Raw genomic sequence first — 72,089 nt, 5'->3', positions numbered from 1 at the left:
CATGTGTACAAGTGAGAAGCTAGCGGTGATGCACTAGGGACAAGCACAGGGGCTCGGTACATCATACTTATGCATGTTTATGAGCTAAGAGAAATCAAGGCATATATAAATGATATATGGATGGATATAAGCATTGTAAGTTGAGTATGGCCATGATCACAATATATCATAAGTGTGAATAAGATATGCAGCAACATGAACGTTTGTGGCAAAAGCATAGGAGGACCAAGTGTCAACTATATCACGTTTGTGGCACAAGCATTGACAGCTATATATGTCTCAATTGGCACATAACTTAAAGGTGAAAAGAGGCTTAGCTTGTTGGTTTCTTGCTGTGATAGTCTGAAGCCTTGATTGAAAGCAGAGTCCGCCTCTGTATAAACTTCGTGCGGCAATGAGTGAGGCCGGAGTGAACTGATAATCGTTGTTCCATCTGGGTGACCATGGTAAGTAGATGACGGTCGAAGAGGTGACAGACGATGGTGGCCGGCGCTGATCAAATGAGAGGGTGGTGGGTGTCTTGATCAGATTGGGATTGGGTGTCCCAAAGTTTTTTTTTTTTTTGTTTTTTTTTTTTTTGCCGCTGACGTCGTTAAATTGATGCAGTTGATATATGATTGATGGCCTATGCAGGTGAGGAATTGTAGAGGGGCACTGGCGGGTACTGGCCGCTAGGCCCTGGTCAGCGGAGGGTTTGACCCAGTGGTGCTTTGCTGCTAGCATCGATGATCGATCGAAGAAAAAGAAAGCAGTGGCTTGACGGAGATTAGCTGGAGAAGCGCCGCTGATGGTGCTCTAGCGGAGGAATTTACCGCGCTGCCGCCGACATAGCTCGGCGTAGGAGTTGTTCAGCGGAACTTGCCGGCGGAGGCCTGGGACACCAGCGGAGTTTACTGATGCTCCGTCAAGGCTGTGAGCATCTAGAGCTAGCGGTGCTGTTTTGCCGCTGATAGTGTTGGGCGGAAGATGTCGGTGCTGCCGCTGGCGGAGGTACTCCCAAGCTCCAAAAGAGGATAGCCGGCGGTGATGATGGGCAGCGGAAGTGCTGGGTTACCGCTGGGGATGGCAGGCGGAGCGGATCAGCAGAGCTGTGGGACAGCTGTGGAGTATGGGTAGCGGCACAGTCAATCTGAAGAGCTGGCGGAAGGGCTCGCCTGCAGAAGATGCTCGGCTGGCCGTTGAGCGCTAGTGGGTCATGAGAACTGTTGCTGGCGGTTCCGCTAGTGGTGTTTAGCGGAGTAATCGACAGAGCTGGGCGGAGCGGAGTCGCTGATTGGTGGTGGCAATGAAGCCTGCTGCTCACTTGGAGCTTGGACTGAGCTAAGCGGAGGCTCGGTGCCGGCGGAGTGTCGTGAAGGTGGCAGCGAGCTGTGATCGCCGCAGGAGGTAGCGGTGTACAGTTCAGCTGGGCGCTGATGACTGAAGAATGCCAAAGGGTGTCCAGAGCAAATCTCTAGGTGTCCAGAGCAATTTGACACCTGAAATTTTTTTTTATTTTTATTTTTAGAGTAGGTCAGCGTTGACCACGTGCTGCCAAATTTTTCCAGCGGTGACCAAGCATCTCCAGCGTTGACCAAGCTTGACCGGCGTTGACCAAGCATTGACCAGCCCATACGTTGGTGTTTTGATCAGTTTCTCCAAGTTTTGACCACTCCTTGGGCGTTGACCACGTGTTGATCAACGTTGACCAGACAAGTTCGGCGTTGACCGGCCCTCAAGGTGCAAGTTTCTGCACATTTCTGCTCTAATTGTACCGCTGGAGTAGTGTTTGATCATGCCTTGGCAAAAGTTGCCGCCAAGAAACACAAATTCAAACATGAACTCACTGGGAACCAATGAAGACTCAAGAATGACCAAAGAGAAATGGTTGACCAATGAATTTGAAATGGCTCAAAGGAGGAGGGAAGAATTTCTTTGAGTTCCGCTAGGCAAACTTAGCTCATGGTAGGTGACGAAGCCTTTGTGTGTCGGCTTCCCACAGACGGCGCCAATGTTAACGTTTGGATCCATTGGATCTCTAGTTAGCTTTAGAGAGAGAGAGAGAGTGACACGAGATGTATAGTGGTTCGTCTCCCGCCTTAGCGGGAAACTACGTCCACTTGAATGTGTACTAGTGTGTCGAGCCTTGCGACCTAACAAGATTACAAGAGATGTAATGGGATCGAGATTGAGTTGTGGGAGGAGGCATTCCTTTTATAGGTGAAGGAAGCCATCTCCTTTACATGGTTTTCGATGTGGGACAAGCAACCACCATTTCTAGTCTAGAAAGCCCATTTGTGAGGGCATGTTGGTAAGGCCGGAAAGGTGGCTTCCCGGCGACGGATTTGCGACTTCCGGATACCGTAGCGTAGCTTGAACATAGGGCTACAAGATGCCAGTAGCGGTTGGATCCCATGAGGGTGTTGTTTATGCTTGGTGAGGTAGCAAACTAGCCTTGCTAGTAGAGGTATCTACACCATCCGCTCCTCTCTGTGTTGTCCTCTAGCGGCGATTCACGGCGGTTATGGCGCTAGAAGGTGGCAGAGTTTGGTTTATTCAGACCCGGTCGGAAAACGCAGCTCCGGCGACTTCCTGGCTTCATGCTTCCTTGGTTGAGTTTAGAGAAGGCTCCCTAATCGATCTTTGGTGGTTGTTTGGATCGATTTAGGTGGAAATCGGTTCAACTCGGATTGAGCAAAAATCCAAAGCTTGTCAGATAGTTTTCGACCATTTATGCTTGTTTTCTGACTTCGAGCTAGTTGTGAAAATTCACAAGCATGCTTAGATGAATAGCTTTGATGTTGGGAGTTTTGTGAAATATTGAGTTTTGGCCGGCGGAGGTGCGCCACCGCCTGTGGCGGCGTTCTGATGGCTTTCCGGCCATGTAGGGAACTGTTTTTGATTATATATGTTCTACTCGTTGATATGAGCGTTTCGATATATAATATGCAAATTTTGGAGTTCGTATGGATTTGTTATGATTTTTACGGTTTGATACCGGTCGATTTATTCGATCCGTGAGGATTCGAGTTTCCGATCGACTTGTGGGTTAGTCATATCGATCGTGAAAGTATTCCGGAGACTTTGGGAGGTCTCGGATGTGGTTTTGCCTCGATTGGCGCCACTTTGAGGATTTAGTTCAAAATAGGGGTTTCGAACTTAAATCAAATGTGAATCGTTACTAAGTTGGAACCATATGTGTTAGGTACTTGACGAAGTACTTTGGATGGTTATTTTGTGGATTGGCTGCTTTGTGCTATATTGAAGACGTAGTGGGAGTTTCGAGGTGAGTAATCTCACAAGGTTCATTTATCAACGGAGTTACCATTATTGTTTTGGCGTTAATTATTTAACTGCAAACTATAGTTGTATTAGTAGACATTCATGAGCGAATGACTAATATATATATATATATATGTATATATATATATATATATATATATTTACTCTTGTGGATGATGTGTGATGAATAATATGCATGATAGTATTTATATTATTGTTGAATGTGACTTTTCAGGAAACAATATTGTGGAAAAAGATGTTTTCTATTGTTTGAAAAGTATTGAGCTTGATGTTACATTTTTGAGTCAAGCTTGTACCAAGGGTCACAGATGGTGAGTAGGGATTGGGAAAGCCAAAAATAGATGTTTGTAACGTTTCTAGGTCAGGTGTGACCTACTATACTGTTGATTTTAAGACCAGACGGGATCTGAAGATCATATGTCACAGATGGTGATAGGTCGTAGATGGTGACCGAGGCAAGGAATTGGGGAATCACGCCTTTGGCCTGACGAGTGGCTACGTTAAGTTATAGCTCTAGTCTGTTGCCATTGTACATCATAGGGGTTAGCAGGGAGCTATCTGATGCTCATGAGTACGTGTTTTAAAAGGGAGTTTCAGGATTCTATCTTTTAAATGTCTGGGGAGGACTGGTGTATCATATTTAATTGTCAGAGTTTCAATTATTATGATTTTGTCACGGTGTGACTTTTGTTGTGATCTTGGGGAATTGAATATTGAATTGTCAGAGTTTCAATTCATATGATTTTGTCACAGATGGTGACAGATCGCAGATGGTCATGACCAAGGCAGGAATGGGTAATCACGTCCTTGGCCGGACGAGTGGTTACGATTTTAGTCAAAGTTCTAGTCTGTCTGCCATTATAGCTTATGAGGGTAACGGTCGAGGTTGCTGGAGACTCATAAGTATGTAGTTTAAAGGAGAGTTCCGAGAGTATTCTTCTTTTATTGTCTAGACGAGACTTGAATTGCTTCTTGATGGTTAAGTTAGCAAATAGAACATTGTCACAGTCGTGACTTATGTTGTCTTTTCGGTGGGAAGGATATGAAAGGTTAGAAGGAATCATGGTTGCATGTTTTTCTTAAGTTGATGTGTGTGAGTTGTTGATTGATGTTCATGAGTTACTCATACGAGCTTTTATAAGCTTACCGGGTTTTGTGTGTGGAAACCTGGTGCACCATTCTTTGGTGTAGGGGTTAATCCTGCAGGTCAGGGTAATCGCGGCTGAAGCTGAGGTAGCTTGTTGGCAGCTGAACGGGTAGGAAGCAAATTTTGTTGGCTTTGCCATTGTTATGACTTCCGCTAAGTAGTAAGCTCTGAGGAGCATTTACGTTTTATTTTGTGATGACAGTTTAATTTGTAAGTTGTGTAATATGTGACTCTGTGGAGCATGTCAATATTTGAAATTGTGGGTCCAGGGCATCAATATGTACTTGCTGTAAAGGGAAGATGTCTCCTTGTATTTTGTATTGATGGCTGAACGATCGCGCATGTATAATTATGAGATTATATATATATCAATTTTTATTTGTGTTAAAAATCAGAGGCGTGACACTGGTTCCCTTCTGAATTGGGTTAGGGTGGAGGGTGCTTTGACACCCTCATCTATTACTTAGTGCTTGCTGCAGGCCTGGCCCAAGAGTTTTGACCTCCTTGGGCGGTGTTGGGCCTTTAATGTCTCTAAAGTGCCAGTTTTAATTCAAATCATGGTTCTATGAAATTGTTAATTATCTAGAGTTGAGCTGGAGAACGCGGTTTATGGATGAGGATTTGACTCCTATTTATTTGCTGGGAAGTAGCTTTCTTTTCGTACCACAATTGCATGCCTGGCGGATGGAATACTATAAGATGATTTTTCCTCAAAAAACACAAAGTTGTTCTTTGTTTATGGGTTTGCTTTACAAAGCAGGCTCAAATTGACTTATAATGAGTTTATATTGCTTAGATAGGAACTTGTTACCTCATCATTTTTTTGTCTTTTAAGTATATGCTAGACTCTGACTATTTAGCTGATAATCTAATGCAATGAACCTATATTTAAAAAAAAAAAAAAAACCATTTAACTTAGTTTACCTGTCATCTATAATATATAGCAATCCTTAAAGGAAATTTCACGTCACCCAATTTCTATGCCGCAGCAAGACAGCAACACAGTTTCTTAAAGTCGGGATCTAGACCAAAATAACGAAACCACCCATTTTGTTTTTGAGGGCCTCTCCTCAATGGTGGTGAAAAGTATGCGACGGAAGAGTCTAAATAAAGTTATAGTATATAATATATGCAGCGTTGGCTACTATAATTAGGTTAGGAAAAGTTGTGCTGTCATTAGCTATGGCCGGTATCTATATGAATGTTTAGCAGAGTTGCTTTGGTCCTAAGCAAGGACAAACGAATGTTAATAAGCACTGTAGTGTTATGCTATATAGGTAGGGTTTTATTTGATTTGATTGATGGGCTTCTCGAAAAATTTTAACCTCGGTCTTGGTGCTCGTATGGTCAGGAAGAGTCAGTGGAAAGGGGCTGAAGCATTTGAATTGAGAAAAGCAGCAGTGGGGCATTGGGCTTTTCAAATTGTTCGAGGGGCAGAAGTGGAATATATGGGTGAGCTGATGAAGGGTATGGACGGAAACAAGTAGAGGTCAGAGGTTGCTTGCGCAAATCTAGCTAATCTGTGGCTTCTGGGACAATAAGCAAAGGTAGAAGAGAAGGAAGTTTAGAGAGAGAGAGAGAGAGAGTGTGTTAATGAGGCAAAGAGAAAACAACATCTCCATGCTCATATCGTACAAAACAGACACCTTCTCCTTTTTCTTTCTTTCCCGTATTTATTTGGCCTCATTATGTTATGCTTAGACAGACAGACAGAGCTGCAGACAAGAGGAAGAAGAAGAAGAAGAAGAAGAAGAAGAAGAAGAAAACACAATCAAAACAAGGCAAACCCACTCCTCCTTTTCACTCATTATCTTCTCTTCTCATTTTCAATTTTATTACGACAACAAAAGCAAACCCATTACAGTTAAACACCGAATTTTGCCCTACATCTTCTAGATGTCAGTTCATGCTCATTTTGACAATTATTCACCAACCCACAACTTCTTCTCGAAGATGCTGAAAAACCCATATCTCAAAATGGTTGTGTTTGTTTGTTTGTGTGTCTACGATTTTAGGCTTCTGGGGGAGGCGAAGGCTTTGGGGCTTTCAACAAGCTTTGGTGGTGGAACATGGTGGGTGCTCTGGCTACAACTTCCTGGAACTTCGAAGAATGCTTTGTTTGTTTCCTCATAATATGTGAGGGGAGGACTGGTACAGGGAATGTTGTCATGGTTTCCAAAGTCATGTTCTTCTTGAGGCAAGATCTGATCTCCTTCTTCATCTGCAGCTTCTTTGGCTTTTGATGATACTAGTAGTACTGGTGATATTGGCTGGACGGCTCAATCTTTCTGTTCTTAGTCTTAGGGATACAATTTGTTTTCTTTTTCTCCTTTTTCTTTTGGTTTCCATTTTCGCTCATTATTTTGAAGTGTTTGGCTCAGTCATTCTGTTTATATGGAAAGGGTATGCAAATGTTCTTCTCCAACAGAGATTGCGTCCTTTGATTTCTTCAATATAATGATGATACTGCCATTTGTTTTACATTTTTGCCTTTCTTTTGATTCATTAAGTAAAATCTACATTCATTATTTGATCTTGGTCCTCATCATTTTCATATGTGATTGTTTGATGAGTAGATTGGGAAGCCAAAAATTGGTGATACAGATGGCCTGGTGGGGGTGAGTAAATAATCAATGCACCAGTGCTGGTAGTTCTGATCATTACCATTTCAAAATTACTGTCAGTGTTTGCCTCTGTCACAATAATAGATTGTTGGTCCCATTTTTTCTTGGGATATGTGGGGAGGCTTTGATAGTTCATGTTCAATCCATGTTCACATGTTCAAATCCATTTAGAAATTTCATGTCATCCTGGATTTGTTCTTTGGAATTCTAATTTTTGGTTGCTTTGTTTTGAATCTGTCTTTTAGGGGGGTTGGATAGTGAGAAGACAGTGCAACAAGTAGAGTCCAGAGGGAAACACTAAAACTGGGGTCCTATTAAAGGGTGGTGAGTGAGTGAATATTATAGAGGGTGGTGAGTGAGTGAGCATTTCGTGTTTGCTTGGGTGGTGAATAGGGCCATAGGCAAAGAAGAGAGCGAGAGAGAAAGGAACAGAGGCAAAGACAAACAAACAAAGTTGAGGTGGGAGTGACGAAAGGCCCTCAGTCTTGGTCCATGGAAGTGTCCTATCAATTGTGCCCTTCAATTTCTTGGTTTTGATATTTGTTTTTGTATGCACGTGAAATCTAGTTTAATTTGTTTCATTAGAAAAGAAGGAAATGGTCTGTAGCTTTCTTAGCTCTCAATCTTTAGTGGGGCTTTGGAATTACTTAATTTTCTTGCAAATAAAGTAGTTTTGGCATTTATATGCCTTCATTCTTATGACGAGGATGAGCCTCATAACTCTGTAATGTTTTTTAGTTATTTTTTGAGATGATACGAGATTGTAACTATTAATATAATGTTTACTAATGTTTTCATTTTTAGTAAGTTTGTAATATTTTTTTGGTGCAACTCATGTGGTAAATAGACTGTAAACACTAAGGCCTTGTTGGCTTGTTTAGTTCGTGAAAATAAAAATAATTTTTTTTAATTTTTTTTCATAGGATGAGTAATTAAATTTTTGATTAATTTTTTTTTTTTGAAAGAAATGTGGATTTCATTAACGCATGACAAGATAACCATTACATATCCTTCTGCTGCCTTCAACTAGACAGATTAAGAAGTTGTAGTAAGAGAACTACTGTGATATATAGAAACAGATCATCTATATTCGAACTAACTGCTCACTTATTTAAAGTGAGCCTATAAACTATGGAGAATGGTAAGACATAGTAAATAGGCCCCTACCACACCTACCTATATTTTTCCTTTGCCCTTCAAGCTAGGGCTAGGAGATTTTTCTGAAAACAATCGTTGCCCAGTCCATAGAGAGGTTGGGTCTAACAGCAGGGTCAGGTGGACCCTACAACTGCCAACATTCTTGAAGATCTGAATTGACTCGTTAAGGAAGAGCTCGAGCCTATCACACTTTCCTTTAAGAGCCCGAAGCACGGGCCTAACCGTTTGCCCTAGCCAATTTGGGTCCAAAACATTAGGGCAATAGCACCTCTACCATAGTTCACCTCTAATCGTATAACAGTCCATAGCTTCGATGGCAGTAGCACCTCTAAAAGTCAAAACCCATAAACCAACATGGTTCCAGGCCTAGATAGAGGCCCAATAAGCCCATTAAGCCCTAAGCCACGTTGAACTGTTGAAGGCCACAACACTGCCTTCTGGGGTACCAACGCCGGAGCTCTCCCTATTGCGGATCCAATCCGAGTTCTCCCACCCCAGGCTGTTGTTCGGAGACGCAATAGAGCTGTCTGGGCAAGAGACAGAGTAGATAGAAGTTGGTCGAGTCAGATAGCATAATAGAGAAGCAAACAGCCATGTCGTCTCCTCCGTCGAACTCACCCAAAACTGGACTTGGGTTTGATCCCACATTGATTTGGGCACCTAGGACACCCAAACGTAGATGCAGACCACTGCCCATTCCTGCAGCCAAGACAACCTGCCCCCTGAGATCACCAAATCTGGCAATACCAAAAACCATGCTTTATCGCACCCTGAGAGTAGTGCAGTCACCAATCTTCGTGCAAAACCACCCCCCAATCGCGTCATGGTCCTCTTGATCCAAGGTTCCACCCGATTTGGATCATCACCATCACCCCCAATTCGATCAGAAGATCGAGAGAAGTAAGGAGGTTTATCCTTAAGGTAGGGAGGGCCAGCCACCTCTGTTAGGACTAGAGACTTCTTGGTGGTTCAATGTGGCCGGAGCCGCTTAGATTCTCGCCGCCGCATACAAGCCGCGTTAGGGTGAGCGCAAAGAGAAGCGCCGTTAGGGAGATATTAGGGTTTGCCATCCTCAGCTCTTAATTGTTGTGGTCAAGTCTCCAATACTAAGTACATTATACTATTGATTAACTTTTCATTAATTTAAAGAGAAAAATTCACCAATGGTGTCTGGACATTTAGAAGACTTTCAGAATGATACCTAAACTTACAAAGTTATCAATGTGATACCTGAACTCATTTTTCCGTATCAATGTCGTACCTACGACCAATTTTAGTCACGGAGCCGTTAAATTTTGCACGTGCGATGCACGTGAGTCACTTAATGAAAACAAAAAGACCGATTTGCCCTCACAAATTTATTTGAAAAATTCACCAACGGTGTCTGGACACTTAGGGGACTTTCATAATGATACCTGAACTTACAAAATTATCAATGTGATACCTGGACTCATTTTTTCGTATCAACGTAGTACATACAACCAATTTCCGTCACGGAGCCGTTAAATTTTGCACGTACGATGCACGTGAGTCACTTAATGAAGACAAAAGGACCGATTTACCCTCAAAAGTTTTTTTTTTTTCCTTTTCTTTTCTTTTCTTTCTTTCTTTATTTATTATTCTTCTTTCTTCTTCTTTTTCGGTCTCTTTATTCTCTCCTTCTCTCCTTGCCAACACCACCGCTTTGGAAGAACCCACCATCGAATATGCAGGAAGAAAATGGGGGAGAGCCACAACAACCTCCACCATCGCGCAACTACGTAGTCCTCCACTGCTTCTCGATTGGGTTTGGGGATAAGGACTGCTTCTTCCTCCACCGCCAGCAAAATCGTGGAGGTTGATTTTTATTCTCTCCTTCTCTCCTTGCCAACACCACTGTTTTCGGAGAATCTACCATCGAATATGCAGGAAGAAAAATGGGGGAGAGCCACATGCAACAACCTCCACCACCGCGCAACGACGTCGTCCTCCGCTGCTTCTCGATTGGGTTTGGGGATAAGGACTACTTTTTCCTCCACCGCTAGCGAAATCGTGGGGGTTGATTAACAAGAAACCAGAAAAAAAAGAAGAAGAAAGAAAGAAAGAAAAGAAAAGGGAGGAAAAAAAAAAACCTTTTGAGTTAAATCAGTCTTTTTGTCTTCATTAAGTGACTCACGTGCATCGCACGTGCAAAATTTAATGGCTCCGTGACGGAAATTGGTCGTAGGTACGACGTTGATACTAAAAAATGAATCCAGGTATCACATTGATAACTTTGTAAGTTCAGGTATCATTCTGAAAGTCTCCTAAGTGTCCAGATATCATTGGTGAATTTTTTAAATAAACTTTTGAGGTTAAATCGGTCTTTTTATCTTCATTAAGTGACTCACGTGCATCGCACGTGCAAAAGTTAACGGCTCCTTGATGGAAATTGGTCGTAGGAACGACGTTGATACGAAAAAATGAGTCCAGGTATCACATTTATAACTTTGTAAGTTCATGTATCATTCTGAAAGTCCCCTAAGTGTCCAGACACCGTTGGTGAATTTTTCCCTAATTTAAATATTTGGTAATATAAGAAAAATTATCAAGAAAGTTGTTAAAAAGTATGTAACTAATGTAATAAAATAATAAGATGTGAGTGAAACATGCAGGGAAATAAATGAGGAAAATGAATCTTTCAGAGTATGGAAGTAAACCACTTTACTCCTTATGTTCTTTTATTTTATGAAAGTGTTTCATGTTCTTTTGCATCTAAAACACGATAAATGATTAAGTTTCATTTTTTGGTGTTTTAATTTCGCGAACGAGACCTAATTGTATGTTTTGATGTTGATGTTGTTGGAAGATCATGGCACCAAGAGATATTGTTAGGGTCTGTGCATTGATTCATTGATAGAATTGATTTGTTGTTAATTATTTTTTTCTCTTTGTTTTTATTTTTTGGGTGAAAGATTGTTTTTTTATTTATTTTTTATGCCAAGTGAAAGATTGTTTGCATTGTCGTAAGAGGACAATGGTCTCTTTCCCATCAAACTCATGGCTCAAGACTCGGTCCCGAGTCCCTAGTAATAATAGGATAGACGTAGCAAGCAGCAAAGTCAGGGGTCCTCTGTCCTCTTTAGACTCTTTGCCAAGTTCTGTCCCTTTTCGTCCATAGAGTAAAATTCAAGCAAGACGTTTTAGCCCAAACTGGGCAACGAAGTCCAAAAGGACTGAATCAGAAGGATTGAATAGGTATGACTGTTTTTCGAGGAAAAGTTGGCTTCTACTTATTTTTAAGAATAAGTAGCTGAAAAGTAAAACAGTTGAGTATTTGGTAAACTGACTTTTTATAAGTAATGTCAGTGGCAAAAACACTGAAAAAGTGTTAGGTAAACTCAAACTGGCTTGTGTTTTTTGTTTGTGGAATGACCAAATTAGATATGAGATATTATTTTACCTTGATTGTTTGGTAATACAATGTTGTTCAAATGCTTTTGTTATTATTTTTAGAGTTTTTCTATTGGAACCTCCAAATTTACTCACTTGACCTCTATGCTTTTTACACCTCTTATCAAATTTTCAAATACTAAATTTACTCACTAAACCTCACTAAACTTCCTCAAATAACCTCACTCATATAATTTGCAAAGAAATTATTAATTATCTTTAAAATAAAAAATTTAGTCATTTCAATGATTTAATCACTCTATAAATCTTAACTAAATATATATTTCTTAATCAAACTTGAGTTTCAAAAATTAATGTCTAATCAATAAGAAAATGGCATGAGCTATTATGTTTTAAATTTTTTTTTTCTATTTTAGCTGTGCAAAAAATAAATAAATGAAGAAATCATTTTGTTTTTATTCTAAAAAAAAAAATCATTTGTTTTTTAATGTTTTTTTTTTCTGTATTTTTTGTACCACATGATTAATTATTTAAATATTATTATTATTATTTTTTTTTTCCAAATATAATGGATTGACTTAGATTTAGGTCATAAATCATAAGAGGATTTATTTTGCTTTCCCTCACTAATATGCGTTCAACATATATGTCATACATTTTTATGTCACATGATCTTAATCATATTTTTAATTCTTATTAAATATATATGAATGCTTTAATGAGTATGTAGTAAAATTGGAAAATGAAAATAGATAAGGAAAATAATAATAAGGAATACAGTCTAATATTATTGAATTGGAAAATCTATATAAAATAAATACAATATTTTTTGGTATAATTATTGTCCTTAATAGTCATTTTATAGCAGGTTATATATGTTATTTAATAATTCATAATAGAGTGAGGTCAAGTGAGCAGATTTGGAGGTCCCAATAGAAACTCTCTTATTTTTAATCTATATTATGTCCTTATTAATTTTTGTCAACTTTCAATTTTTATAAATCATGGTGATCATATAATTAATATTGGACAATTTTAAAAATAACTTATACAAATATATTAGTAATGTTAATAACCATTGATTTCTGATTGACATCAACTAACCACAAAAAATATCATAATGACAAATTTAGACATGAATGCATTTTTTACCTTAAAACAAAACCAAGAATGTGGTTGAATATTTTTGAGACCAAACACTAGTTGTGTTACGTCCCGTACCTCAATTTACTGGTTTACTAGTCATTTGGACAGTAAACGGCAATTACTTTCACTTTTTACTTTGTTTCAATACTTTTAGTAGCCCTAAAAGTTGACTTTTTGTTCGGGTCAAAATTTGAAAAAATTTCCTTCATAAAAATTGTAGAGAACATTAAACTGAACGCGTGCATATGTGGTACATAAAAATAGGAGTTTGTATGGGAAAATTATAAGCAAAATACAGAAATTACTGTAGATGATAAGTTGGTATAAATTCAAATTTTTACTGTAGCTGGGTAAGTTTTTCTTTTCTTCTTCTCTCTCCCTTCGACCGTGTTCTCTCTCTCTCTCTCTCTCTCTCTCTCTCTCTCTCTCTCTCTCTCTCTCTCTCTCTCTCTCCTGCAACTCCGGCCATCTCTCGAGTCCGACTACCTGGAAGAGAACCAAGACCACCGTTGGCTTCCTCTCCTCCTCCTGGACACGCCTGCGGTGGTAGCTCGCCGAGTCTTTGCCGGAAAACGAAGAACCAAGCCATGGAAGTTCACTGTAGCAGATTGAGTTCAACGCCGGTTTCTCCAGATTTCGGCCACCACGGACGACAAACCTTGGTCCATTAGAAGCGCCTTGAGACATAGATAATGCTCCCCAAGTCTTTTGCAGCGATTTGAAGCGTGGAGGAAGAAAATATAATTGGAAAATTTCACTATACTTCGGATTGCTTAATTGTTCGGCCACTTAGAGGTATTTTATGACTTTGCCACCGTTGAGAAAGTTGTTTAGAATGTTGAAACGATGTTGTACATGAAATTTTGTGGCCATCGGAGGTGATGGCCGACAGCGCATGGGGCCCATGTGCCGCCACTGTGGGATGGCGCATGGAGGTGTGTAGGCAGGTTTTTGGCTTTGGTTTTTAGCTAGTTAAATCCTACATTTGATCTAGAGTTTATATATGTGAATTTGGTGAAGATTTGAGCAGTTTTGAATTGATTTCTAATTTCTGAAGATTTAGAATTTTGATTATCGATTTACGAGAATCCAACCGTCGGATTTCTCTCGAATCTGCCCTGAAACTTGTACATTAATGAAATGGTGTTAGTGGTAAAGTTTGGGTTGGATCAGAGAAGGAAATGGAGATGTTGACTTAAGAGGATTGATTTTGGAATCATATTTAATTGTCGAATTGTTATTCACGGAATATAATTGTTTATAGGGCGACGTACCGAGCTATTGCTCGACGAAAAAACCCGTATGCGTGGTCGCCAAAATAGTACTGTGAGTGGACTTTTATTTCTTAAAGAATGATGCATGCATTTAATTCTTGAACTAGTGCTTTACTTAATTATCATAATAATGGTTGAGCATATTATTTTTGTTTTGGATTATAATTTGATTTATAGATTGGTATGATTTTTCAAACGTGAGTTTTCTATGTTCGGTTTTGAACTTATAATCTATATTGATTTGGGACGAATTATTTATTTCCGAGGTGATTTCCGGAATTATACTATTTAATTATATTTCTATTCGTTGATTTGAGATTTTTAAAGGATTTTCAAAATGGGATTTCGATGGAGTTATATTTCTTATTTATTTATCGACTTTCGGTTTTGGCATTGGGAATGCCTTGATGATGATTTTGGAATTTTTTTTGTTTCGATCTATGGAGATTATGTTTTATTATTATTTCTCGCCTATTTATTTTGAACTTGAGATTATCTTGGCGTGTGGGACAAGTCGTTGGAAATTCATTTGCGAGAGATGGGGAAGCCTTATGTATTTACGGATTTATTTGGTTTTCGGATTTCTTTTGCCATACTTTGGGTGATTATTTATCATGCTAGCATTGAGTCCGCCTTTGTGGCGACGTGATGGGATCACGGAAGCCCGTCCGCTTTTGTGGCGCGGGTTATTGTCTTTGTGACAGTAATGCTGAAGCCTAGTATCCTAATTGCTACACTTAGTGGCATAAGGGTATATACGAGAGTATGGGAGTACTTTAGCCTGGAAGGCTATCACCCGAGCCTGGGAGGCTCACTAGTATGGCTATCATCTTCCCCTGCTTATTATATTATTTTTGACTAGCTGGGCTAGTCCGATTTTCCCTTAACCAGCGGGGCTGGCTTGTCTTTACGAGATTCTCGATTTTAAAGATAAATGTTTTACCATTATTGCATACATCAAGTTTTTAAAGGAATAAATATGGGAAAGTATAAAATCCCTTTTATTTACAATTATTTATTTTTGTCCACTCACACTAACATGTTTTTCAATACTTTCCCCTGGGCCCTTCGGTTTCAAATGCCCAGTTTGCAGGCTAGACTAGTTGAGGTCGGGCGTACATGGAGTTGAGGTATAGTTGTCATTGCTTCCACATTGTAGGATCTATCGATCCTTCACTCTCTTTACATTTATTTCTATTATACCTTTTGTTTTAGAATTGCTCTGATAACCGGTGAGATTAATGTTATTAAGTTGAGATTTGTGTAATGTGAATTGGAAGATGTTGTGATTTGGGGAGCAGGGTGGCTCCAGGAGAATAAGGATGGATTGCTTGGAAGTGTAAATATCTTTCTACAGGTCTTAGGTAGTCCACTTTTAGGGGAAGTTCTGCCAAATTTTTGGTAAAATTTCTTCTAAGGTGGGCCCCGCAGTGCCACTTCTGATTTTAGGGTGAAATTCGGGACAGGTCTTGTCAAGTTGTCATTGTCTCATTATCTAATTGCTTTCAAGAGTTCTATAATATTTGGTTATGTCATATGTTTTGAGTAATGGCAAAGTAATCATTAACTTTCTAAATTCTTAATGTTCCCTTGAGATGCTACTTCAACTGTCTCAAAGTATGAAGCTTTACAGTTAATCTTGTTTGTGTTTAAGGCGAACTGATACAACAGGAAAAATTGTGTTCATCAAGAAAATACCAAGAACAAGAAGTTACATTTTAAATTTATGGATGTAATAGACAACAAAGAATGGAGTGGGATCACTCAGTAGAGTCAGTAATATATCTCAAACACATTGAAACAACACTTATTCAAATTGCCAGCATTTCTAATAGTGCAGCTTGACAGATAAAAATACAGCTTACACTACAATAGCCTAGAATATAAACAAGGTCTTGTAGACTGCTACCTCTCTCGTAAACGTCATGGGGCTTCTCATCAATCACAAAAACAAGCTAAATATAATACCATAATGCTTAAGAGGAGCGGCAAAAACAACAATATTAAACAGAGCACAGATCCATCCAACCGTGGCAATGTATTTGGTTCCACTTAGAAGGAATTCAGTGTAAAAATATGCAAGAGGTGCACAGGTACATACAAATAGGACATTCTTAAGCAAGACAAGCAGGCAGAACATTCAAGTAGGACATTCTTAAGCTTAGATAAAAGTAATCAAATAGAATACAAATGTAGGTCGTAACCAGGCCCTCGAATCAGTAAATTATCAGAGACAACAGACATGCATACCCTTTTATCCAATTTCTATGCCTAGCACATTCATAGAGAAATATATTAAACCTCAAAGCTATTCAAATTTGTTTTTGGCCAAGTCAAAGCTATTCATATAACAGCTACAATTGAAGGCTAATATGCAATGAAAAAATTATCCGCTAAAAATAAATCTCAAAATAAGGAAGGAAACAAGCCCAACCATTTACTTATGATCATGGTAAGAGACAGATTGTCAATAGAAAACTTACTTGAGTATAAATGTTGCATATGATCCTCGTAAATTCTTATTTGGAGATGAATAACAACTTGAATACAGAAAATGAATATGCAAATAACAGCATATGATAACAGTAACTAAACAAAGCATGGTTTCATGTGGCTGGAACAACAACTAATACCAAAGTCTGACACCTTTGCAGAGAGTTAAGCCAGTTGGTGTTAACCATAGACTTGGATAAACATGAGAAACTGAAACAAGTCAAGAGAAAGAAGGGAAAACTGAATCAAGATTTATCCATATAAATAGGAGGAATAAAATGCACTAACTAGGCCACTCCATGAAAATAATGAGCCAAGTTTTATAATTTTTGGTGTTTGCAGAATGATACGCTCAAAGTGAGTGTCAATTTAAATCCTGCATCGAATTGTAGTATGAGTAAGTAGGGTATCGTTCTAAGTTGTGGATTGGGGTATACTTCTTATCAAAAACGTTAAACAAATTAGTATTATTCACAAAATATAAAAGAAAATAAAACAAAGTATATAATTACAAAAATTACAAGATAGGGGATTTTGAAAGTTGTATCTAAATCTAACTACTAAATTATACGAGTGATCAAACAAATCTGAATCAAAGTAGAAGTAGATGAATGCAGGAAGTAGAGATATAATTAACAACCATTAACATATTAAACAAAGGGCTAAATACTAGTTAGTACCCTGTGGTTTAGGTCCAAAATCAATTCAGTCCCTGGACTTCTAATTTCATCAAAAACACCCATGCACTTTCAATTTTGATCTAATAGGTCCAATTCGTTAATATTCTGTTATGGGTTCAAGTTATAGTTGGATTATTTGTTGAAAAACTATTTATTTTTAATAGTAGGACTCACTCCTAAATTGACTATGCAGACCACCTCGACACCACATCATAAAACATAGACCATATATAAGCCACATTAACAAGTTAAATAACTCAATTGTCAAAAAAACTAACAAATTGGACTTATTAGGTCAAAATAGAAAGTGCCGGGGTGTTTTTGATGAAATTAGAAGTTCAGGGACTGAATTGATTTTGGACCTAAACCACAGGGTAGTAATTTGTATCTAGCCCTTAAATAAATTATCAAACATAATTTTCGAATCAAACATGTCATAAAAAGAAATCAATCAAGAATAAAGATGAACGCATACAAAGTCCTTATTACTTCCCTTAATTAGATTAACAAGATGAACGCACCATAATTAACCCTATTAATCATGCAAAGCTAGTGACTGATCAATTCCCCAATAAAACACAATTAACGCATTAAGAACATGTGGAAGTTTGATTGATTTAAGCAAAGACAACAAGTTAGAACTCTAATCTTATCATGCAAAGCTCATTGTTGATTTACATAAGAAATTATAGGTTTTCCACTTAAGCAATTAAGACCTAGAACGCTAGCATATCTTAATTTGGATGCAATTACATGGTTATAATTCTAAGTTGCGCACAAAGAACATAAACACATAAAAGGTGGGATTGAAGCACAAAATCAACAAACAATCATAACATATTTGAAATTGAAAATTATAATCTGAAAAACCTAAAACAAAACATGCTTCATGGTTATTGGAAATCAATCTTTAACATCCAAACTTTAATCTAACAAGAAATCAAAATATCCAAAATAACAAAACAAAAATCTGTTTTGAATTATGTCACGCCCCAAATTTCGAATAAAGAAATTCGAATCTGAAACGAGATAACCTAACAAGCACAAGAAAGCACAAAAATTTCTTCATTAAAATTAAGCGCTAAAGCAAACCGAGCTCACCAACATCAATACGGACTCGTTCTTTAGAGTCACATATTAATTACAAGAGTTTACAAATTAAACTGAAATGACAATTCAATAAGTAAACACACTCACTATATAGCGGAAGAATAAAATTAACGTACACTTCAACGTCCAAGCTACAACAGCAACCAACCCTCAGCTTGATGACGATCACTCGATATTCTAGCACCGTGGAATAGTGCACCGGGTTGAAACGACAAACCCGGTAAGCTTTTGCAAGCCTGTGTGAGTAAACTTAAATAACCACAAAAATGTCTTTCTAACTCAAGAACAATAAATCAACACAATGATTAATTCCAACAACAAAATCCTTTTCTTTTTCCTTTTAAGGAACACACATGTCACAACCGTGACAAATCAAATCATTCTAAATAAAAACCGGTAATCCCTGCATAGAATTTTAGTTCAGGAATCACCAAAAGTATACAGTAATCCCTGCGTAGAATTTTAGTTCAGGAGATTACACTTAAAATCAACCATTAGAATGAAGAGGAAAATCAATAAGGAGTCAAACAACTCACACTAGAGTCGATGATCACCCATCAACTCCAAATAAATCATCTCACAACATGACTTATTTTCAAAACTCGATATCCTTACCCCTTAAGGTAACATACATCACAAAAGTGATAAAAATCATATTAACACAATTCACCCATAATATGAAAATCAAGTCCCTCTTGGACAATAAAAGAAAGAACCCACACGAACTCTCTTTAAAAACACGTATTCATGAGTCATAAGTAGCCCCGTGTTACCCCCATGACATATAATGACAGACAGACTAGAGCTCTAATTGAATCATAGCCTGTCACCTCGGTCGAGGTTCAAACCTACGATAATACTTGCCTTGGTCACTATTGTGACATCAGATCCGTAGATCAGAAACTGTCACCACCGTGACACCAGATCAATAGATCAGAAAACATTTTCAACAAATCCCACATGACTCACAAATGTCACACCACAACTCCAAATCACTCTTTCAACAATATAAATCGTTAAAAGTCTATATATCACAATGCCACATCATCCAGATATATATATATTCCACATAAATATATATATATAAATATACGTAGTCATTCACGCAGGAATGACCACTAATACCAACTATAGTTCATACGTATTAAAACCAAGAAATTCATTTTATACTTAAATTCATTTTTTTACCTCTGAGCCGTAGCCCTATGAACCATAGTCGATCGAGTTCATATTATTTCAAACAAATCTTTATTTTCGAAAACGATTTACAATTATCAATCAATTCCGACAATTAAATAACTCGGTTCGTAAATGAACCACGTGAGATTTACTCACCTCCAAATTCCCGCTGCGTCTTCTTAACAGCTCAAAATACGATTCACAATTGTCCGCCAACTCAAACCATCAATCACCTAACCAAATACGATATTTAACTTAGCGCACAATTCATAAAACGCACTTATACAAAGATCTAGCGGTTGGATCTTCACCCATGACCACACAAAGTCATCGGGACAGTCCTATGATCATTATATCAAAACTACAAGTCGATCGGATGGCTCGATCCTCACGGATCACAAACTGAACGATCAAAATTGTAAAATTCATAACTAAATCAAACGATCTCCAAAAATTATGCATTGTACATTGACATGATCGTATCAACATGTAGAACATAAAAATGGGCAGAAACTGCCCTTGAGGTCCCCGGAGGTTGCCGAAAAAGGCCGTTGGAGTTAGAGGCAGAGCCGCCGCCGACAGCCGCCAATGGCGTCGGGGCCAGGCTGGTCCTCTTCGTTTCATCGAGTTGAACAACTTTCCTAACTAGCATGTAAGCTGGAAATGACGGGAAGGGATCGAAATTACCTAGAACCAGTAGAGGTAGCCGAAAAATTTCCAGAAACCGGTGACAGCTCCGACGAATGTGAAAACTTCCACTTCAGGCGCGATCCTTCTTGGTGCTTGTTCAACAAGTTGAGGCGAGTCTAATGAGCCAAGAATCTAGAGTTTTGGTGGCCGGTAACTCGAGATATCGGTGTTGAATTCAAATCTTACTTAGATCAGGTTTTGCTTCCCGCCGCCGCTACAGGACACTCCGCGGTACAAAGCTGCCACTAGCAGCTGCGCAAGGTCGAGGCGAGCACGTTGGACGTGATCTGGCGTGGATTGGTAGTCTGTGGAGGGAGATATGGCCGGTGGAAGGAAATCGGTGATTTCCAATCGGAGGAGAGAGAAGAGAGCTCAGCTTTCTATTTTCAGAAATTCAGATTTTCTGAAATTATTTTCGGATTTTTCCTATATATCCCAAAATGGAAACTTTTTCCGAATGCCATAACTTCTTCATACGAACTCTGATTTTTTCTTCCGCATGTCGACGAACTCGTATCAACGCGCTCTACAACTTTCGTGAATGAAGTTTTCACAAAATCATAACGTATAAAAATTCAAACTTCATAACCCCGCTAAAAACATGTATTTCAAATAATTAATCGTCCGAAACCATTTCGCTCTATCTTGAACCACGAAATTGTACTAACGAACACTTATATTAATTCCTGAAAATTCTGAGAAATTAATAACAAATTTTCGGGGTATTACAAATTACAAGAAAAGAAAACCGAAATTAAACTAGAAGAGAACATGGTTACACTTTTGAAGATCTCAAAAACGCAAGAAAGCTTCAAAGGTGGTGGAGGCAAGATGATGACTACGGCAAGGAGATGTTGATGGAGCTTGATCACGGCTTCTTGACTTGAAGAGAGGATGACGAAATTTTGATAGAGAAAAGGGGAGGATTGCGTATTTGATTCAGGATGATTTTTTAAGTTGTGGAAGGGGTGGACGTGTATGGAGGGAGAGAGATGGGTGAATGGAGTGAAGGAATATATTAAAAACGTCCAACATAGGTGTATATAAATAGAGGAAGCTTTAGACGTCAAACCCTAGCTCTCCGTCTTCAATTCTGATTCTCTTTCCTTATGTTTGATCTTTTTGAATTTTCTCATTGGTCCACATCATCATAGCTGCAATATATCCTCAAAATCAGATCAAATATGGAGTAGAAACCTTCCCAAACTCGTCCCAAAAGATATTCACGTCCAAACTCTACTTATTCACGCAAAACTGATTCTTGGGCAGATTGACCTCTATGCACTAAATCGGCCATAACTTCTTCTAGAAAATAGATATTGGTGAACCGTAAAAATCTATGGAAACTATACATCCGTAGCTTTCCAACCATATAAACATCATAATTTAGTTCATTCTGAGCTGTCCTTAGGGCTCTATCGAATTTGACTGATCTGCACAGGCAGATTCCTAAAAACTCTCCATTTTTGGGATTTTCGAAATCTTCTTGAATATTCTTTATTTTTGACTGCAAAAACCAAATAGAACCAATTTAGGACTCCTCTAAGACGTCAAGAAGGGTCTAGAAACTCATGTACAAGTCACATGCTTCAATCTTTGGGCCAGGCTTCTCAGTTGGACAATTTCAAAGCCCATTCTTCAATTGTGATGCCAACTATGTCTTCTAGAACATTTTTGAACTATCTTGCCACAACATCTCCTAGCCTCACCAGGTTTCCTAGAAACATCAGGACTCCTAGTGTTATCAGGTTTCCTAGTCCAACTAGGACTCTGTCATTTCTTCATTTTCAATCATCATTTTTCCAAGCTCACTCCTAGTTGCATTAGGATTCCTACTTTAACTGGGATTCATTCTCCTGGTAGAATTATGAAAGCTTCATTTCTCCATTTCTTCTCATTTCTGCGCCACATAACTCCTTGCCTTCATTTTCGACTCAAAACTACCTAAAAACAAAAACTAAATTAGAAATTATAATGTTAAGAGAATAACTAAGTAAAATGTAGATAGAAATGTACTAAAAATGTAGTAGAATTTAGTCTCAACACAGAATAAACCTATTCATGTTTAAGAAAATAAAAACAAGAAATCAATTCATCCATGTTTATGAAATATAGGCTCTGTATTCATGCAACTGCTTGCTTCTGTCAAATCAAATGGGATTGGCCTTCTATATAAACACCAAATGGGATTGGCCTAGTAACACATGACAAACACCACAGAACTAATGCTTTTGTCAAAACCAGTATTCCTAATTCATACCGACACATCACCAGGACATCAGAAAACATTTAGCTGGCTCTGCTCCTAATTTGAACGGCTTCACTTCAGCAATATTTTTTTGTTGAAAGGCTTTGCAAGTTCTTTTATAAATCAAACATTGTTGTATATCTGAATACGGGTGATGGATCCACACAGTCACATAGCAAAGTTATATGAACATATAGAGTATTTCAGGAATGTTAAATTAGATTAAAATCTTAACCTCAATAAGGTCCCAATGCCTTATCAAACGTACACATATACAGAGATAAAAACAAAACAAAACAAAACAAACACCAACAAAAGGATGCACATGATAAGAGTCAAAGCAACTAAATCATCTAATTGCCTAAACTGTGAAATGTATGTTTGCTCATCAAGAATCTCAATACAGTTTGGCTTTCCAGGATTCCTAGATTTCGGCGGCAACGGAAAACCCTACCGCCATGCCATGGCTTCAACAAAGCCTTTCTTAATTAAATCCCCAATTTTTCCGATTCGGCAGTTTATTCTATGCTATGATTTACCCCAAACTTTGAATTTGAAGACAGAGAGAGACGGTTACCTCCGAATTGAAGCTAGTAGACAAAGAGAAGAATTGGAGCGTCTGTGCGTGGAGAAAATTTAAGCGACTCCGCTCTCCAATCGTTTGTGCGTCGAAGGTTGTTTTGCATCTGTGAGTGGAGAACAACTTCTCTTCTTTAGCAGGCTGTGCGTAAATTATTCAAGAAAGGGAGGGCAACCGCTGGTCTTATCAAAGATTCATTTATCTACATTGAAGTGCTACAGTTGCACCGTGCTGCTTCTGGCTTCCAAAAGCAGGGGTCTCCAGGTTTCTGCTTTTTGGTGGAAAATGCCATGGCTTCTGTTAGAAGCCGGCTAAGTTCGGACTGATTAGTTGGGTTCAAAATTATTCCTCTCTTTTTTTTTTATAAATCATTTAAAATTATTCCTTTTAGATTCTCATCAATTGCATCAATGGTGCACCTACTCTATTCCCTAAAAAATAAAATCCATTCTAACATATACCAAGTTCCTTAGCTCTTCCTTTGAAGACATCAATTTCAAGCACATATTTAGATAAGCTAATTTTGCGCGGGATCAATTGGAAAATTTGGGACACAAGAGTTCCTCAAGTTATTTGTGGACTCGAAACTTGCCTCATTTGGTGTCTAATGTAATTTTATTTGATAACTTTTTTTTTTTCCTTCAATTATAAGAGGATCAAAGGATTTCATTTCTACCCTCATGGTGACTCGAACCCATGACCTAAATCTTAGGTACTGGGTGCTCTAACCACTGAGCTAACACCACTTCGTCTTATTTGATAACTTGACGTAGAGGCTCTTCCGTCTAATTTTCTTTTTCTTTTTCTTATCAAAAAACAAAATTTGAGTAAAGGGTTTAAAAACCCAAGCGAAAAGGATTGATGATAAAGGGTTTAGGAACACCTTCATGGACAATTTTGGTGCTTATTCTTGGAATGTACATGATAAAGGGATGAGAGCTGGAGGAGTAAAGAGTACAAGTGACAAGCAGAAATTACATGGGAAAAAGGAAGACATTTTGTTTTCAAGGTGGTGGGACAAATAATAATGGTAATTTTACCTCATTCATCACTTGCAGGGCACATGACATGAGTATAGCCTCGTCCAATATTTCATTTTACGATTTAGCTCAACAAGGTCATTTGAATTTCTTGTGTACTACTTCACTTTGCTAGCTGGAAAGAGTTGCCTAATGAACAAAGACAAAACTACTAAGAGAAGTTCTATAAAGGCAACTCTAATTGTGAAGTCTCATTTGGAGGTGCTAAACTTATGTTGGCATTTCGTAAGGTAACTCCAACAATGAGCTGCTATTTGGGGGTGCTAAACTCATTTTGGCAACTCCTTAGAGCACTATTCATATAACACCTATTCTCATATCCAGAAATGAAGTGTTATATAAAGGATTTTTTTTTTTTTAGAGTAATAGTCAGCCACTTTATTGATAATAATAATAAGAAACATTACAACTTATAGATGTAGAAACTACATCAGAAAATAAAATAACAAGAACAATATTAGATGCAAATAGGCATCAGAAATAAAACATAACAAGGAGATTTAGGAATGCAATTAAGCATTTGATGAAGCACCGGACATAATCTGGGCTATGTAAAACGGTATCAATAGTATGGTCAACCATACTTCCACGCAAGGATAGACGTCGAATAGAGGGTAACCTTTCTATCAAGATAACCGGCAATAGTGTGACCGATCTTGCCTACTCCACGCATAAAAATATGACGAATAGAGAGCAATCTTCTACCTATGTAGCCAAAAACTAATTCCAAAATGCCAAGAAATTTTGGGCTAAAAAATCTCCTGGATCCCAGATCCGAACCCTAACAGCATAGGGCTCATACACCTGATGCAAAGCCCCAAGAAGAAAGGCCCAAAAGGCCCACAAACTTCTCCTCTGAGCACCCCGAAGTTCTCTGGGCACCTAGGTCGTCCCTGACTTCGACCCCGACCTCTGCTCCACTACCCTTGGCCGGAGAAAGATCATCCCGGTCGCACCAACACGACGCCCCCGGCTGCCACCCCTGTCATCGGCCGGAACGCATAGCCCTTCCGGACCCGAAGCACTGGTTTGCTCACCCTCTGTTATAAGATCATCCCCTCGATCTGATCTAAAGAATCCGGACAGCAGCTGCTCCCACGCACAGGAAAACTGGGCTGAACTCCGACTCCCCTCAAACCTCTCCCTCAACCACACTGCCTGTTTGGCTCCAGTTTTGTTGCAACTGGTCAACAATCTCTTTTCTTGTGCGGGCGTGCCAGCACCATTGGGGTGTGGTTGTCGGGGGTGTCCCTTGACCTGACTTCTTTCAAGCGATTGTGGACGAGGAGAGCACCAACCTCGTCGTGGGATTCTTTGTGCCTCGTGGCAAGGACTTTTGCTGAGCTTCTTCAAAATCACAATCGATACTCGATGTTGTAGATCGAGCAGAGCGAGAACCACTGGGAAGTAGAGAGAACTTGCTAAAGCGTGACTTTAGTTTGGCTGGTTTGTGAGGGCATTACCCTTGCTTGGCTGGTTCCATAACTGTTGTGGTCGTGGTACTACAATCGGCTCCCGAGGAGACTAGGACCGAAGTATGTTGACAGAGGGTTTGGTGGCACTGAAAGTCGGCTTCTGAGAAGGACTAGGACTAGGAGTGTGGTCACCGGTAAGAGAAAGAGAAGGAGAGAAGTTGCTCTTAGAGAGGTTTGCTCTAGAGAGACTTAGATCATCTTAGAGATGTATTGATGAGTGAATTGTCTGTTCTAGTGATGAATTTGTAACCTCTATTTATAGGCTACCATGCCAAAGCAGTTGGCATTAAACAAATGATAGTGGAGCATTAATTGGAGATAAGAAATGATGAATTTTGGAGATAAGGAAGCATAATTGGAGATAAAGAATGATGAATTTCGGAGATAAGGAATGATGAATTTTGGAGATAAGGAAGCACTTTCGGCTCCTTTATTCCTTCAATTATATCTCCATCAAGAACTCAGATTTTGACCGTGACTTCTTCATAACAAATGTTCCACTATGAGTGTAGATCACCTTGGCAAAATTTCAGAGCTTTTGATATAGTGGTTGGGCCGGAAACGCTGCTGGACCTCTTATAGGTTCAGTTTTCCAGGTTTGCTTCTGCAGAAAATTGGACTGATTGTTTGAAGGCCTTCCACTTAAAAATAGATCTGGAACTCTTCATAAGAAATGATCCTTGGGTTTCTAGATTTAATCTGGAAAGTTTTAGCTCATTTATATTTCGTTTGGTTAGTCTGCTGCCCCTCCTTCCTTGTTTAGCTCGGTTTCTCCTAGCCGAAGTAGGAAAATGTGCTAAAGTTGACTTTTCATCCTTCCATGCTTCCATAGTAGGCTTTATTTAGCCTCTAAATATATATTTCGAACTTGTCGACAATATATAGCTTGAGCGACTGATATTGGCTCAATTTCTCCAAGACGTGCCTTGTCAGGCCAAAATGCTCATTTTGGTTCCAAACATTGCCCCCCCAGACCTCGAAGTCAAAGGTCTTCGTCTTGACTGAAGAGGTCTTGAATAAGCACTACTCTTATAATGTTGTTGCTCCAAAGCCACTTGTATTGGCTTGACTGTTTCCATATAGGCCTCTAAATAGGCCATAAAGCTTGAATGCCACTACTGAATTGCCTTTGTCATGAACTGACGCTTCCTTTGCCAACTTTATTGCCCCCCATGAATCTGGTGCCTGGTATGCAGTGAATTGGTGAAACTTGGGCAGGTTGTAGGAGATCATAACTTTAGTGTGCCCCCCATGCGAATGAGACTGCTTTTGATCACGAATGAGGATCCTTCTCTTCCTTGGTGGTAGCTTCGCCATGTGTAGAGCAAAAAGTGTATGCCTTGTTCGCTGGCTCTCTGTTGATTTTCTCAAATGTCGGTGTTGGAGCCGCTTCACTGGCTAGATCAAGGCCTACAGTATTTGGCGAAATAAGATGCAAATTAGCAAATTGTTTGCTGTCATTTAATCCTTCCCGAGTCTTATGCTGAAAAGGATGATTGGATCATGGCTATCGACATCATGACGTGTGACCAAGTTAAACCCCCATATTTTGTTGCAACTTTAGCATCTAAAACCGCATCGGTTTTAATCATGTTTTAATTAAAAAACATCAGGCCACTATGCTGGCCCTGCGGTGGTAAGAAAAGGTGGAATATCTTCACTGTCGCCTTAGATGAGATCCTCAAGATGGAATAATGATTCATTAATTATCAACTAGGGCCACTCACTGGCCCAGCTAATAAATTAATCTCCAAAATATCTGAGCTATAAATCAAGGTGTAATGGAGAAGTATCTTCACTGTCGCCTTAGATGCGATTCTCAAGATGGAATAATGATTCATTAATTATCAACTAGGGCCGCACTTACTGGCCCAGCTAATAAATTAATCTCCAAAAATATCTAAGCTATAAATCAAGGTGTAATGGAGAAGTATTCCTTGCGACCTAGAAATGGCATCCAAGAAACCATTCGTTATCGATCAGGCAGATGAAATCACTGAGAAAGCCGCATTCACCTGGCGGATTAACATGAGTATTCGATGTAGACGTCAGACCGGAGAGGAGAGAAGTCGACTGATGGGCTTTGTTGGCGGTGATAGTCAAGTGAGTCTGGGTCCCACACCTCGCGATCGTTTGCCAGGTGATGCTATGGCCTATTATGGGCTTCCCATCCGCCGTCCCATAGCGGCTCTTCGGCAGGTGCCTGGTGATTTTAACAGTTGGGGACCAAGGAGGAAAGTGGGCTTCTGGCCTACAGTCGCTCCCGAGGAAAAGGTTTGGTATCAGGAGGTCCGAGCAAGAGATTTGGCCCGATGGGATGCGGTGGGTATCACCCAAACCATCGATCTATGCTTCTGTCTTCCCCATAATACTAGCCCTGCACCGCTAGCCGCCGCTCTTTGCTTCTAGAACACCTCTAGCAATACATTCGATTTCCGGTTTGGGCAGATGAGCATAACTCTGCTGGATGTTCTTACCATCACGGGGTTGCCCATTGACTTTGACCCCTATATGCATGGTCAGTTTGATGGCATTCAATTTTCTTTGAGAATGGATATGGCTAGTTGGGGGCATCACAGCAGATCTTACCCAATCTGGCGCGACTATTACTGCACCCAGCGTTTCCATACTCGCATTCCTGGAATTCTGGCTTTGCAAATTTATCTTTTGCATTTCTTCCAACAAACCTACTGGGCCTTGGAATTCTCTGGCCACTGCTCTCTACAATGGTACTTGCGTTGGCCTTAGACAACTTGTATTGGGTGCCTTATATCGTTCCCTTTATAGGGCCATAATGCGCCCCTTCGATACCGACATTAGTGGCCCTTTGTAGATCCTTTCCTTTTGGCTGCAGATTTATTTCCCTTGCTTCTGTCGTGATGATATTCCAAAGGAACCTCCAGTCAATTCCCTTTTGGGGAACTGGCTTTGCCGCAATGTAAGGTATCGAGCTCCTCCCTACTCCGAGTGTTTTATTTACTTGTACTTGCTGGGAGAGATGCCGGACCCAAAAATAGTCATTTCTAGGTGTTTCCCTCCTCCCCTTGACGATGGCTTTCTGCCCAGTGGACATGATCATAGCGAAAGAGCCCTCCTGGCCTTTCGTCGCGCCATCTCCTACTTGGATATTCGTCTTGCCACCGACTGCGTAAGTTATAAGCTCTATGCCCCTACCACTTCGCTTGCCAATTTGGGTTGGCCCAGTTGGTACCCTGGCCTCTGGTTGATTCTACCAATTATTACACCTTTTGGCGGAGATTAGCCCCACCTGGGTCTGCCCCCTTTCATAGTCAGTTTACTTTGATAGTGATTCCCCCTTGGGTCAGAGCGCTGTACCCCCTCAATGATGTCGACGATGATTATGCTGATTGGTGGAATGAAGTGTCCATGAACTGTTCGGACCTGCCACATGACGAACTCTTCGTCCTGATCTTTCGTGGCATGAGTAGTCCTGGTCCGGAGGACCGCGAGATTCTTAAGCGCTTCTCCAACCCTGCAGCAGAACCCCCACGACCTATTCTACCTTCTCGCTCATCGCGTCCAGGGATACAAATCCACGAGCTTAGGGAAACAGTAAGTTTTTGTCTTTCTTCACCATTCCTTTTCCTCATGAAATGATTTTCCCGCTCTTATTCCTGAGTGTGTTTTGCAGCAAACTAACCGGAGCAAGACAGCCTCTGTTCAGGCTGGGAAACAAAAGGCAATAGTAGAGGAGACTCCTGATGGAGAGTCTTCTTATGATGAAGATCCCGCTGAGGTAATTTGGTTAAGAACGATCCCAAACTTGCATATTTGGTGCTTTCCCCCATTTTGAATTGTGATTCTTTCTCGTACAGGTCACTGCCGTCTTTGCTTGCAAACGGGATCGATCTCAATCCATCGAAGAGAGTTTTGAAGATGACGAACCTCTGGGAATGCTATTGGTAAAATCCGGCCCCATCTTATTCTATTTAAATTTTAGAATCTGGGCATGATCTTCATTATATATCTTTTGACAGGTCCGTCAGAGGACCACTGATCCCTCTCGCCTGAGCGAGGCTGGATCCTCAGCCGCTACAAAAGAGCCAACTCTCTCACTAGTTCAAGCATCAACTAATCCCGTGGCGCCTCTTTCGTCTCCCACATCTACAGAGCATCTGCAAGGTCCTACCATTCTAATAGCGATCTCCGATGATGACTCCTCGGAGCATGAAAGCGTGGAAAGCCACTCTGAGGCTTCTGCCGCTTATGAGGAACTGATAACGACAGAGATTCTCGCAGTACTAGAGGTCCAAGAGGTGAATGAGGTGAGGCATCTTCCTCTTGGTGACCACGTACCAGATATTGACCCGACAGCTCAAGAGGTAAGCCACTGTTGGCCAATGCTTTCCATTTTCCTTTTTGATCCAACCCCGCTTTCTGACTTTCTGAATCTGACCAGGATTCTGTTTGTACCGAGGAGGTGGCTACAAACACTGAGGGTCCTATCGGCGGGACAGTCAGCCCAGAGATGGAAAATGATACTGACGGTGGTGGTTCCCCCCAAGTTTTGCGAATAAATGAGACAACAGTCGAAGTCGAGGGCCCTGTGCTTGAATCTGCTCCACTTGCCCATGGTGAGCTGCGAGTTGAGTTTCGAGATTCTCCTGCGGCTGAAGGGATAGACCAACCTATTGAAGATGAAGAAACTGAGGAAGCTGTCCACCCTTTTGCATTGGTGGTTCGTGATCCTGTGGCGCCTCCGCCGCCTCCTCCTCCTACCAGATTCGAGAGATTGATGAGGGTGTTGGAGGTAACTCCTCCTTCTGCTGTGGATGAGGCTAAGATGGTGCTTCACGAACATCTGGGTCCTCAGGTATTGGAGACTGACATCCTCCCACAAGTCTTGGAAGCTATAAGGTATCTTCGCCAGGGGAAGATTTTGACTCCTTGGCAATTTAGTGCTATCGACTCTCTGCTGAATGAACTTGATATGGCCCGTCGAAGTCAATCGGCTGCGAACACCCAGGCTCACGATGCTCAAGAGGCTTTGAATAGTGTCTCTCGAGAAATGGACATCTCCCACGATATTTTAAATGAACGAGCCATCCGCCTGCGGGAACTACAAATCCAAAGGTCTGACTTCAAACTTCAGATCAAGACCTCCAAGCCCATTTAGCCTTTGTTGAGAATGCGATTGTTGCAGAAGAAGCTCAACTCGATGAACCTTTGGCTGCTTCTGAAGAAATGGGCCGCAACATGGCCCGTATCAGAGAACGGGCCACTCAGGCCGAAGCTGGTGCCATTGCGGCGAAACGCCACGTGGAGGAACTTTGTTTGAAATTGAGCTTTGCTGGCCAATCTTTGAAGGCCCCCTCATAAATTGTTCGGTCTCCTCACATGCCAATAATCCCTTCTTTTAATAGCTAACTCCTCAAAAACCGCTCCACACATGCTACTAGTCCCTTTTTTCCCGAGATTTGGAATCATGAATCTCGATTTACTGACATCGGTTTGACTCGTTAACCATCCATCCAAGGGTGGGGATTTTTCTGAAGTCCCTTTAAATAGTTGTATTTTGGGCAAGGAATACTCACAACAACTTTTCTGAAATATTCAAGAAATGGCCTTTCAGTCCTTGCTTCTCTTTCTCCTTCTTCACAAATCTTCCCCTCATGAAATGACCTTTAGCCTCTAAATTTTAGGCTTTATGGCGTAATCTTAAGCCTGGGTTAGGCCTTATGGCATAATCTTAGGCAACCCCTTGTTTCGCCTTTCTGGAATCTTGCAACAACAATGCCAGGCTTCAGATTGGTTTAGAAACGCAAGGGGGCTCCAAGTGTGGGATCCACGATCATGCGAGATCATTTTTGTTAGAATCCCACAAGCGGAGTGAAACGGAGAAAAGGAGGACGGCCACTCTGAGGTTCGTCTTTCCTCCTCTGTTTCCTTCCTTCTAGACCCGGCCCGTGTTGTGCCCTCCAGATGGAAGGAACTTTGGTTCTCACCTCCTTCTCCCCCTTTCTCTTCTTGATAGAATCTTGGAGGGATGAGAAGGGATGGACTCTTTGAAGGAATGGGTTCAAGCTACAGAATGGCTGTTCCTATACTTCACGTCCAACTAATGGTGGTTACCAAGGCTAGAAGGGGTGCAGAGACTCAAGCTGATATTCTGTTCCTTCACTCTCTGACCCTCCTTGAGATAATGGCGCGGCTCAACCCGGCGTTGGATTCCATAGCTGCTTCCAATTGAGGGGGCTTGGAGGCTCCATTTTCTTTTACTGGAGTCTCCCCTTCTCATGGATACTGGCGTTGGACAAGCCTATGTTGTATTCCTCTGCCGCTTCCATGTAAAGGGGCGTGGGGGCTCCGTTACTCCTCTTTTTCCTTCCCTAAAGTCTGCCCTCCTTGAGATAATGGCGCGGCTCAACCCGACATTGGATTCCATAACTGCTTCCACTTGAAAAAAGATTCAGAAGATATCCGAAGATTCCTGTTTTGTATTCTAGCCACTTTTGGCTTTGTAATGAATGTACTGCTTTTGGCCGCACAATCACTTTATGAATACAATAATATTTTCTTATCCTGATATTCCAATATTCGTGAGAAGCCAGTAATTGTGTCTCGCAAAGCCTCAAATATAGGCCCCCATAGTTGTATATTGAAAATAATATGAACTTTTAAAATATGTTATGCGTCAAAACAAGCCTCGCGACGAGGGTTTTGAGAAAATATTTATCTTTTGGATCCACTTACTGGCCCAAACTCAATTCGTATTAATTAGCTGTTGAAAACTCCACCGTGAGAAGATAATATTGAAAATGGAATAGTTACATCCTCGAAAACCGTTCGGTTCCCTCACGCACCAATAATTCATTCTTTTCTGAGATTTAGGGCAACTTTAATGACGCTTTACTGACACTTAGTTTGACTCTTCTCTTTGACTGTCCATCCAAGGGTGGACATTTGCATGCCTATATCTTTCTCCACATTATAAACCCAAATTTCCAATCCCAAAATCGTTTCATCAACTCGAATATTTCTAACAGCAATCTTTCTTAATTACTTATCATCATCACTCTTCAATTCTCACATTCTCTCAATCCATCACCAATGGAACCACAAAACCGGCATCCAACCGAGGATGGAGGAAGCAATAAAGCAGCCGAGAGTAGTGCTAACATGCATTGCAGGCAGAGTAGTACCAGGTGGCTTCCTACTACAGATCAGATAAGAATCCTCAAGGAGCTTTACGATGACAAGGGAGTTAAGTCCCCCACTGTAGAGCAGGTTCAGAGGATCACTCTCCAGCTAAAATGGTACGGACAGATTGAGAACAAGAACGTCTTTTATTGGTTCCAGAATCAAAGGGCTCGGGAGAAGCTGAAGAAGAAGAAGCTCACTTCGGATGTTCAAGTGCCCAAGCAAAGATCAGGGCTTGTTGGTGGATCCATTAATCTCAATTTTGGGTCAACTAGTTCTGCTGGTGTTGGTGGATCCATCATGGAACAACGAGGAGAAGATCACCAGGAGATTAAAACCCTTCCACTGTTTCCCATGCACGGTGAGGACATCTTTGGCAACATGAGGACTACTTCTGATGGAGGTGGCGGTCACAGTGGTGGCTCTCACACTTCCCTTGAGCTCAGTCTTTCCTGTGAGGGCAAAGCTGAAAAAAGTTTCCGGAGCCGCTGACTCGGCTTAGTAGCTTCGCGAGTGTGGGAACACTTAGAATTGCCCCCTAAGAGTTGTATTTATGACTTTTTTTTTTTTTTTTTATAGCCATAATTGTTAAGCTAAATGGGCTTAGTATTGTATAGTGTTGCCCCCCTAATGTCGCTAGGCATAGCGAAGAAATGATTATGGGCCTCAAAAACAGGCCTTCATGAATGGGCTTCGCGAGTGTAGGAACACTAGAATTGTCCCCCATGTCTTATGCCAATAAACTGTCTACAACTCCTCCGAGTCCCAGACATTGGGAAAGTATTTCTTCAAGTATCTCCCATTGATAGGGTTATGATGGACATCTCCATCCAGGTCCTTGAGATGAAAAGCTCCTTTCTCTAAGATTTTATAGATGATGTATGGGCCTTCCCATCTTGGAGTCCATTTGCTGCGACCATCTAATTTTTCGCCAAGCGGGAGAACTGCTTTCCAAACCAACTCTCCTTCGCTGTAACTCCTTCCCGGAGTCTGCTTGTCATAGGCGCGAGCAACTCGTTGCTTTTCCATGACCAAACTATCTAAAGCCTCCAAGCGCTTTTCGCTAAGGTCTTCATGTTTCTACCACATAGCCTGAACGTAGTCTTCTCCAATGAGATGATGTTGCTCTTGAACTCGTAATGATTGGACGTGGACTTCCAACGGCAGGACTGCATCATGGCCAAACATCAAAGCATAAGGTGTTGTCGCGGTGGGATTCCGCTTAGAGGTGCGGTATGCCCAAAGAGTTTCATAAAGTGTCTCATGCCACTGTCGTGGATTAGATTCCAACATTTTCTTCAGCAAATTGATAATGATCTTGTTACTGGCCTCCGCTTGACCGTTAGACTGAGCATAATAAGGACTGGAATGGATGAACTGTATTCCCCATTCTCTTGTCAGTTTATCAACTTCACCACCCATGAAAGCTGCCCCCCGGTCCGAAACAAAAACTTCTGGGATCCCAAATCTGCAGATGATGTTTCTGAATAGGAATTGTCGCAATGTGCCACCATATGCTTCCTTCAAAGGTTCTGCTTCAACCCACTTTGTAAAGAAATCAGTCGCGACGATGATGAACTTGTGTTGAAGTGATGAATGTGGGTGAATCATCCCAATTAAATCCAGCGCCCATCCTCTTGCGGGCCAAGGCTGTATAATGGGCTGCATTGGAATATTAGGAACATGTTGGACCAGCCCATAAGCTTGGCAGTCCAAACAACCTTTAGCGAACGCGATACAATCCTTCAAGATACTGGGCCAAAAATATCCATGTCATCTGAGCAACCATCGCATCTTTGGACCTGCTTGGTGGGCGCCACAAATGCCAGAATGAACTTCACGCATGAGTTGTTTCGCTTCGTGGCCATAAACACATCTGAAATCCACGCTATCTTCTCCTCGTCTGCGAAGTTCATCTCCTCTGAGGAAGTAGTTGAGGGCAAGATAGCGAATCCTTCTATCTGTGGTCTGATCAGGATGCTTGAGATAATTGATTAAAGGGATGCGCCAATCCACGTCAATAGATTCCAGGGTCGCGACTGAGGTATCGTCTGGAGGATCTCTTCTCGCCATCCATGAAGGAAGCGTGCGACGCTCGACTTTAAGGATTCTCTCTCGCACGCCATATCTCAATGTTACCCCTGTTGCCAGCTGGGCCAACTCGTTTGCGGCAAAATTTCACTCGCGAGGAATGTACTCAAGATGTACGTTATCAAATTGGTCCAACAGTTCTTATGCCCTATTCCAATAAGGGACCAACGTGAAACTATTGCATCTGAACTCATTGCACAACTGATTGATAACCAAAAGAGAATCGCCAAGTATTTGTACATCTCTGATTCCCATTTCTAGCAGTACTTCTAGGCCTATGATTAAGGCCTCATATTCTGCCTGGTTGTTGGTACATTGAAACTCCAACTGGAATGAGTATGAAAAGTGATCTCCAGCAGGATTCTCCAATGCAATTCTTGCTCCTGCTAGCGTATCTGTTCTTGACCAGTCAAAATATAACACCCAGGGCTGGAGTGAGACTGTGGCTTGATACAGTGTAGCGTACTCTGGTAAGCACGCCAAATCTGGGCGATCTAAAGTTATGGCAGCGACCTCTAAATCTCTAACCGCGGGGACATCCAGCATAGGGTAATGTGCCAGAAAATCCGCGATGGCTTACCCTTTTACTGCTTTCTGTGGGACATACTGTAGAGAGAATTCTGATAAGGCGAGCACCCACTTGCCAATACGGCCTCTCAGGATAGGTCGCGATAGCATATACTTGACTAGATCAGTTTGAGCAATGATGCAAGTAGTAAAGGACAACATGTAATGCCGCAACTTGCACACTGAGAAGTATAATGTAAGACACAGCTTTTCCATTGGAGTGTACCTTGTTTCACAATCTGTGAGTGTCCTACTGAGGTAAAATATGGCATGTTCGATACCCTCTTCATCATCCTGAGCTAGCAGGCGGCCAATGGAAGCCTCAGCTGCTGAAACATACAACTTTAATGGAAATCCATCTCTGGGAGGAACAAGCACTGGTGGGCTCGCCAGATAGGCTTTGATTTTGTCAAAAGCCTCTTGGTGTTTAGGTTCCCACATAAACTCGTTCTGTCCTTGCAACTTCAGCAGTGGGGAAAACGGCTGGATTTTGCATGCAGAGTTAGAAATGAATCGTCGCAAAAAGTTGATCTTACCCAGTAGTCGCTGTAATTCTTTCGCGGGGAGATGCGTTGATGACCGCGTTTTCCTTATCCTCAGGGACCTCAATGCCCCTTTGATGTACAATGAATCCCAGGAAATCGCCTGCCTGAACTCAAAAAAAAAACTTGGCGGGATTCATCTTGAGCTTGTGTAGCCGCATGCGCTCGAAAACTTTTCTGAGATCCGTGAAGTGATCTCCACTCTTCTTAGACTTCACGACGACGTCATCAATGTAAACCTCTAAGATCTTCCCAAGTATGTCGTGGAAGATCAGGTTCATCGTTCTCTGATATGTTGCTCCGGCATTCATCAGTCCAAAAGGCATGACCACATATTCAAAAACTCCCGTGAACCCACGGTAGCGGAATGCGGGCTTGTGTCTATCTTCTTCCGCGACCGGAATCTGGTGATATCCCGCTGTGCCGTCCATGAAAGACAACAGTTCGTGCCCTGCAACTACGTCTACCAACATGTCCGCAACAGGCATGGGGTAGACGTCTTTAGGTGTAGCCAAATTAAGGTCTCTGTAATCTACGCAGATCCTCATCTTGCCATTCTTCTTGCGAACAGGCACTATATTGGACAACCACTTATTGTACTTGGCTACCCTGATAATGCCCGACTTGTGCATCTTTTTGACTTCCTCTTTAACCAGAACTTGGGTCTCTGAGTTCATTCTTCGCGGCTCTTGCTTCACAGGCCTCTTATCAGGCAACGTTGGTAGTTGGTGGCATACCAAGTCTGGTGATAGGCCTGGCATGTCCTCGTATTTTTCAGCGAAGCAGTCCTTGAATTCTAGCAATAATTCGACGAGCCTCTGTTTCTCTCTAGGCTCTAAGTAAGTGCTGATAGCCACTTCTATAGGCTCATCAGTTGTTCCCAGATTAACCTTTTCAATAGGGTCCCTAACCTTCGGAGGTGTGTCATCCAATGCCGCTGGAGCAAGCTGAATCTCTTCTTCCTCCTCTTCTTGGTCCGTGAACTCTTCATTAACAATTTCTAAAGTCGCGACTAGATCTTAGGCCTCTTTTTCCACCAAGTATGAGGATAGCCTCTCATACAAGGAATGGAAAGCCTCTACCTCTTCCTCCATGAGTTCGTGATCCATTAATTAACACTTGGAGATGACACCGCATATCCAGGCCTTTCGAGGTCGTTTTTTGCGATCGCGAGCCCCCATTGTGCCAATTCAGAGGTCGTCACCCCTGTAGGGCGGCCCTTATCATCAATACCAATGACTTGTAAAGGAGAGATTGGTTCTAGGTAATACCTTGCGTCCAAGTAGTTGGCGGACACCGAAAAAGGTCGTGGGTCTGATTTAACAATTTCCGCCTTGTCCGCGACTCTGTCCCATATGATCAGCTCCTGATGAAGGGTGGATGGGACACAATAACTCCTGAGGATCCAGTCGCAGCCCATAATTGCGCTATATGCCGCATAGCAATCTGTAACAAAGAAAGCGTAAACCCCTTCTGCTGGACCCACCTTGACTCGTAGGAAAATCAAACCCAATGTTTTGGTCACAGTCCCCGCGAAGTTCTTTAGTGTAAGGGACGTGGATTGGATCCTCTCTTTCTTGATCCCTAGTAGATGCATGGTTCTGGTAGTAATGACATTCACAGCCGCGCCGGTATCAACCATTATCTTGCTGACCTTATTCCCATTAATTTCTGCTGTGATATACAAAGGTCTCATGTGTTGCACCATGGCAGGTGTGGGTCTTGTGAATCTCATGAAGAAACCCTTGCTGTTAGCATCTTCAGTCTCAAGGAACACTGCTTCTTTCACCAGCGTTGTTGCGGCTGAAGTGATCTGCAACTGCTGTTCTCCAATTGCGTCAGCTTCTACGCATTCCTGCGTAGCGACTGGTAAGGCATACTTAGCAGGGAGCACATAAACCATATTGCACGAGGTATCCACCATTTCTGTTTCGTCCATGTCATCATCAAGATTGAGCTTGGGTTCATCTGCTGGGATATCGGCGTTGAACCGTTTAACCATGAAAGCAACCAATGATTCCTCTGCGAGGATTACCTCCTTGGCTTGTTCGTGCTCCTGAACCATGGGAACCTGGTTCAGTGACTCAAAAATTTGTTTTGCCGCTGGCACTTCCTCTATGAGAGCGACCACCAAGCTTTGAACTTTCTGCACAATCGCGGACCGATTGTCTTTGCCCCCCAGCCTGTCAAAGATGGAAGGCTTGCTATTTCTTCCTTCGCGAGATACTCTCCGCCAAACATTGACTTTACTAGCTGGCAGTGGTTCTTGCCTCGCGGGAACTAGGGACTTCTCCTGGGCACTGCTCTTAGGGGCACGTGGCTTTTGCTCTTTGTGCAATACTTTGGGCTGCTGTTTCTGAACTTGAGGGGAAACGAATCTCTTGGAGGCCAGTGCCTCCAATTGTCTCTGATACTCTTCTGGAGGTTTCAGTAATTGCGATGGTTTGATCAGTCCTTGATCTAGTGCTTCCAAGGTTCGCTTTGCTTCTCCAAACCTCCGCTGGAGTTTTCTCTTCCTTGAAGAGCTCATCTCCACCGCCTTGCCCTTCTTTTGTGTATACCATCTCCCTTCTTTAATGGAAGACGTCGACACTGGCGGAATGTAAGGTCTGGTTAAAACCCCTTGCAGCTTATCTGCTTGCCCTTCTTCCCTCGCGGTCTTCAACTTTTTGAATAAGTTTGAGTCCCTTGGAGAAGGAGTTTCTGAACCACTGTATACTCTTGGGCTGCATGGTTGGAAGTTTCTAGAGGATGATACTAACCGTATTTTCGGCAGAGATCCAAAGCGGACAATCTAGGATGTTTCCTCATCTAGGGCTTGAGTGTCACATTCTTCCTTGCACCGCGAGCATAGGACGATGGATAAACGAGTCTTGGATTCCCGCTTCATGACTTTGTCTCCAACCCTTTTCAAATCCTTAGCCGCGTGGTCTGGACTTTGATTCCTCTTATCTTTTTCACCCCATGCCACGTCCACCATGTTGATGCCGGTATCTGGGAAGGGATCTAGGTCCACCAACGCTGCTGCTGTTGTCGGTGCCTCTACTTGCAAACTACCGTTATTTAACCAGATTTGGATCTGATCCTTCAGCTTAACACAATCGGCTGTATTATGATTCCACATATTATGGAGTTTGCAGTATTTCTTCCCCCTTAGCTGCTCTGGTTTGGGAAATGGGCTGAAGTCGGTTTTCACCATCTTCATGGCGATCATTTCATCCAAGATTTCATGCGCTTTGTTCGCGTCGTAAGTATAACTTGCGAACTCTAGTTTGGTGAAAACCACCTACTTGAGCTTCACCGGCTCTTTGCACAACTTCAGTTGCTTTAGCGTTGAAGCCTTTTTCCCGGTGAGTTCCAGGGCAGCTATCTCATCTTCTTCAGACTCATCAGCCTCTGCTGTACTAGATTCCTCACTCTTGTAGTAAGGATCAAAGGAACTGGATTGATGGCTGAGTGCAGCCACTATTCGGTGTTTCCCTGGGATGTATGTCCCCTTCGAGGCGTTTTTCATAGCGTCCATCTCCCTGAGCAAGTGCTCGAAACTTCCTACTTCTGTGATCAGTTCCCCCATGGAATTGAACATGCTTCCATGCTGTTTTTTGCGTTGGCGGGGCTCTATGCCTTTGATTGCCAATTTCACCAGTTCTTTCTCCGGCAGAATCACGTTCAACTTTCCTTTCCGGATCTGAAAGCGCTGAAGGTACATGACAGCGGATTCAGTTGGCTGCTGAGCCATCTGAGTGAGTGAAGCTAGATCTACTTCCGGCTCGATAGTCCCGAAGGTTTCCTTGAATAGCTTTTCCATCGCGGGCCAACTCGCAACTGATCCCGGTTGCAGCTTAGTGAACCAGGTGAAGGCAGACCCCGATAAAGAAGTAGCGAAGATGTTACACTTCAGATTGTCGTCGTTTTGGTACTAGCCACACTGTACTCGAAACCTAACCAAATGGGCCGCGGTATTTTCGACTTTCTCTCCCGAGAAAGTAGATAACGTAATGTTCTTATATCCCCTAGGATAAGGTGTCTGTGTAATATGCGGTGGGAAGGGTCCCTGGTAGGCCTCTGGTTCGCGGCCCTGATCATTGCTTCTACCTCATCTCTCCTTACATATCTTGGATCAGGAGGAGGTGGGTGAACCACTGTATCATCAACTGGCCAGATCAGCGGTGGCGCCTGTGAAGCCTGATTAACCAAAGATATGCCACCTCCATGGGTCATTTTGTGTCGGGTTGACGTCTACGACGTAAAACCCACTGCAGGCTGACCCTTTGTGGCTGCGGTGACCTTCGCTGGACTTTCAACCAGGTCGATACCATAATTGCTTGCTGGAGGTGGATCGTGGTGCACGTATTCAACTCCGTCGCTGTCATATTGGGGAAACAGTCTATGATCAACAAAGGCTTCATTGATTTTCAAAGTCCTGGTCCCTTGCGTGACTGATGACGCAGCGTTGTTCTTCCCACCCGTTGCCAGAGTAGTCTCTTTACCTCTGACTGATACAGCAGTAGCGGATGTGGCTGTACTGTCGCCGCTTGCTTTTTCTCGAGCATTTGGTGGTATGTACTTGCCAGATATGGGGGACTGACCTAGAGAGCCTAGAATGGCGCTAGGATCTCCTAGTGTTTTATGTAGAACCTCTCTGGCCTGATCAAGGTCAGCCTTCTACATGGCCACCTGGGTCACAACGTTGGATCCTTCTTTGCGAATCGTCGCGACTTCTGAAGCGATGTGTTTGCTTGCGACCAACAGCTCTTCGTGGTTCTTCTGCATTTTTTGGTTCATGCCATCCAATTGACCTTGTGTTTGTTGTGCCCCTAGCTCAAGCCGCTTGACCGAGATCGTGAACTCATCAAGCCGTCGACGGTCCTCCGCAAGGTCTTTTTCCATCTTCTCATGGTATGCAGCAGAATTCTGTTGAAGGATATTAAGCCGCTCTTCAATGGTCACATTTTCTGGGACAAGAATAGGCACAAAGTCAATAGTTGTAACTACGCTCGAGGCTACCTGGGTGATGCTAGACGTATCGCCAGCCTGATTAGGCTGGGCGGCGGGAACTTTCTCGCCTTCAGTAGTAGGATGTTGATTTCCTCCTCGTTCAGTTGACATCTCTGTCGATGGAGGGTAGGGAGAAAATCTTTGGATTACTTGTTCTTCGGAAAGACCACGACAGTCTGCACGCGAGTGCAGTCTGTAACTGGAGGTCCTATGTTTCGGGCAGCTAACATAAACCTTTTGATAAGGGTTTGTGCTTGACTTCCCAATGGCTTCTCGAAGTCTGAATTGAAAGTAGCTGAATTCAATAAGACACTGTGAATCAAGGTTTAGACTTGCGGCCCAAGTATAGTAGCCTAGACACAAACTTTCTTTCAAATCCTTTGGGCAACCTTACTGAAATGGCCATGTGGGGGAGGGCGAACAAAAGAGGCAGAATCCATTTTGGCATGAACTACTCCCACATAGTGGTTTAGGCCCATTTTCACGCACTTCTGGATTCAATAACTTGTTATGAACGTTGTCCCATTTCTAGACACCATTTCACATAGGCTATACTTACTAAGATGAGAAAGATCATAAGTGTGAAGACAGTTCAACAAGTGTTAATAAAAACCGCCATTAACCTTAAGGGACCTGAACTAGGCACCAATAAGGAGTTTAGGTCAATATTAACAAAAGAGACTTCACCAATTCCGTTATGATTCACAACCCCTTACCAACCTCAATTTCTTAATAGTGGTGTGATTTACAGCTCACAGTATGTCCCACTGGGCGTGCCAAATGTTTTGCTCCAGTTTTGTTGCAGCTGATCAATAGTCTCTTTTCTTGTGCGGGCATACCAGCACCGTTCGGGTGCAGTCGTCGGGGGTGTCCCTTGACCTGACTTCTTTCAAGCAATTGTGGACGAGGAGAGCACCAACCTCGTCGTGGGATTCTTTGTGCCTCGTGGCGAGGACTTTTGCTGAGCTTCTTCAAAATCACAATCGATACTCGATGTTGTAGATCGAGCAGAGCGAGAACCACTGGGAAGTAGAGAGAACTTGCTAAAGCGTGACTTTAGCTTGGCTGGTTTGTGAGGGCGTTACCCTTGCTTGGCTGGTTCCATAACTATTGTGGTCGTGGTACTACAATCGGCTCCCGAGGAGACTAGGACCGAAGTATGTTGACAGGGGATTTGGTGGCACTGAAAGTCGGCTTCTGAGAAGACTAGGACTAGGAGTGTGGTCACCGGTAAGAGAAAGAGAAGGAGAGAAGTTGCTCTTAGAGAGGTTTGCTCTAGAGAGACTTAGATCATCTTAGAGATGTATTGATGAGTGAAATGTCTGTTCTAATGATGAATTTGTAACCTCTATTTATAGGCTACCATGCCAAAGCAGTTGGCATTAAAAAAATGATAGTGGAGCATTAATTGGAGATAAGAAATGATGAATTTTGGAGATAAGGAAGCATAATTGGAGATAAAGAATGATGAATTTCGGAGATAAGGAATGATGAATTTTGGAGATAAGGAAGCACTTTCGGCTCCTTTATTCCTTCAATTATATCTCCATCAAGAACTCAGATTTTGACCGTGACTTCTTCATAACAAATGTTCCACTATGAGTTTATATCATCTTGGTAAAATATCAGAGTTTTTGGTATAGTGGTTGGGCCGGAAACGCTGCTGGACCTCTTACAGGTCCAGTTTTCCAGTTTTGCTTCTGCAGAAAATTGGACTGATTGTTTGAAGGCCTTCCACTTAAAACTAGCTCTGGAACTCTTCATAAGAAATGATCCTTGGGCTTTCTAGATTTAATTTGAAAAGTTTTAGCTCATTTGGATTTCGTTTGGTTAGTCTGCTGCCCCTCCTTCCTTGTTTAGCTCGGTTTCTCCTAGCCGAAGTAGGAAAATGTGCTAAAGTTGACTTTTCATGCTTCCATGCTTCCATAGTAGGCTTTATTTAGCCTCTAAATATATATTTCGAACTTGTCGACAATATATAGCTTGAGCCACTGACATTGGCTCAATTTCTCCAAGACGTGCCTTGTCAGGCCAAAATGCTCATTTTGGGTCCAAACACTGCCACCAAACCAAAGCCGCACGCTGACGACTTAAGTCATGCCCGACTTGGCCGAAGACGCTTAACTCTGGGTGTAGATGATCGGAGTAATATTTTCTATGTTTTTAACGTCATTTTCCCTACATTTTACTTAGTTATTCTCTTAACAATGTCATTTCTAACTTACTTTGTTGTATTTAGGTAGAAATGAGCTCCAAACGCAGGAAATGAGCTAAGAAGAGCTAAAAATGATGGAAATGAAGGCAAGGAGGAAATGAAGTGTAGAAATGGGAAAGAAAGGGAGAAATGAAGCTTCCCTAATCCTATCAGGAAAAGGAATCCCAGTTGAAGTAGGAATCCTAACGCAACTAGGAGTGAGTTCGGAAAAATGTGCGTGGAAATGAAGAAATGACAAAGTCCTAGTTGGACCAGGAAACCTGATGACACTAGGAGTCCTGGTGGTGCTAGGAGATGTTGTGGCTTCAAGATGACTCAAGATAGTTCAAGAATGTTCTAGAATGCACAAGGAATTTCGGCAACAAAGGAATGGGCTTTGAAATTGTCCAATTGAGAAGTCTGGCCTAAAGATTGAAGCATGTGACTTGCACATGAGTCTCTAAATCATTCCATGACATCTTGAGGAGTCCTAAACCTACAAAGATTGGTTTTTTCCGTGCAATACAAAGAAGATTCATGAAGATTTAGCAAGAGTCCAATTAGGGATTATTTCTGATTTCTTGGGAATTTTGGAGAAGAAAATATAGGAATAAGAGTTGATATATGATTCCTAATTCCAAGGAAGCCGAATTATAGTCTAAATACATGGAGAATTCAGCCAAGACTAAGGTGACTTGTTCTCTACTTCTAAATGGAAATTTCTTATTGGTTGAATGATGTCACAAAGGGAGAATTCCTAGGAAACCCTAACCCTAGGCTGTGTACTATATAAAGGGGAAGCTATTTCCATGAAAATCATCTCTCAACCCTGAATCAAAATCGCAAATACCTCCCTTGATTCTCTCAAAATTTCGGCCTCTCCAAGTGTTCAAGGTTTTGAAGCCATGAAGCAAGTTCATCCTCCATTCATCCATCCTTGCCGTGGTCCTACTCATCCTCCACCACCTTTGAAGACCTTCTTGCGTTCTTGAAGCATCTTTAAAAGTGTAACCATGAACCTTAATCTATTGTTTTCGGTTTTGATACTTTGTAACTTAAAAATCAGATTCAATAGCATTCTATGTTTTTGGTTTTCTTGGATATTACGATTTCTTGTTAGATTAAAGTATATGTTTTGATGTTTAGTTTCCAATAACCTTGAAGCATGAATTCATTCTAGGATTTTCAGATTTATAGTTTTCGAAATCTTTATATGTTCTTGAATGTTTGTTGGTTTTGTACTTCAATCCCACCTTTCATGTTTCGATTTCTTTGATGACCAACTTAGGTTTCGAGTTGCATTATTGAATCCATAATAAGATGCTAGTGTTCTAGGTCTTGTTAATTAAAGTGGAAAACCTATAATTCCTTAGGTAAATCAACAAAGAGAATTGCATGCTCTATTAGCGTTCTAACTTGTGTGTACGTTTTTCTTAAATCAATCAAACTTTCTAAGTGTTTATTACGTTGGATATGTGTGTTATTGGATTGGTCACTCATTATAATGCATGTTTAATAGGGTTAACTATGGTGCGTTCATCTAGTTAATTTAACTAAAGAAAGTAATAAGAACTTATGCATGCGTCCATGGTTTGTTCTTGATTGATTTCGTGCAAGTATGTGTTTTGATTTGAAAATTATAATTTGTATCCTTGAATTCGTGTTAAAGGTTGTTAACTTCATCAATGCATCTCATCCGTCCATTACATCTTAATTCTTGGTTGATTGGTCATTGTAATTAGTTAGTTAGATAATTAGTTTAGTAATTAAAACAATTTTCGAAACCCCCTTTAATTCTTTGTAATTTTCATAAATATTGTATATTTGTATTAATATTCTTTTCTTTGATGATTAAATGACAGGAGCACCCTCAATCCCTACTTGCTATATACTAACAACTGTCAACAGGGTTAATTTTGAGAACTCACTTTGAGCTCATCAGCAGGCCGGATCTAGGAAAGCAGCACAACCATGGCTTCTTCCCATTGACACAAAACACAATCAGAATGGATCTGAAAAGGAGAACTTGCCACAGGCCGAGATGCGAACCACAACCCGATACAGGGCACAACGAGAGCCGTGCGCGAAAAAACCGACAGCAAGGGCGGCATCAGAACAGTACTCCATCGATGATGGAGGAAGGTACAGAGAGGCCGGAGGCGGCGCTCTCCTAGCCCTAGCAGAGCAAGTCCGCTAGGTATTTTCATCGTTATAAGCAGAACTTATAACAACTGCGTTTAATCTTAAATGAAATTATGCTAAAGAAAAACTCGTCATCTCTCCTCTTCGCACCTTCTACAATTGGTCTTTTGTTATATAAGGGATGTTATTTTCACTATTCTTGTTTGAAAATATAATATGGGTATTTTATTAATAATATATGTTTTTTTTTTAATCAGAAGAGAACTTCATTGATAATGAAAACGATTACAATGAGATAGGGTGCAAAAGTTCAACAAGAACCTTGCCCACTTAGACTTCTAACTCAAAGTCCATACTGGTACACTGATGGAGCCAAAAAGGCTTCAACTCTAAACAAAGTAATGGCTAACTTGTGAGCCCCCAAAAATTTTGTTTAATTTTTAGAAGGTAATTTTTTGCCAATAAAATTTTCGCAAGGTGATTTACGTGAAGAAATCGATTTCGGAGATTGTTTTGGTGTCGAGCCACCCATTGGGCCTTATAATTTAAGTTTGGGCCAAGATTCTTTCATTTGGGCCTAGAAGGTTACTAAAGTTCATTGAAGCAAAAAGATCGTTGAAGGAAATTTGAAAGGAAGACGAATTGAGTTGTAGACTTGTAGTGACGATTTTAATTTTTAATTTTTACGAAATCGAGTTTTGGGCCTAGGACGAAGCCGAGAAAATAACTTAGGAAGTTTCCGATGAAGAATGAATGGAAGAAAAAGCTACGAGCCCAAAACCCGGAAGTGATCAACTTGGAGAATTCTGTAATTTGTCGCAGGGGTAAAATCGTTGTTTCACACTCTTCAGTATAAATAGAAAGGGGAACCATTGAGAAAACCCTAAACTCTCTCTTCTCTCCCTCTCGGCCGCATCCCCTCTCTCTCTCCACGATCTCTCTCTCTCTCATCCTCCCATGGACAACGCCGGAAAAACCCCCATCTCTGGCCACCACCTCGCAAAACTGCCACCACCCATCAATGCTGCACCAAGATGTGACCCAAACCCACGGAAAATTGAAACCATGCATTGACCCCGACCTCTCTCTTCCGCTTTCCTTCTCTCTGCCACCACCGGAGACTCCAGCTCCGGCCACCATCTCATCACACCTCATCCAGCCACTGCATGCGACCACCTAGCCAAAAAGGCTACTTCCGATCACTTTCTGCACTCCTCGCCATCACCAATCGATCCAGACCAGGCCACTCACCCAAAGCCCGAAGCCTCGCATCATCTGACGCCAGAAGACCACCGATGTCGGAGTACAGCCACTGCCTTTCCCAAATCTCCAACCTCCAGTCCAAATCAAGCCTCAACACCTCCATAAACGAAGTCGGAGCTACACTCCCTTTTGAAACCTCATAACCTCGATCTCCGACTCCAACCAGAACGTGACGCACCGCCGCTGCCACCTTGTGCCACCGTGAGAGCCACCGGTTTGCTCCTTCAGTCCGGTAAGCTCGTTTACGTCGCCCTATTCTTGGTTGAAGCCTCCAATTCGATTTAGATTGAAAACCCTAATTTGTGATGTTGATTTGGATTGTGAGGGACTGGAAATCTGTGTTCGGGAGATTTTGGAGGAAATGAGGTCTGTGAAGTTCAGGAATTTGGAGTTTTGGAAGGGAGGAGTTGCTGGGTCAGTTAAGTTGATATCGAGGAAAGGTAAGAACCTTGAACTATGTTTTGGATTTGGAATTGGTTGGGGGAATTGTTTATTGGTGGTATAATTTCTGCTAGGGATTCGTATGGTTAATGGTTGTGGAATGCAGCTAGGACGGAATTGGTTTCCGAGTTGGAGAAGAAGAGATGGTAAGTTTTGGTCTCTGCCAATCCAGGGGCTTTGGTGTGGTGATAGTAAAATTCTAATGGTTTATCGAATGGAATGAAATTGGTATATATGCTGCTTGAATGGTTAATGCCCCTTTGAGTGATTGCTTATTGAGAATTTAGCTTAAATGTGGACAAGTATGAAATGGCTAAATGTATAGAGAAGATTGGTTTTATTAGCTAAAGTGATGACGGATTTTGAATTGTCATATTGTGAGGTAAATGAGGAGTTTGAGTAATCATCAACGTTGAGTGGGATTCAGAAATGAAAATGGTGGATTTTATTTGATTGAGTTAAATTAGGATATTGGACTAAAGTTGTGAAACAAATTACAAATTGAATTACCCAAGTCGCCATATCCCGGAGCAAAACGAGATCATTCGGGAATGGTAAATTAACTTTGTTTTCTTAAAGTAAAAATGCTAAACAAATAAAGGTGAAAGTGCCAAGTATAATCGCCATATCCCGAAAGATTCAAATGCTACATAGATAATTTGGATTATTTAGGAATGGTAAATGTATTTGTTGCTTAAGAAAGAAATGCTAGACAATGGCATTGAATATTTAATCCGGACTATACTATAGAAAGAAGCATAATTACCATATCCTAAATGGTTCAAAAGCCATATCATTTGAATTATTTGGGAATGGTTAATAGGTTTTATTTATTAAAGGATAATTAGTTGGACTTCAAGGAAACTAAATCAAAGCTCTGGTTGTTTGGTTAATACGCTATGATGATGTGGAGTTACTCATTAGTTTGAATTTATTTCTAAGGACTCGAGCGTGTGCACATGGAATTGGATAAAGTATTGAGAAAAATCAGAAACGAAGCTAAGTTTGGGCGAGCACTCCATATCCAGGTAGGGTGAGCTGTCCCTTCCTTGTTAGAGGCTTTTCAGTATATGTGGAATACTATACTAAGATAGTAAGTTGCTTGCAAGAATGTTTTTTGTTGTTCATTAGTCGATGCCTCGTGATACATGTGTTTTCAGAACTGATAATTGCTAATTGCGAAAACCTAGGCTAGACTTGCATGTTGAGATACTGTACCCTTTTATGTTTGTACTAGTGACCTGAAAGTGAATGGGACCTAGACGCGTTGATTCCTAGAGATCCTACGGTGTCGATAACCGTAAACCTCCGGAGGGGGCCGTGCTCCTATGTTTGTCGAGGAAGAGTGAGTATAGACAGTGAACCAGTCATAGGAGACTCAAGGCTAGGAAATGGACACTTTCGGTACTTGTAGTCACAAAGACTACAGAGTAGTTGGCCGGTTCTCGAAGGATGACGAACCAGGTCGGTCACCAATTTGTTTTATTTTAGCCTGACAAGACCAGCCCCGAATTTCACATTGAAATCCGAGGTGGCCTTGTGGGGCCCACCTTAGGGATAACTCTACCAAAAATTCGGCAAAATCACCTCTAAAATGGACTAACCAAAACCCTGTAAAACACACAAAAACACTTCAAGCAAACCAACCTTATACTCCTGGAGCCACCCTGCTCCCAATTACCAACAACTCTACTTTCACATAACACAAAACACAAAACTCAACAATACTAATCCCACAGGTTATCAGAGCAATACAACTATACACAGGGATATTAAAAGAAGAGTAAAGGATCAAGGGATCCGACACTGCGGAAGTAGTGACAACTATGCCTCACATGTCATGTACGCCCGACCTCCACTAATTCGCCTGCAAACTGGGCATTAGAAACCGAAAGGCCCAGGGGAAAGTAGACGAAAAACGTTAGCGTGAGTGGACAAAAATAAACAATTTAAAAGAAAAAGGATTTCATACTTTCCCACATTTATTTCATTAAAAACCGATGCATGCAACAATTAGAAAAACACATTTAGCTTTAAATCCAAGAATTCCAAAATGATAAATCGGACTAGCCCCGCTAGTCAAGCAACGATAAAATATGGGGAAGAAGTTTCACCATACGAAAGAAGGGAGCCTCCCAGGCTCGGGTCGGAGTGTCCCACACTCTGGAGCATCCCATGCTCTGCTCTTACTCACCCACGAACATATAGTAAGCAGGGAGGAGTACTAATAGGCTAGCTAGCAATAAATATGACTACCCAGGTATGGTGGGTTAAAATCATACGAAAATCGAAAATCAGTAAGGCTTCCCCATAAGTCTCGCGAATAAAACAAAAATACGGGTACGATTCCCAACCGTACCCGAAAATTCTCGTAGAAAGTCACATAAATCGACAGCGTGTCCCACACACTAAAAGAATAATTAGATCATCATCAAGGCATTCCCAATGCCAAAACCGAAAGTCAATAGATAAATAAGAAATAACTTCATTGAAATCCCATTTCGAAAACGTTTCCAGAAATCTCAAAACATCGAATAGAAATGTAATTAATTCCGGAAATCACCTCGGAAAAATAATTCGTCGAAATTCAACATCAATTATAAATTCGAATCCGACCATAACAAATTAATATCCGAAATTCACAACCGGTATAAATCATAAATACTTCATGAAAATCAATATTGAAAGCAAATTCACGAGATAAATCGAAATCAAATTCCGATATCAATTCATATGCTCGGAAAGTAATATGTTAATTAAATAAAGCATTAATTCAAGAAAATAAACGCATGCATCATTATTTAAAACAAAAGTCCACTCATAGTACTATTTGACGACCACGCAAACGAGTTCCTTCATTTAACCGTAGCTCGCGGCATTGCCCTGTACACAATTATATTTCCATAAACGGCAATCCGATAAAATAATTACGAACCTAAACGAAACCTGAAAATCCCTATCTCCATTACTTCTCAAATTCAACCCAAATCTCTCCCACAACACCAATTTCTCAATTAACATATTCCACAACGAAAACGAGGGATATCCGACGGCCGGATTTCCAACAATTCAATCACAAACTTCAAACTTCGAAAATTCACAAATAATTCCAAACTCCTCCAAAATTCACCAAACTTCACATACAATCACTACAACATTTATACAATTTATTGGGCTAAAAACTGGAATTAAAACACTGCCCTACACACCTCCACGCGCCACCAACAGTGGCAGCGCGTGGGCCCCACGCGCAGGCGGCCACCACCTCCGATGGCCACCAAATTTTGGCAGCACCACCTACACAACAGACCCAACATTTTTCACAACTACAACAAGTTCCAATTTTACCTTGAAGGACTCCAATTTAGCTGGTGAAATTTTTCCAGAAAAACCAAGAACCCTAGAAATTGCAAATCGTTAATTCGACCTCTACACTGCAAATTGAAATGAAAGACCTTAGGGGAAATGATCATTGACAAAAACGGAACCTTCGACGCCGGTTTGGTGGCCGGAGACGGCCGGAATCGCCGGAAATCTATGAAAACTCCAAACTGCTACAGTAACCTTCACAGCTCAAAATCGAGTTATTCCGGCCAAATCGCTGCAAAACACCACCACAGACGTGACCAGGGTGAAGAGGCGAGCCAGCTGATGTCCGGATTCCATCGTGGGGTGGCCGGAGGAGGAAGAAATCGGAGGAAGAAGCAATCGGCTGAAGAGGAGAAAGGATCGGGGGAGAGGAGAGAGAAAGCCCGGTAGGTTTCCAAAAATGGAAACTTACCACAGTAACTTGGCTATTTATAGAAACTTACCACATGAACAGTAACTTTAGTATTTCGCTTATAACTTTAGCATACGAACTCCAATTTTTACGTACCACCTATCCACGTGCTCGGTTTAACGTCCTCTACAACTTCCATGAAGAATATTTTCTCAAATTTTGACCCAAACAAAAAGTCAACTTTTAGGGCCACTAAAAGTGCTAAAATGACAATAAAAGTGAAAGTAAATGTCGTTTACCGTCCTAATGATTAGTAAATCAGTAAATTCTGGTTCGGGACGTTACATAGCCGGCAGATAAGTATCTCGGAGCTCCAAATTGTGTGAAACATACTGCATATGTTTTATAAAAGAGATAAATGTTTGTGGTTGCCTCTTTTTAAAGTAATTTCGATAAACGTGCACAATATTATGTAGTAAATATTTTCAAGCATATTATCTTTCAAACCTAGCATGGTTGGGTCGGCCCCTACTGGGCATGCGAGGACGAAAGCTCATCCCTACAACAGTGTGCAGGTTTCGAGCAGGTGGTCGGGGAGCTTGCAGGGGAGGCACTTGGTCCGGCTTGACGTATTTTTCTTTGACTTTATTAAATTAAGATTTTAGTCCTTTACTGGACTTTGAAGTCTCTTATTTATTTACTTTTATTTGTCTTCTACTCATTTATTTACAAAATCTCGGGAAACCCGCAACCCTGGGGCGCGTCTCTCATATTTCCTATTGATGTAATCAACAGCACGTTCATCCTTCCATTGCTTGGCACTAGTAAGTTTCATCATGCTCACTATGCATCTCGTGCTATAGAAACGATTCAGGAACTCACACTCCATTTGATCCCAACTGTCGATCAACTTAGGTTCCAGATCTGTGTACCATTCGAAGGCGTTGCCTTTTAATGAACGTACAAACTGCTTAACAAGATGATCTCCCTCCATTCCAGCATTGTTGCAAGTCTCGATAAAATTAGCAATATGTTGTTTTGGATTGCCCTTCCCCTCGAATTGCTGAAACTTGGGTGGTTGGTACCCATATGGCATCATCAAGTTGTCTACTCTTTTTGTGTATGGCTTGGAGTATGTGAGAGAATCACGAGAGGGACCTCCATATTGAGCTCTAATGGAGTTGTTGATCATGTCTTGCAGCTGCTAGACGGACAAAGAACCTAGTAGGCTTTCACTGTCCTTGTCATTTGCCTTTGAAGTTTCTCCTTGTTTGTCTTTGTTGTCCTTGTATGGAATCCTAGCAGAATCCTCATCATTTTGTTTCTCGAGCCTGCTCCAAAGTTGAGCAATCTGCATATCCTTTTCTTCGACGGTATTGGTGAGATTTTGAACCGCCTCCATTAGATTAGCTATCTGCTCTTCGAGCGTGGTTGCCCCAGTCATCATGACTTGCATTGCTAAGGGGCGAGGCGTACAGTCTGACTGCATCCCAGAAGTGTTATTTTCTTCAGCATCAGGACTTCCATGATATGATTCGGTGCTTGAGTTGTCATCAGAGGCAGGTGAGAATGACCGTTCCCTTGACTTTGTATTTGAAGCTTGTCTCTCTTCACTTCGAGGGACATGTTTCCCTACCCCTAAACTTTCCAGTGTGATGATTGGTTGGCGAGGCTTAGAAGGCAAAGCCACAAATGTTGTAGGCTGAAGCTTTGCGATGCTTCGGGTGACGTGACCAGATGAGTTGCTACTTGATTTCGAGGTCGTTGGCTTGGACTTGTTTTTCGGGATGGCTTGAGTGTTCTTGGAAGCCATTGCTCGAATGGATTGGTTTGAAATCGTTTTACGGAGAAGGAGATGAGAGGCAAAGAAATCCCACCGAGCGCACCAATTTGTAAACACGGGAATCTGAAAACAAATATAATGCAGACACGTGTACAAAAATAATAATTTTATTAATAATTTAAGTGCGAGTTACAATCTTTGGTAATCCTCTGATTCTATATCCGACGATGAATTTCACTCAAGGGCTTTACGCTTGATCTTGAGTCGTACGATAGTCACGAGAGTTGACACGTGACGAACATTTTGGCTTGAGGTTGGTGAGGAACCGGCTATTTCGCAGCTTGATGGTTCTTCACGAGATTGGGAGGCTTCTGAAATTTTGAGAGTGTTTTCTTCTCTCTTTTTTTTGGCTGAAGTCCTTCTCTTGATTTGAGAGGGGGTATTTATAGTGTCGGCGTCTCTCCCAATTTGAAATGCCTTGATGACACGTAATTAATTGCATTTTTCTTAATAGCATAATTGAATCAATCAGCCTCAATTAATTGATTTAATTACGACCATTAAGGAATTTAGCCAATTAATTTGATGACTGATTTTAATTGTATTTCATTAATAGCATAATTGAATCAATCAACCTTAATTAACTGATTTAATTATGACTATTAAGGAATTTGGCAAATTAATTTGATGACTGATTTTAATTGTATTTCATTAATAGCATAATTGAATCAATCAACCTTAATTAACTGATTTAATCATGACTATTAAGGAAGTTGGCCAATTAATTTGATGACTGATTTTCGTCTTAATTATCAATTTAAATAAATCGACATCTAATCAGCAGACGACATTTAATGCTTGATTTTGCTCGGAATCAATTAATTTAATTTGATTGATCCGTTTTAATATCAATTGATTTAGTCGAAACAAATTCATTTATTGCCGTTGGACCTTTCATATGTGTCACGTGTCATTCTTTGAGTCTGCTTGGTTCGCTTACTCACAAACCACGTGCAAATTTTGTGGGACCCACATGCCGATTAAATTTGTTCGGTCATAATTTCAAGTGTTGACCGAATTATTTAATGAATTTTATTTTCATTAAATTCTTGTGTCTACAGAGTCATGATCGTCTCCTCCTTAACCATATTAGTTAGGCTCTATGATGCAGGACCAATACGTAAACTGTAGAACTAAGGTTGCTGTAGAGATAATCTGTAGTAGGCTAAAAAAACAGAAAGGTAACTACTGGAATCACACCAGTAGGTTCTAGGAGTCACACCTAGGAAGGGGTTGAGTCACACAACCAAGGATAGCAAACGCTGTCAGTTTTATTAATCTTAATCTGAAAATAAAAGACTACAAAGGTTTCAATATATAGAGAAGCTAAAACAACCCTTGAACAATTAGGACCAAGTAATCCTAACATCCCTAGGCATAAGAAGATTCCCTAAAAATATCTCCTAAGAATAAAACGAATCCTAATAAGAAAAGAAATCATAAAACTTTCCAAAACTTTCCAAATACTTGCTGATCCCAAATCAGTCAAGTTCCCATGTTGACACACCATCACCTACTGAGTGCCAGATCAAGGCTTGAGCCTTGGAACCTTCTTTGCCACGTCTCTTATAGACTTTCAATGGCCTCTGCCATGTAGATCCTCCATCATCTCCCCCTGGCTTGAAAAAACTCGACCCCGGCGAGTTAAAAGCATGAAATCGGTCGTACAGATCAGGGTCTAAATGCTGCAGCTCTGCATCAGTAAGCCAAGTACAATCAGAAAGCGGACGATGCTGCCATTTGATGAGATACTTTTGATATCCACCATTTCTGGTGGATACAATCTGATGATCAACAATATCCTCTATGGTCTCTCTCGAGCAGGGTGCTCGTGGATACTGAACAATGGGTGTGGCATCTGTATCGTTAGTGTGACCAGGGTACAAGGTGAGGTCCTCAACATTAAAAACATTACTGATGCCCATATCTTCAGGTAAATCAAGGACATAGGCATTATCACTGATTTTCTTCAAAACTTTGTATGGACCAGCAGTTCTAGGATGAAGTTTCTTAGAAATGCCAGGAGTATATCTTTCAGGCTTGATCCTGACCAAGACCATGTCACCTTCATTCAACACAACAAGCCTCCTCCTTAAATCAGCGTGTGCCTTGTAGCCTTCATTGCTCAAGGCAATTTTGCGCCTAACGTCATCATGAATGTTGCGAATATGACTACTAAAAGACTCAGCTTCAGCACTAGGACGTGCCTCAAGTGGCAAAGGAATCAAATCAATTGGCTTTCTAGGAAGTAGTCCAGTCACTATCTCAAAGGGGCTACGGCCAGTGGATCGATTTTTAGAACTGTTATAGGCAAATTCAGCCATAGGGAGAACCTGGTCCCAGCTAATTCCATGATCACGAACTAAACAGCGGAGCAATTCGCCCAGACTTCGGTTAACAACCTCTGTTTGTCCGTCAGTTTGTGGGTGGAAAGCTGAGGAAAACTGCAACTTCGTATTAAGTAATTTCCATAGGGTACGCCAGAAATAGCTGGTAAACTTCACGTCGCGGTCTGAAACAATAGTTTTAGGCAACCCATGAAGTCGTACAACTTCTTGAAAGAAAAGCTTAGCAATGTGTACCGCATCGGAAGTCTTGGAACAAGGAACAAAGTGAGCCATTTTGGAGAAACGATCAACGATGACAAAAATGGAGTCGTTGCTTCGGATTGTTCTTGGTAATCCAAGTACAAAGTCCATACTCAAGTCTTGCCATGGTTCATGCGGTACTGGTAATGGAGTATACAACCCAGCATTCTTCTTCCTACCTTTACAAACTTGGCAGGTCCTGCACTGAGAAATAACCTTGGCAACATCCCGTTTTAAGCTGGGCCAATAGAATCGGTCTTCTACTATGGCAATAGACTTGTCTCTGCCAAAATGACCAGCCGCACCACCACCATGCAGTTCCCAGATCACTTGTTCACGAACAGATGTGTCGGGCAAGCACAACTTTGTACCTTTGAATAAATACCCATCATGTAGAGAAAAATCAGTATATTGCCTGCCCTGCCCTGCCACGAAGTCAGCATATATGCTGCTGAAATCCTTGCACACTGAGTATTCCCTTTTGAATGATTCAAACCCCACGACCTGAATAGCTGTAGAGGCTAAAAGGTAAGTCACTCGACTGAGTGCATCAGCAGCCTTATTTTCAGCTCCAGATTTATGCCTGATAACAAAAGAATACTCTTGTAGAAAGGAGACCCACTTGCCATGTCGGTGACTGAGCTTCTTTTGGGAGTTGATATACTTAAGTGCCTCATGATCAGAGAATAAAACAAACTCTTTTGGTATGAGGTAGTATCGCCAATACCGAAGTGCTTGGATTACTGCATAAAATTCTTTGTCGTAGGTGGAGTATCTCTTTTTAGCTTCATTCAATTTCTCACTGAAGAACGCAACAGGATGCCCTTCTTGACTTAATACACCTCCAATTCCTACATGAGACGCATCACAAGTGACCTCAAATACTTTTGTAAAGTCTGGAAGGCTTAGGACTGGAGCTTTAATCATTTTCCTCTTGATAGCCTCAAATGCTAGAGATGCTGCTTTGTCCCATTGAAACTGACCAGCCTTCATGCAATTAGTAATAGGTGCCATTACCGTACTGAAATTCCTTATGAAGCGTCGGTAGAAAGTTGCTAAACCGTGAAAACTTCGAGTCTCTTGCAAAGTTTTAGGAACTGGCCACTCCACAATTGCTTTAACCTTAATTGGGTCGACCTCAACACCTGCAGAGGAGATAATAAATCCCAGAAATACAACACTTGGCTTCATGAAAGAACACTTCTTCAGGTTTAGATACAACTTCTCTTGACGAAGAACCCTCAGAACTTGCCCCAAGTGATTGAGGTGCTCCTCCCTTGTTCTGCTATATATTAAGATATCGTCAAAGTAGACAACCAAGAACCGACCAATGAAGGGTTGTAATACCTGATTCATAAACCGCATAAACGTACTAGGTGCGTTGGAGAGACCAAATGGCATCACTAACCACTCATACAACCCATCCCTTGTCTTGAACGCAGTCTTCCATTCATCTCCAGGCCTAATCCGTATCTGGTGGTAGCCGCTTTTTAGGTCGAGTTTCGAAAACTGACTTGAACCAGCCATCATATCCAACATGTCATCGAGCCGCGGAATAGGGAATCGATACTTAATAGTAATCTTGTTGATAGCGCGACTATCAATACACATGCGCCAACTACCATCCTTCTTAGGTGTTAACAAAGCTGGAACAGCGCAGGGACTGAGACTGTCACGAATAAAACCCTTAGATAATAATTCATCTACTTGCCTTTTGAGTTCGGCATGTTCACTCGGGTTCATGCGATAGGCTGGAAGATGAGGCAATTGTGAGCCTGGAATGAAATCTATGGCATGCTGAATAGAACGCATAGGGGGAAGCTCGTTAGGCAACTCCTCTGGAGCCAAATCTGAAAAACTGGATAATAATTCGGTTAACTCCGGATTTTCTGGGCAAACTGGAGAATTAGGGACAGCGGTGATTCCCGCAGTTTCTTTTGCTACTACGGCATATATGACCCCAGCTTCTTCACTCTCTACTTGAAATTTCTTCTTTGTGAGAATATGAAGAGATTTCTTGTTACTCCCTACGCCTTTAGATGCCTTTCCCTTGTACTTTGCCAATTCAGCAGCTTGCATTGGCTTCAAGACCACCTTTTTCTTGTTGAACAGGAAAGAATATGTATTTTCTTTACCATTATGGTTCACATCCCGATCAAACAGCCATGGCCTTCCCAGAAGAATGTGAGCTACCTTCATGGGGACCACATCACACCAAATAGAATCAGTGTAGTCACCACAAGAAAGCGAAACAAGGCACTGTTGAGTTACTGGAATTTGAGTGCTATCAATCCAAGCTACCTTGTATGGTTGTGGATGTGGTTGTGCTTGAAGTTTAAGGCGTTCAACCGTTGAGCTTGATACAACATTCATACAACTACCGCCATCAATAATTAGCTTCTGAGCTTTATCCCCACAACGAACTAACATTTGAAAAATAGCTGTTCGACGCCAGTCTTCTCCCCCCGTTTTTGGAGCTGCTAACACACGTCTCACGACAGAGGAAAGGGAAGTGTCATGGTCTTCTTCCTCGAGATCATCTGCATCGTATTCCCCATAGTCGAAGTCATTGTTTCCCGCCTCATGCTCTGGTTCTGCCTCTTGCTCTATTCCAATATGCAGATTCTTCTTTGGACATTGATATCCCATGTGACCTGGTTGCCCACACTTGAAGCAAACCCTTGATTCAATGGCCTTTGAAGAAGAGGGTTTAGAATCTGGTGCTCGATTGAATGATGGGTTTCCTGTCCTTGTCTTAACAGCAGCCTCAAAATATTTTCTTTGAGCTGTGTCATTACCCTGACTCCCAGATTTCCTCACTGTGGTGTAACCCAAATATTCTTCCAAGTCCAAAGCAACTTGGAAAGCATGTTCTACGCTGTACACTGGTTGTCGAATCATCTCCATCTTTATGTCAGGTCTCAAACCAGCCTTGAACCTTGCAAGAGTTTGTCTAGAGTCTTCTAAAATCTGACTCCTTGTCTTTAACTCGTCAAACTTCTGCATATACTCAGATACTGACATGCTGCCTTGCTTGAGAGCAGTGAGCTTATCGCACAGTTTGTCAAGATAATTAGGTGGCATGTATTTCTCACGTAACTTGGCCTTCATCTCTTGCCAAGAGCTGATTGGTGGTTGTCCCAATCTCATAATATCACCTTCAACACCAGCCCACCATACTTTTGCCAAGAGCACCAGTTTCATCTTAGCAAACCTCACTCGCCGTTCATCATCCATGTCATACCAATCAAAGTACTCCTCGATTCTAGCAAGCCAATCTGAAAACACAGTAGGGTCAGTTTTCCCCTCGAAATCGGGCACTTCAACCTTAACTTTCTTGGTAATATCTCCAGCAGTATCCACTTTGTCAGGCACACTACTAAGCTCAAGGTATTCTTTGACCCAATCCCCAAAAGATTGCTTGTTCTGGGCCTGCTCTTCTTTGTCATCAGTGTTGGTTTCCTCAACTATAGTATCTTCTTCTTTATCTGCCTTATCAGTTGCGGAAGCTTTCCCACGATCTTCTAACTTTCTGATCCGAGTGTCCATTGATTCACTCCGAGTGTCCATCGATTCAAGTTGCTCAACAATCTTTAGTAACAAACCATCTCGCTGGTTGTCAGTCAGACGCCCTCTGAAGTTTCTCCCTGATCGTGTAGCCATTGGATCAGCCTGGCTCTGATGCCAAAATGATGCAGGACCAATACGTAAACTGTAGAACTAAGGTTGCTGTAGAGATAATCTGTAGTAGGCTAAAAAAACAGAAAGGTAACTACTGGAATCACACCAGTAGGTTCTAGGAGTCACACCTAGGAAGGGGTTGAGTCACACAACCAAGGATAGCAAACGCTGTCAGTTTTATTAATCTTAATCTGAAAATAAAAGACTACAAAGGTTTCAATATATAGAGAAGCTAAAACAACCCTTGAACAATTAGGACCAAGTAATCCTAACATCCCTAGGCATAAGAAGATTCCCTAAAAATATCTCCTAAGAATAAAACGAATCCTAATAAGAAAAGAAATCATAAAACTTTCCAAAACTTTCCAAATACTTGCTGACCCCAAATCAGTCAAGTTCCCGTGTTGACACACCATCACCTACTGAGTGCCAGATCAAGGCTTGAGCCTTGGTAGGAAGGGGTTGAGTCACACAACCAAGGATAGCAAACGCTGTCAGTTTTATTAATCTTAATCTGAAAATAAAAGACTACAAAGGTTTCAATATATAGAGAAGCTAAAACAACCCTTGAACAATTAGGACCAAGTAATCCTAACATCCCTAGGCATAAGAAGATTCCCTAAAAATATCTCCTAAGAATAAAACAAATCCTAATAAGAAAAGAAATCATAAAACTTTCCAAAACTTTCCAAATACTTGCTGACCCCAAATCAGTCAAGTTCCCATGTTGACACACCATCACCTACTGAGTGCCAGATCAAGGCTTGAGCCTTGGAACCTTCTTTGCCACGTCTCTTATAGACTTTCAATGGCCTCTGCCATGTAGATCCTCCATCACTCTAGTTCGTTTGCTAGAATCATTTATAGGAGTATGACTAATAGGTGAAATGATACTTTTTCACATAAACTAAAAGAAGAATATGACTAATCAACATGATTAGAATAGGTGCAATGATACTTTTTCACATATACTGAAAGAAACACATTGAGGCTCGAAAAACATCCCCACATACTAAATGCAAGGAAAATGATCTTAAGAGTAAAGGTGATGTAGGACAGCCACTAGGTAATGCGTTTGAGGTAGAAGGTCAAGTTTAGGGTTACAATGTGTGGGGTATTGTGATTAGAGGTCCTACGCTTAAAGGGAGTATTAGACAGTAAAGGGAAATCTGGAATCAAACTATAAGGATTCTTGGAATCACACTAACAACTCTCAAAAATCACTCAAGAGATACTGTTTGACACACACACACACAAAAAAAAAAAAAAAAGCAATCTCATTCTCTGATTTGAAGTACTACATAGTGACCCTTTTAGAGCAACTCCAACAGGTTCCCTATAATTTTTGTATTATAGGGAATCAAAAGTCAAAGCTTTAGCTATTTTTTCTTCTCCAACTCCAACAGATTCCCTATTTTGCAGCAATCTCTAAAATCTCCATAATTCTTCCTTAAATTTTAGAGATTGCTGTAAATTTAGGGAATTTGGTTTTCTCTCTCTTCATTATCTCTAAAATAGGGATGGTTATAGGGAATCTGTTGGAGCAAAAGAGGCTCATTCTTCCCTAAAATAGAGTAAAATCAAAATATGGGGAAGCTGTTGGAGTTGCTCTTACAGAGCTACAGAAGACATTAAAACAGACTAAACATGGAATGACCTCATTAATGACTTTTAGGAACCCAAAAACTCTAATTACTGACTCACAGCTGGAAAACTAAACACAAGTCCCAGGAAAACTCTAGAAGACACAAACAAAAGAAAAAGAAAAAGAAAGCAAAAAAAAAAAAATTAAAATCTTCATTCGAATAGACATATAAGCCCCAATGTCAACAATGCGGTAAATCTAAATAACTTCTTCATCTGTCAGAACTTAGAACACTGTCTAGTGTACAACTTGAGATGAAACGGCTCATCCAACTCAAGTCACTGGAGAGACGAGAAACAAACATCACAGAGGGAACTCTAATCGTGCAACAATCTAATTGTGCAACAATTAGGAAAAACCAGTAATAGGAATGGTCAGGCACATAGATTGCACCCATGTGGTCTGGGGTTCGAATCTGCTTACAGTACCAACCTAGCTGTTTGCTAGAGTTTCCTGTTCCTAAACATTGTATGGTCCGGCAGGAGGCCTCAGTTTCAAGACTCGATCCACGAAGCAGATATGGAGGATTTATCGGTATCAAACGACAAATGAATAAATCACTAGTAATAATAGAAAAAAACATGCAACACTTGGGAAAGTCAGAGACCATTTTGGATATAAGGTGAGAACCATCTTGATTTGCTTAAACGACACAGTGAGGCTCATGCAGTTAGAAGTTAGAACCACATCCTTTTTGTTCCCTAAACTAATCTTCTTCTTGTTTGTTTCTTATCCTGTATATTTTGGTTCCAAGTTTTTTTTTTTTTTGGAACTTAACTGTCATATTTCTTTAGTTTCAATTTTATAACACTTATATTTCAGAGCGAGGCTCATAAACCTCTTTTTATTGAGACATTAATTTGACTAACCTTAAATAAGATCCAACTGATGTGTGCCTTTCCTGGGCAAGCAGGTATAGTCGAAACCGACTGCCTTGAGGCTACTTTGGACCTCAAAAATCCCAAATGGGATCTATTACTGTATGCAGCAATCATAGCTGACATTCGAGCTATATTACAGTCCAAACCAGAGCTACAGATTTGTTTTGCTCCTAGGACCTGCAATAGCACACAGGTTGGCTAGTCTTGCTTTTGATGACAATGATAGTCATGTTTGGAGGGATCATCCCCCTGAATGTATCCTAGATGTACTAGCCTTGGACTGTAACTCGGGCTAAGTCCTTATCAATAAAGATCATTCTTCTACTCAAAAAAAAAAAAAAAAAAAAAAAAAAAAGATCCAACTAGGCCCCGGGAAAGGATAATAAAGCAAAGCCAGATTTGAGATAAGAAGCATGCAATATTATGTATTCAAAGGCGTGCACCATGTTGTGAAAACACACATGTAAAGCACCAAGTAAAAGCACTAATATATTCAATAGTTTTAAATGGCTTAATCTGTTTGAAGTCGTACAACAATATCTCAATTGGTTCTAGTACTCTTCTTCAAGATCATTCACAAATAACTTATTCCACATAATCGATACACAATCCGACATAGGCTTTGGATGTAAACTGTAACAACAAGATCGAACTAAGCACCACACAGTAACAATTGATAGCTCATGATAAAGGGAAAAAACTCACATTCCATGCAAATCACCTGCATTTATCATTGCTTGACATTCTCCAAGTACCACTTGTAGGTACCAACCAGCCCTTCCTTGAGTGAGATCTTCGGGGTCCAACCCAATCCGGCGAGCTTGGAGCTATCCATGAGCTTCCTGGGAGTTCCATCGGGCTTGGACGAGTCCCAAACAAGCTGACCTTGAAACCCCACAACTTCCTTGACCAATTCCGCCAGCTCCTTAATAGTGACCTCCTTTCCACTACCCACATTGACATGCTCCAACCCACTGTAACTTCCCATCAAGAACACCACCGCATCGGCGAGATCATCCACGTGCAGAAACTCCCTCAAGGGGCTTCCAGTCCCCCACACCACCACCTCTTTGGCACCATTGACCTTGGCCTCGTGAAATCGCCTCATCAATGCCGGCAGCACGTGCGAATTCTCGGGGTGGAAGTTGTCGTGCGGGCCATACAGGTTGGTAGGCATGCCGGAAATGGCGTCCCAGTTGTGCTGAATCCGGTAAGCCTGGCACATCTTGATGCCGGCGATCTTGGCAATGGCGTACCACTCGTTGGTGGGCTCGAGTGGGCCCGTTAAGAGCGCGGATTCAGGGATGGGCTGGGGCGCGAACTTGGGGTAAATGCAAGAGGAGCCGAGGAAGAGGAGCTTGGTGACTCCGAATCGGTGCGCGGCGTCGATGACGTTCGTCTGGATTTGGAGGTTGAGGGAGATGAAGTCAGCCGGGTAGGTGTTGTTGGCGTGGATGCCGCCCACTTTAGCCGCGGCGAGGATTACGAATTGGGGCTTCTCGGCGGCGAAGAAGGACTCGACGTCGTTCTGGCGCGTGAGGTCGAGGTCGGCGTGGGTGCGGAGGACGAGGTTGGTGAAGCCTAGGGATTGGAGCTTGCGGACGATGGCGGAGCCCACCAGGCCGCGGTGGCCGGCGACGAAGATCTTTGCGGATTTGTTGGAGAAGAAGGAAGGCGAGGTGGCATCTGAATCAAATGTTCATATATAACTAGAAATCAAAATGATGAAGTAAAACTGAGAGAGAGAGAGAGAGAGAGAATACCGTTAATGGCGCTACTCATACTGCAGCCGATTTGGAGAAGAAGAAGAAGGAGCTGGGACTTGCTGGCCTGGGATTTTCTCGCAGTCTATTCGTTTTCGTCCCTTTTATTTGAGTCCTGGGTTTTGTTTTGGGCCACAGTTTGGGTTTCAGCCCATTAATTATCAAGCCTAATAGGCTAATTATGCATTCACAAACAATTTGGGAAGCTTCGCATTTGAAAGTGGCAACTGAAACAAGCAGCTTCCTAGTAAAGGGTGGCTCCATAGAGGAAGGTCTGGTACATATCAATCCTTTTCTCTTTTTCTTTTGTGATTCAAATCCTAGCTGCTGAGTTTACTCATGGCTTTTTCCTACATGTCTTGATGTCTTGTTGTCGCAAAATCACTAACCACCCTTGGTCATTCCTCTTTAATCTAGTATTTTGTTACTCTTGTTTTTATACTGCTTTTAAGTTTGACATTGGGTGCAATTCACCTCCCTTTTCTTTATTTTTTTGCTGAAAATTTTCATAAGTTATCTGCTTATGGAATCCTAAAAACTAGACGGTTAATATGCTAATATGTGATCAAAAATTAGATCTCATAAGTAATTTCTTAAAATGACCAAAAAATGGATCTCTTAGTGTAACACAACCACATCAAACTGAGCATGGATCTCTCCTAAATGATAATTTATCGAGACATTTGACCTAACCTGAATAATTTGGGGCCGATTTCTCATGTTTTTAGTCTCATTTCAATGATTTCACTATCTGAAAATTTGTCAGCGAAGATATCATACCAATCAATGTGATCCAAAATTCCAAACCATAAACATCATCTTTCATGAATCAGTTCCATGGTAGTGTTGTAATATTAGAATTCACGGTTGTCTTTGAAAAAGGTTAAATCTCTATGTTGGGAGATTCTGATGTTGAATTTGTCGCATGTGAAATGTCAAAGGGCAACGATGAAACATTCAATCATCAGAAAGAACCAGAAGGCAGAACTACTGGAGATGGAATGAGGATGAAAAGGATAAGGCCATCTTCAATCGTCAAGGTCTAAAATAGACCATGGTCTAAATTTTTTGACCTTTAAAAAGTACTATTCATCCAAATAGTAAGGTCTATAATTTTTCCAACTCCAATCGTTTGAGGTCTACAATTACATACTCTAACACATTTGAATCATCCATGTGGGTCAGCTGTTGGTTTTCATGGTCTAAACCAAGGTCTATATTTAGACCAACCAATAAACTTTAGACCTCCATATTTGATTTTTGTAATAGACCCAACCTCCTATTGGAGATGGATTTCGGAAAACAATGGTCTATAATTTAGACTTTAGACCCACCATCGGAGAAGGCCTAAAGATGTATTATATTAGAGCACAAAATTAGTTGTGGGTGTAGTCCTATGGTTCCTGAAGAAAATAGAGATTAGTTAGACATTTCAATGATTTCATTTCCAATTTAACCTAAAATAAGCAAGCACTTTTATAAATTTTACCTACTGATATTGTTTTCTTTTATGAGAAAAGAAAAACAATTTAAAGAAGGAAGCCTCTTGGGTAACCAAAGTTTACCTACTGATATTGTTGATAAAATTACTACTATTCCTTTACCTCTCACTCCTAAACCAGATGAATTTATATGGGGTTATTCTCCTTCTGGTACTTTTTCAACTAAGAGTGCTTCATCTCTACAGTTCTCTCAAGTTCATTCTCATTCCAAGACTAGTCTTTTGCAGAAGGTTTGGAATTTAAATATACCACCTAAAGTTAACATTTTTAGCTGGCATTTCATCAGAGGTCGAATAAATACCAGAGATAAAATTGCGAGTTATCATAGTAATGTGCCTAACCTCTGCTCTCTTTGTAATGTTGAACCTGAAACTATGGAGCATCTCTTTAAAAGTTGTAATTTTGCAGCACAGGTTTGGTCTTATTCTTATTTTAGTACTCCTAATAATTTTTTTTTTGGTAAACAAGCAATCTATTGAAAAGAACGAAAGCAGATACAAAGGCATACGCCTGTAGATTATATCAGCAAAAGAACTAAAGATAGTAAGGACCATTTGAGCAATGCTTTACTCGTTCTCTGGTCAATTTGGAATAGCAGGAACAAGATTGTTTTCAAACAAAAATGTACAACTCCTGCAGCTAGTTGGGTTTGAGGCTTTTAATACATGTTCCTTATATCAAAGAGCTAATAGCAAGATTCATGCTAGACAAAGAATTTTACAGAGATTTAACAAATAGATACCTCCAGATAACCGATTTGTCAAAATCAAATTTGATGGTTCGGTGAAGAATGGGAAAGCTTCCATAGGTTTTATCCTTCGCAATTCTGATGGTAACCCTTTAGTAGCTGCATGCAGGGTTTTGGGTACTACAAATATATTAGTCGTTAAGGCTACAACATTGAGAGAAGGATTGCATACAATATATCTTCAATGGCTCAATCATATATTAGTGGAAGGAGATTCTAAGTTACTCATTGACTATATACGTGGTGCTGCACCAATTCCCTGGACTATGAAGATCTTAATCCGATATATTAGAGATTTGGCTGATAAGTTTCAGAATATCATTTTTAGACATATATATGGAGCGGTGAATTTTGTAGCTGATCATTTAGCATCTTTAGCCTATAACTTTCACTGTCCTAAAATATGGTTCTACTATTTACCCCTATCTGTATGCCCAGCATTCCAGTTAGATCAGCTGTGAGGGGGTGTCTCTTGTAGTTTTTCTTTTATGTTGTAAGTTTTTTAGTCATCAAAAAAAAAAAGCCAGTTCATTATAAAAATAAATAATTAAATATTATGTATACATCAGTTTGCTCGAGTTTTATAGTTTATACATACATAGGACTAAGGTCCAGTTTGGCATTGCTTCCTAGGGTGCTTTTTGAACCAACAGCGCTTTTGGGTCTAATCCAAGGTGTTTGGTAAAATCTTAAAAAGCTGCTTTTGGTCACTCTAGCTTTTCCCAACAATAAGTTTTCAGCAGCTACAAATTGTAGCTTTTCAAAATGGCTTCTGCAGACAGAAGTTGAAAAACAAGAATTAGACATAAACCCACAGAGAATGCAAAATCGTTGAATCTTCAGTAACTTGGACACAAACCCACATACACCGCGAGAAGAAGACAGAGGAAGACAAAGGAGGACAAGCTAAGCTGCCATATCCGGGAAGCTCCGACACCCCAATCCCAGACCCAATCCTCACCGCTTCGACTCAAAATCCGCATTGAACCAAACCATGCTATTCAGACTTTCAGAGCTCTCGAAGTCGATCGAGGTTTGCCTTCGCCATCGCCGAAAGTTTCACCTCTCTCTTCTCCTCCTTTCGCCTCCCCTCTGTTAGATTCAATATGAAACATAAACTTATAACTCAAGTATACTATCACGCCCCTGATTTTTAATACAAATAAAAATCAATATATAATCTCATAATTATACATGCGTGATGGTTCAGCCATCAATACAAAATACCTGGAAAACTTTTTTTTTTTAAACCAAGTATATACTGATGCCCTGAACCCACTAATCAAAATAGACTCACTCCGCAAAGTCACATATTACACAAGTTTACAAATTAAATTGCTGCAACAAAATAATAAGTAAGCGCTCCTCAGAGCTTACTACAAGCGAAAGTCTTAACAATGGTAAAGTGACAAAATTTGCTTCCTACTGTAATGCTGCCAGCACGCTACCTCAGCTCCAGCCACAATTACTCTGACCTGCAGAATTAACCCTTACACCATTAAATAGTGCACCGGGTTGCCACACAACGAATCCGGTAAGCTTATGAAAGCTCGTATGAGTAAACTCAAAACCACAAAACAGCAATACATTCTTAAGTCACCTCAACCTAAACACGATATGCACATAACTCACACCTAAACCACCCAGTTCATTTCCTTCCATATCGTGTCTACATAAGTCAACTCGTGACTAAAGCCTCATGCTCAAATTCTTAACCTAGCATCCAATTACACAAATTTCAGTCAAACAAGACTTCCTCAAGCAATGTCTGATACCCTTCTAACGCACTACGGCGAATTCCAAAATCACACTCATTGCCTCCCCACTGGAAGCCTTTGTCATTAACATGACATCAAAGGTGAAAATCAATGAATCACCTTCATATCCTCACCACAGAGTATCTTTTGTCACCACTATGGCCCTTAAGATCAATAAAACCATCCATCAATAAAATCAAGAAGAAACCAAGGCAATCACAATTAAAACAAGCGAAATAATTCATAGTAACCCCTGCATAAAATTTAGTTTAGGAGTTACATTAAGTCAAGCAATTCAAATCATAGCAGTAATCGTAACCCTACACTCTGAAGTTCGTAGGTAACCCCAACCATCACAATAATCTTCTCGATCATTGTTAACTTAATAACAATTCAGCTCCGCTACCGAGCAGTCATCACATTGATCATCGCACAGATTCCACCGGTCATCACACAGATAGCCATCATCTTACTGATTATCACATAGATTCCGCGAGTCATCACACAGATAGCAATTGTCCAGCTGATCATCACACAGATTTTGCCGGTCATCACACAAATAGACATTATCCAGCTGGTTATCACACAGATTTCACTAGTCATCACACAGATAGCCATTATCCAGCTAGTCATCACACAGATTTCAGTCATTCATTACACAAATATTCCTACACAAGCTTTCCATGGCAATCATCACAAAGATTCATCACACTGTTTTCAACAATTCATTATACAGATATTCCTACACAAGCTTTACATGGCAATCATCACAAAGATTCATCACACTCATTTCGACGATTCATTACACAGATATTCATACACAAGCTTTACATGGCAATCATCACAAAGATTCATCACACTGATTTCAACGATTCATTACACAGATATTCCTACACAAGCTTTGCATGGCAATCATCACAAAGATTCATCACACTGATTTCGACGATTCATTACACAGATATTCCTACACAAGCTTTCCATGGCAATCATCATAAAGATTCATCACACTGATTTCGACGATTCATTACACAGATTTTCCTACACAAGCTTTCCATGGCAATCATCACAAAGATTCATCACACTGATTTCGACGATTCATTACACAGATATTCCTACACAAGCTTTCCATGGCAATCATCACAAAGATTCATCACACTGATTTCGACGATTCATTACACAGATATTCCTACACAAGCTTTCCATGGCAATCATCACAAAGATTCATCACACTGATTTCAACGATTCATTACACAAATATTCCTACACAAGCTACCATATCTTAAATCACCAATTAAGATGGTCGTACTAGACCCAGGGTATCTAAACAAATGAAATTCTATTATCACGATTCAATACTTAATTTCACTATTTCCAATGATACTGAACTCAGTACGTCCTATGTTGCCCATATCACAACAATTGCACCAATACATATATATTTCACGTAAATATATATATATATATATGTAGTCATTCACTCATGAATGCCACTAATACCAACTATAGTCATAGTTAACCTAATAACTCCAAGACAATAGGGTAATCTTGCTCATAACAAATATCGATCATGCTCATAACAAATATCGTGAGATTTACTTACCTTTGAATCATGATGCGTCTTCACACGCTAACCAAAACAAGCACAATCATCGAAATCCATTCAACAAGTCCAACAAGCACTTGAACACATAGGGTCTCGATTCAGTGCACGAATCACAAAGTGATTAAAGTTCGAAACCCCCGTTTTGAACTCAAATCCCAAAAGTAAAGCCAATCGAGGCAGAACTACATCCGAGACCTCCCTAAGTCTCCAGAACACTTCTACGATCGATATGACAAAACCAAAAGTCGATTGGATAATCGGATCCTCACGGATCGATAACCAAAACTATCGAAACTACAAAAACTCTAACATGCTCAAACGATCTCCAAAAATTATGTATTGCATATCAAAATGCTCGTATCGACGAGTAGATCAAAATCAGGAATAGAAACTATCCCTGAGGTGGCCGAAAACAGGTCGAAAACACCACCATAGTGGCAGCGCCGCCGCCCCCTATGTTGAAATTTGGCCAAACTTCCAACACAAAAGTTCTTCATCTCAACTCCAATTACAAATTTCATAACTAATACAAAGTCTAAATCAAAACCATTTGGCAGGAATTTACCTCGAAAGCTTTGAATTCCGATGAACCCTAGAATTCCAAACTCCAAAATTCGATCTCCATAAGTTGAATCGTTGCAAGCCACCCTAGGAGAAAGCTTCTACGTCTTCTGGGCTCCAAAAGCCCTCAAGAAACACCAACAAAGGTGGCCAGAATCGCCGACTCTGATCAAGGCAATTTCAGCTCCGCTGCGGCTTCTTCTCGGCCTTGCTGCTCCTCCTACGGCTCGAATAGTGAAGAATCACTTCCACAGACTTGTAGAGGAGGTTAAGGCAAACAAAGCCCACTTTGAATAGAGTCCAGAGGCGGACGAACGAGGGAGAACGACGCCGACGAAGGTGGCTGGGCGAATCGGTCTCGGGAGAGAAGAGAGAGAAAATATTTCCAAAAATGGGAACTTTCCTTTTTTCCGAAAATTTTCCTATTTAATCAAAATGGAAACTTTTTCCAGTGGCCATAACTTCTTCATACGAACTCCGATTTCCGCGTTCCACATGTCCACGAACTCGAATCAATGCACTCTACGACTTTCGTGAAGGAAATTTTCAGAGAAACCCAACGTATAAAAATTCAACCTTTGCAATCCCCCTAAAACCATATTCTTCGACTAATAATTCGTCCGAAACACTTCCGCTCCGTCCACAAGCTACGAAACCGTCCAATAACCACAAATTAGATTCAAGAAAATCCTTGAAAATAATAACGAATTTCTGGGGTACTACATATACTATCTCAAATGTTTGATCAATGTTATGAAATAAAATCATAAAACTGACTTGGTGGATTGATGTCGTTATCCATTGGTGATCTGCTGCCGTTATCTATTTGATCTTCTCCTAAAAACATACTGTATCTCTCTTTATTGCTTGATGGGACAAACTCAATGAGAGCATTTTTATGCTCTAACAGGGATCAAATACAAATTTCACTTTATTTATAAAGCTGTTCAACACAGCAGTTACATGACAGTTCCTTCCATCAAGGAAATGTCAAAATAAATTCGTAATAGATTTGTTTGGATAACCACACAATTGAATTTGAAATTCTTTAACAGATATTCTAATAAATAAACTTAATTTGATTACATAAAAAGTTTATACATATTGGTTAATGTATTTACATTTGAATTCAAATTAGCTCATTTACATTAACTGATGCATACAGCATATAATAGCTAGTTCATATCTATTGTTGTGCAGTAGGTATGATCTTACAATCTCCCACTGAACTAGATATTATATGATGTATACCATGTAAATAACCTATTTCTTTATTGTGCACTTGAATTCAAAAATACTATATGTTTTACAAAACCCTGTCAATTAAGATTTACTAAGCTAGATCATAGAAGAGAATGACAAATTAGCAAGTTGTCAGTCTTTTATAATCACATCGTAGTAATCAAAGTTACATAGATTACCTCAAGTGTGATCATGCTTGTTATGTAGTAATCGACTTTCACAAGCATTGGTGATCCAAATGGAGTTATTCAAACTATTTGCTGATGTGAAATCAGCAACATCTAAATATATATACATGCTAAATTATGCAGTGCTATATTTGAATAAAACAATTTCATTCAAAATTGTATGAATGAACTTGATAATGATTGAGATGATTGATAACAATGCATTACTAAATAGTTGCAATACATACTAGTAACTTAGTACTAACCGTCGATACTGCCTAAAACTCCCATATTTTCCACATGTTTGATGAACATAGAAACCGGCAATGCTTTGGTCAATGGATTTGCAAGTTGCTCTTTTGTACCTATCTTGGTCCCTTCTACTTCATTATCTCTCACACTTTCTCTCACAGAGAAATACTTAACATCAATGTTTCTAGATCCAAAAGTCCTTTTGTTGTTCTTTGAAAAGAACATAGCAGGTGCATTGTCACAGTAAATGGTCAATGGCCTTTCAATTGAATTCATCACTGTCAATCTTGAAATAAAATTTCTTAACCACAAGGCATGTGCAGTAGCTTCATATATTGCAATGTATTCTGCTTGAAAAGTTGAAGTAGAAGTTATGATTGCTTATTAGTCTTCCATGAAATGGCTCCGCCAGCAAACATGAAAATATATCCAAACGTTGATTTCAAGTCATCCAAGTCCTGTTTATATGAAGCATCTGTAAAACATTCCACTTTCAATTCTTGATCTTCGATCCTTTTGTGTATAGCATGTGATCTCTAGTAGATTTCAAATATCTCAAAACTTTCTTTCCAGCAACCCAATGTTCATGTCTAGCATTTGATTGATATCTGGACAACATATTGATAACAAAACTTATATCTGGCCTGCTACAAACCTGTGCACACATGAGACTTCCAACCAATATAGTATAAGGTACATTCTCCATGGTTTTTCTATCTAGAACATTTTGAGGACATTGCCCTTTGTGCAGTTAATCACCTTTAGAAACAGGAGCACTTCCTGATCTGCATTTTTCTAGACCAAATCTCAGCAACATCTTATCTATGTAATTATTTTGTGTTAATCCCAGCATGCATTGATTTTTATTTCAGCTGATTTCTATTCCAAGTACACAGTAAGCTTCCTCCATATCCTTCGTGTCAAAGTTCTTCATCAAAAATTCTTTTGTGTCTTTCAGCAAACCAATATTGCTGCTGGCTAATTAATAAGATATCGTCCACATATAAAATTAGAAATATGAAATGACTCCCACTAACCTTGCAGTACACACACTCATCTAATTTATTTTCTTCAAAGCCAAAATCTGAAATCACAGCAGTAAATTTTAAGTACGATTGTCTGGATGCCTACTTAAGTCCATAGATGGACTTGTTGAGTTTGCAGATTTTCTTTTCATCCTTAATGAACCCTTCTGGTTGAAGCATGTAGATGTTTTCTTGCAAGTCTCCATTTCAAAA

General features: G+C 40.8%; 3 protein-coding genes across 7 annotated transcripts; 1 reads left to right on the top strand and 2 right to left on the bottom strand.

Moving 5' to 3' along the window:
• Nucleotides 1-33,739: 33,739 nt before the first annotated feature.
• On the bottom strand, nucleotides 33,740-34,732 carry LOC112199042. The gene is made up of 2 exons (XM_024340108.1): nucleotides 34,462-34,732; nucleotides 33,740-34,191 (listed from the first exon to the last, which is right to left on the bottom strand). Exons 1-2 carry the CDS (start codon nucleotides 34,730-34,732, stop codon nucleotides 33,740-33,742), a joined length of 723 nt encoding a protein of 240 aa, XP_024195876.1.
• An 11,361-nt stretch (nucleotides 34,733-46,093) lies between these two features.
• On the top strand, nucleotides 46,094-61,753 carry LOC121052711. Of its 5 annotated transcripts, none has more exons than XR_005809858.1 (5): nucleotides 46,094-46,688; nucleotides 46,782-46,896; nucleotides 46,972-47,043; nucleotides 47,840-47,925; nucleotides 61,289-61,753. XR_005809858.1 is itself a non-coding variant. In XM_040518180.1 (4 exons), the coding sequence occupies exons 1-4, from the start codon at nucleotides 46,818-46,820 to the stop codon at nucleotides 61,292-61,294; spliced, it is 243 nt and encodes an 80-aa protein (XP_040374114.1). In that variant the 5' UTR covers nucleotides 46,094-46,817; the 3' UTR covers nucleotides 61,295-61,753. The 5 variants fall into 5 exon arrangements, 3 of the variants coding, with proteins under 3 accessions (XP_040374114.1, XP_040374113.1, XP_040374112.1); XR_005809857.1 differs by adding an exon at nucleotides 51,187-51,247 and having other exon boundaries at nucleotides 46,094-46,896; XM_040518180.1 differs by having other exon boundaries at nucleotides 46,094-46,896.
• On the bottom strand, nucleotides 61,722-63,169 carry LOC112200026 (putative GDP-L-fucose synthase 2). The gene is made up of 2 exons (XM_024341021.2): nucleotides 63,020-63,169; nucleotides 61,722-62,942 (listed from the first exon to the last, which is right to left on the bottom strand). Exons 1-2 carry the CDS (start codon nucleotides 63,036-63,038, stop codon nucleotides 61,987-61,989), a joined length of 975 nt encoding a protein of 324 aa, XP_024196789.1. The 5' UTR covers nucleotides 63,039-63,169; the 3' UTR covers nucleotides 61,722-61,986.
• Nucleotides 63,170-72,089: the final 8,920 nt, after the last annotated feature.

This window comes from Rosa chinensis, chromosome 4, assembly GCF_002994745.2.
Source record: "Rosa chinensis cultivar Old Blush chromosome 4, RchiOBHm-V2, whole genome shotgun sequence".
Lineage (NCBI taxonomy): Eukaryota > Viridiplantae > Streptophyta > Magnoliopsida > Rosales > Rosaceae > Rosa > Rosa chinensis.
Note: the sequence above shows the minus strand (reverse complement) of the source record. Positions and strands in the feature narration are given on the sequence as shown.

Excerpts from the sequence above, each read along its gene's own strand:
- LOC112199042 (XM_024340108.1), bottom strand. The coding sequence starts at position 34,732 with ATGGCGAGAAGAGATCCTCCAGACGATACCTCAGTCGCGACCCTGGAA. Across the intron at positions 34,192-34,461 it reads TTGTGGCGCCCACCAAGCAG|AACCTTTGAAGGAAGCATAT; the intron begins GTCCAAAGATGC and ends GGGTTGAAGCAG.
- LOC121052711 (XM_040518178.1), top strand. The coding sequence starts at position 46,818 with ATGAGGTCTGTGAAGTTCAGGAATTTGGAGTTTTGGAAGGGAGGAGTT. Across the intron at positions 46,897-46,971 it reads TAAGTTGATATCGAGGAAAG|GGATTCGTATGGTTAATGGT; the intron begins GTAAGAACCTTG and ends AATTTCTGCTAG. Across the intron at positions 47,044-61,288 it reads GAGTTGGAGAAGAAGAGATG|GTATAGTCGAAACCGACTGC; the intron begins GTAAGTTTTGGT and ends CTGGGCAAGCAG.